General features: G+C 43.1%; 1 protein-coding gene across 19 annotated transcripts; it reads left to right on the top strand.

The window, feature by feature from the left end:
* Positions 1–14,506: 14,506 nt before the first annotated feature.
* Positions 14,507–46,375, top strand: LOC141509824 (uncharacterized). 19 transcript variants are annotated; one of them, XR_012474706.1, is made up of 15 exons: positions 14,507–14,979; positions 17,498–17,607; positions 18,802–18,997; positions 20,195–21,446; positions 28,135–28,202; positions 31,733–31,819; positions 33,946–33,987; positions 34,292–34,433; positions 35,642–36,315; positions 37,781–37,836; positions 38,320–38,456; positions 39,946–40,025; positions 41,009–41,094; positions 41,332–41,420; positions 46,070–46,375. XR_012474706.1 is itself a non-coding variant. In XM_074219643.1 (15 exons), the coding sequence occupies exons 11-15, from the start codon at positions 38,323–38,325 to the stop codon at positions 46,191–46,193; spliced, it is 573 nt and encodes a 190-aa protein (XP_074075744.1). In that variant the 5' UTR covers positions 14,507–14,979; positions 17,498–17,607; positions 18,802–18,997; positions 20,195–21,446; positions 28,135–28,202; positions 31,733–31,819; positions 33,946–33,987; positions 34,292–34,433; positions 35,642–36,315; positions 37,781–37,836; positions 38,320–38,322; the 3' UTR covers positions 46,194–46,375. The 19 variants fall into 19 exon arrangements, 14 of the variants coding, with proteins under 14 accessions (XP_074075744.1, XP_074075743.1, XP_074075737.1 ...); XM_074219643.1 differs by lacking the exon at positions 41,332–41,420 and adding an exon at positions 40,107–40,255; XM_074219642.1 differs by having other exon boundaries at positions 39,946–40,255.
* The last annotated feature ends 25,429 nt before the right edge of the window (positions 46,376–71,804 follow it).

Here is a 71,804-nt window from a genome sequence, read left to right as displayed (position 1 = left end):
ATGAGGCATGCTACATGATTCCACAGAAAGAACCTAGAAGGTTTGAATACACACTGAAGCATGCTATTTTTCACTTTCTTTCTTATTCTAATCTTTTTTGTACAGTATAGCTAATTTGGTAATGTTTTACAAAACTGCATAGGTATGATCATTATCTCATTGCTTTCCATCTCAGAAAATGAGGAGAGAACATTAAAACATTACAAGTAATAAATGTTTGAAATACTTTTAACTTGTAACTGGAATGAAATAAAATATAAAAAAGCAACTAACAACAGCTGTATAAAAACTATAATTCAACCAATAAGCAAATACTTACTAAACCTACTATGTGCTAAGCTATAGGTATAGAAAAAGAGGCAAAGACAGTGCCTGCTCTCAAGGATTCCATAATCTAAAAGGGAAGACTTTGGGAAAAAAATATATACAAGATGACTAGGAGATAGTTACCAGACAGAAAACACTGGAATGAAAAGGGGTTGGGGAAGGCTTCCAGTAGAAGGTAGGATTTTAGTTGGGAATTAAAAGGAAGTCAGGAAGGTCAGTAGTGGAAGGAGAAGAGGGAGAGAGCTAAGACATGGGAAACAGCTGGAGAGAATGTTCAGAGTTGAGATGGAGAATCTTATTCGTAGAAGAAGCAGGAGGCCAGGGTAACTGATACAAGAACTAGTAAGGTGCAAGAAGACTGAAGAGAAAGAAAGAGTTAGGGTATGAAGTACAAAGGAGTCATTGCTCTTGAGTAGGGAGAGGGGGTAATATAATTCTGCATTTCAAGAAAATAATTTTAATGATTGACTAGAGAATCAATAGGAGTGGATGGAGAGGAGACAACTGAAAACCAACCAGTGGCTATTTTCATACCTCCTAGGTGATAGGGGTCTGCATTATGAGGTTGGCAATGTCAGAGGAGGGAATAAGGTGTCAAAGGTGAATGATTTTTAAACTTATCTTTCTGTAACAAGTCACAGGAAATTGCCCTATTTCATAAAAATATGATTTTGATCAAATTAGCAAATGGAAAGGAACATGCAAGGTCAAGCTATCTCCTGGTAATTAAACCAATTAGCAGTTGAGAAGGGTGCTTAGAGATGACTCCATTGGTTGGCTGGTTCTTGTCCTTCCTTGTCAAAGAAGACCAAAATGACATCACTATGTTTGAGACAAATAACAGCGTGTCTGACTCTGGCTGGTCAGCCCAATATGAGCTCAGAATTCTCTACCACAGGTTGGGTGCAAATAGTTCATGTGAACACCTGGGGTGGGTTCTCTAAATTTACTATCTCATGTTTCTTTTGAGTTGCTTCACTTCTGCCTTACTCTTGTGACAGTATCTCCCATGCTGTACAATTAACTTTAAAGTTCTTAAGAGAGATTTTCAGGGTATCCCAGTGTTACTTCTTCTGACCCCCTTGTGAGTGCTTGCCCTGTGTGAGTTTTCCATAGGATAGTCTTTTGGGCAATTCTAGCTATGTCTTAACTACTGGCTCTGCAGTCTCTACATCTGCTTTTGTCCAAGACTTTTTGTCTTCTGGTTGCCCATTAATCAGTGGCCATTACTTAGAGTCATCCTTGCCCTTTAAACTTTTATGTGAAGATCGGTGTCTGGTCTGCCTAGAGACTTAATCACTTATTATCAGCACCTAGGGTCATCTTTGATATTCAAAAGCCCTTATTGAAGCATATTTTATAACTTAGAAAGTTCCATCCCTTCTAACTATCCCTTCTGACAACTTCTGACATCTAGACCCACTTCAAAAAGATAATTATTTATCTGAGATCATTTTTTCTCTCTTCTTTTCTCCCTAAATAAATGAACATGTGCCAGATTTCTCTTTGCTAGAGTAACTCCCAAATTTTAGCCCATTATAAGACCACAGTGCTCAACAAAATGTCAACTTGCCCAGGAGAGAGTCCATATCTCATGAATTCTTTCCCAGACATCCAATGCCACATCCCAAGATTTTGAAGATATGAACCCCAACAGAAAGATAAGAAGAGAGGGAAAAAAACAGAACACTGAAGAAAATTTAATGATAGAAGACCTGATCTGGAATTATTTTCTGATTTTGAACTCTGATATTACTGTCTAATAAGAATATCCTACCTTCCCTGTTGGGTTTCTTAAATGACTGTTAACCATGTTAATTTTCTTAGGCTGAAAATAAAATAAAAATTTATCCATGAAACTTTATTTTCTATGATCTTACTTAACTATGGCTGAATGATATCATTGAAGATATCAACCAATAACTTAATGAGGAAATAGAAATAGAAATAGAAATAATGAGGAAATAGAAACTTCACAAAAGATCATAAAATTTTGGTGGCAATCAATCAGATTACACATTAATACATAAAGATGTCATTGATTATTTTATGATCTTCTAACCCATCCATAAGGTCCGTCATAAGAACTGACAATGATCCAGTTAGTAGCAGGACTACTGTCTCCTTATTTGACTTGATATGTTGTTATCAGATAAGATATAGACATATAAAACATTGAGATTTCTCTCTTTCCAAAATGTCAAAAGTATAAAAATTTATTCAGCTAAGAGAACTGGAAGATAGCCAGATCAGTTTCCTCCCTTCTTAGGATGCTCTTTACTCTGATTGTTACACAACTGTGAAAGCCCAATTATAGATGCAGATGCAGGGAGAGAGGGAGGGAGGGAGGGAGGGAGAGAGAGAGAAAGAGAGAGAGAGAGAGAGAGAGAGAGAGAGAGAGAGAGAGAGAGAGAGAGAGAGAGAGAGAGAGAGAGAGAGAGAGAGAGAGAGAACAGGAGATATGGGAAGTCTGCCAGTGTAATGACTGTGGCAAGACAGTTCTACTGGTAATAGATAACTGTGCATCTGGTGCTGAGAGAGGGCTATTGGCAGGAGGCTTGAGTGCCAGACAAGACTTCTATTGGTCATCTCCTTCTGCTGCCCAGGTCCATTGAACAATAGATCAAGGTCCTCGCCATTCTCCAGCCCAACAGACAGAGGCAGAGGAAGGTGCAATATGTGGCCTCTTGGCCTCTTCCCCACAGTGCTAGGCAAGGATACATAGCAAGTTGGCCCAGAAAAAAGCCATGGAAGACCCTGCAAATGGCTTAAAAACTTGAACCAGGCAGGGAGAAAGTGGAGGAAAAGCCTCCTTTGAACCCAGCACCACTTAATCTCCCCTGTCTGAACAATTTCTTTTTCAAATGTAACAGAAATAAGAAAATAAAACTAAGAATAATTTTAAAAGATTGTTTTATGGAGATGAGCTTTGGGTAGATAAACACCAGAGGGAGAGGAAGGAAATACACAGAAATGGTAAAGAAAAGCCAGTGAGTACAAAAGAAGCAGTACTCAATGACTATACTAGTCTATTGTTAAATAACTCAAATTCCAACTTCAGGGTTAAAAATTCACTTTTTAACAGGCAATATGTGGTGCAGTGTTGGCTTGATCACAAGACTCATTCTCTCCAAGCTAAATATTCACATTCAACCAAAGCAGCAGCCCCAAGGCAAAATGACTACTGGAAGAATTAATGTCTCTCTGAGTGGGAACAGTTTTTTCACAACTTGGGAGGGAAAATGGAGCCAACGCACAATTGGCAAGAGTGGAGCAGAAAAGGAGTGAGCCAAAGACCTATGGTGCATCTCAACTATTCAATGCTGATGGATCCACATTAATTAATGATAGGGTCATCATCCTAGAGAGATGGACTGAAGACTTCCATGGTGTTCTCAACAGATCATCATCAATCAATACAGAAGCCATTGACTGCTTACCTCAAATTCAAGTCAATCAGTCTGAAATTCCAACTGAAAAAAAGGTTTTGAATTCCTTTCATGTGGTAAAGCACCTTGATTCTATTCTAAGCTCTATGAGAGGGTCCATTGCTCATTCAAAAGCTGATTGAAATTTTCCAGGTTGTATGGCAGGAAGAGGTTATCTTCCCAGAATTCAAGGATGCTTCCACTGTCTGTCTCCATTCATTTAAAGGGAATAGATTGTTCTGTGACAAACACAGGGTTATTTTTTTTCTTAGTCATTGCTGATAAGATTCTTGCCAGAATCCTTCTCAATAGGCTGATCCTTCACCTGGAAGGTGGTCACCTCTATGAGAGGTGTGGTTTCAGAAAGGGTCGAGGAATAGCCAATATGGTGTTTGCTGCCTGACAACTTCAGAAAAAATGGCAGAAACAGAACAGAGGTCTTTATAAATGTTTGTAGATCAGACCAAAGCCTTTGATACCATCAGTTGTGAGGGCTTATAGAAAATTATGTCAAAATTTCCTTGCCTGGGGCAGCTAGGTGGCACAGTGGATAGAGCCCCGGCCCTGGAATCAGGAGGAACTGAGTTCAAATTTGACCTCAGACACTTAGTAATTACCTAGCTGTGTGGCCTTGGGCAAGCCACTTAACCCCATTTGCCTTGTGAAAACCTAAAAAAAATTTCATTGCCTGGAGAAGTTCATCATTTCCATGCATATATCATTTCCAAATATACATCATTTCCATGATGGCATACACGCCCAGGTTCTCCATAGAGGACAATGCTCTCAAGATTCCTGGTCACCAATGGAGTGATAACAAGGATGTGTCCTTGTTTGCATGCTTTTTAGCATAATGGTTTCAGCTGTGTATAAAACACCTTCCGTGAGAATGAACATGGCCTCAAGGAAAGCTACTGCACTGATGGCAAATTCACCAATTTGAAAAGGCTACAAGCCAAGACCAGAGTGGAGAGAGTGTTGGTGCAGAATCTTGTGTTTGCATAAGACTGTGCCTCAATTTAGTCTCTGAAGTTGATATACAACAAAGTATGGATTGATTCTCTGTTGCTTGTACTAATATTGGTCTAACAGTTAACACCAGGAAACCCAGGTGCTCCATCAGCCCGCACCACACCATCCCTATGTAGAACCATGATAACAGCCAAATGGAAAAGTTTCAAGTATTGTGAATAAGTTCACTTCCCTTGGCATTGTTCTTTCCAGGGAGGTGCAAATTAACAATGAAGTTGACACACTCATTGCCAGAGCTAGCTCAGTATTTGGGAGACTCTGAAAGTGTGGGAGAAAAGAGGTATTAGACTGACACTAGAAATATGGGGATGAAGGCAAAACACTGCTCTGGATAGGAAGACAGAGGAGGACCAGGGCTTGAACCTCATGCTATTCCTAGAGCTGGTGGCCTCTTGAGTCTATAAGAGGGGGATTGGTCCCTTCTAACTAAATCTATAGACCTAAAAGTGACAGATGAGTATTTAGATATGGGAACAGTAGTCCTTATAGTTAGTGGAAGGGAGGTCATTTCTTGTTGAAGTTGGAATAGAGGCTCCCTCTTTATTTGGGCGGGGGTGGGATGATTCATGGAAGAGACACATGATGATCCAGGATAACCCATCAAGTCATCAGAGTCTCTGGTTCTAAAACATATCTCTTTGTTTACTCTGTGGAGTTCTCTCCCAGATTTATTACTGGGGAAGAAACTTCTAAACTTCTAAACCTAAAAACTCCAAACAGATTATGGGGCAACATTTATATCTATCTGACAGTGACTGGAACTGATTCTTACCCATTTGGGTCCAATAGACCAAGCAAGAGGGCAAAGATATAACTAGAATGGTGATTAAAGCTCTGTCCAGGGATGCTGAATATTGCTTTGCTGAAAGCAAACATGGAAACAACAGTACTTGGTTATCACATTCATTAGGGGGCAGCTAGGTGATGCAGTGGATAGAGCACCGGCCCTGGAGTCAGGAGTGCCTGAGTTCAAATCTGGCCTCAGACACTTAATAATTACCTAGCTGTGTGGTCTTGGGAAAGCTACTTAACTCCATGTGCCTTGAAAAAAACTTAAAAGAACAATCATTAGACAAAATTGTGAGCTACCAGATTGGGCAGGGGGGACTCTCCCTTTGCTCTGCCCTGCTTCTCCACTTACTGTCTCCCAACCAGAAGTTGCCTTGCTCTGGGGTACTGGAATCTTCCTCCAGTCCTTTCCCTCTCTCCTTAGAATCCTGTGGGTTGCTTCAACCTAGGTTAGGTTTGGAGAGTCTTGCCAATCTAGAGGGGCTTCCAGTATAGACCAGGATGTCAGCTGAGTCTGCTGTGTTAGGTCCAGTCTCACCAAACTGGCTGCAGGGTGGTGAATTTTTGGGTCACAGCCCCTTGCAGCCACTATCTATGGGATCATTAATCATTGTGCCTATAATGGAAAGGTCACGGATCTTTAAAGTAGGTGATGTGTCCTATATGTTACCTGGTAAAATTACAGGATGCAAAGTTGCCAATGTGGTAAGGCTAAGAACTATGTTAGAGGTGATTTGACAGATAGGGAAACCAAGGCCTAGTCCAGGTAGTGCTTCCTTCTTGAAATCTCCTTTGACATATCCAGTGCATTGAATCACAGCTTTGACAAAGATAGGAGGAGCAGCAAATTATGTCTGTGCAGATTGGATTTTTTGGTTTTTTCAGCTCAGCACTGGCCTTGGGTCCCAGATGGGGCCATATCAGTTTTCTTTTGACTGCAGTCCTTTGGGACTGGTTATGGACTGATCATGCCCTGGTCATGCTCAGGCCAGTATGCTTTCTTTTGATTTACATTAATCTTGGTTTACATCATTCACAGCTTTCATTGATAATAAGGTAGCCAAATGTCTCATCATCTAATTAGTGATACACATGAATGAATGATTGAGAGACTGACTACACCATATAGCAGAAGAACCTTGGTGATATGGGAAAGACCAGACATTAAAAGGTCAAGGTCATCTGTTCATCACCATCATGCATTAGACTCCCAGCTTGTTTTGGGGCAATGTCCTCTCTAAATAAGTCTCCCTCTTGCATTTGGGAAGCTGATTTTTTTGGTTCCTAAAAATATCTTTTCCCATCATACCACCAGGCTCACATGGTTTGGTGAGAATGGTGGCTTTACACATTGCCCTCTCACTGTAATCATCTTATATGCATGTCATGAAAAATACTTACCTGATGCCATGGTCTTCTTCAGTACCAAAGGATAATCACCTACTCACCTACTCACCTACTTCATATTATTATTATTATTATTATTATTATTATGGTCTTTGCTGATAGGGATGCTGGGAACCCACATCATGAACTCTACTGCTAGAGACTTATCAGGACTTTCCCTGCATAATGAGGTCCACACTGTTATCACTTTTATAGCTCAGTAAATCCACATCCCAGACTTTCAAACAACCAGGACCCTATTCTATCTCTATCAAATTTACTGGATACAGCCCAGGCAGCTAGGTGACTCAGTGGACAGAGCACTGGACCTGGATTCAAGAAGATCTGAGTTCAAATACACTTCAGACCCTCACTGGCTGTGTCAGTCTGGGCAAGTCACTTAACCCTGCTTACCTCAATCCACTGGAAAAGGAAATGATAAATCACTCCATTATCTTTTCCTAGAAAATCCCATAGGCAGTAATGGCATGATATGGTCCACAGTGTTAGGAAGAGTCAGATATGATTGAATCAGAACAGAGATTTTTTTTTTTTTGGGTGAGGCAATCAAGGTTAAGTGACTTGCCCAGGATTACACAGGTAGTGTCTCGGGTTGAATATAAACTCAAGTCCTCCTGACTCTCATGTACCATGCCACCATGATGCCCTTCACAATAGAGATTTAATGCAATGAATTAGTCTGTTATTTTCTTTGCTTCTTTGTATCTGTAGTCCCAGCACCTCACATCATGCTTGGGACTCAGTGGGACTATAGCTCTTCCAAAGACTTGGTGACCCATTGAAGATCTTTTTGCATCTTTTTTGGATTCTGCTGCTTTCCTTTGGTCTGGGAGCTCCTAATTCTGGGCCATCAGCTACCTTGCCTTTCATTTGTGTTCCAGCTGGGCAATTCTCTGCTCTGGTCAGTTTTCTTTGTAGTTAACTCACCTGTATCCTGAACTATGAGATCAGGGCCTAGTTTGGTTTTGTCTTGGGATCTCTGGACTGCCACAGAGTCCCTGGGTCAGGGCAGGTCCTCAGGAGGTCGAAGATAAAATGAAGCCTATCCATGGCCATGGAGCAAAACTGGCTCCCTCAATGGCCTCAAAGCTTCTTTTAAAGGTCACATATGCAGAGATTAAAACTCCCAGGTGTCAGGAAGCCAGTTGGCCTAGCCTGGTCTCCCCCTCCTCAGGCCCCTACCCCTGTCTGCTGTGGTGAGTGTGAGTGCTGGCAGTTCTTGGTGACCACTTCCATGCACTGAACTGAATATACAGAGGCTACCACCAATCATGATAAAGGTTGCCTGTCTTCTTTTTTTTAGGTTTTTGCAAGGCAAATGGGGTTAAGTGACTTGCCCAAGGCCACACAGCTAGGTCATTATTAAATGTCTGAGGCCAGATTTGAACCCAGGTACTCTTGACTCCAGGGCCAGTGCTTTATCCACTACGCCACCTAGTCGTCCCTGCCTGTGTTCTTAAAAAAAGAAAAAAAAACTTTTGCAAGTTTAACTCCTAGTTCCTGGATTTCTACCTGCCCAAGCTGAAGAGCTGGATGGAAGAGTAGAGGCAGCTTGGCCAGCCCCAGTTGTTGGTCAGGCCAACTGTCCTGGGTCTCTTGCAGGTTCATGGTCCCCTAATTCAAGCACAAGGGGGCAACCTCAGATCTTGTTCAATCTACTCAGTGACCTCTGGCAAGAGAGTAATGAGGTCCAAGGGGGTCACTGGTGAAACCAAGAGTTAATAAACCAAGAGTAAGACTTGACAAAGGATGGGCTAGGCAAGCATCTAGCAGGGAGAGTCTTCAGACTCCCCAGCCCAAGGAGTCTGGGGTTGGTGGTCCAGCTCAGCTGACCTTCCTGATGCCATGGGAAAGTGATGGTTTATCTCTGCATCCTGCAAACACTTTAGAACAGATGGGAGCAGAAAGAGAGCTGTTCCTCAAGTACAGTTGGGCCTTCAATTCAATTCAGCAAATGCACGTTAAATACATACCATGTGTTCAAATATAATACTTATGTAAAAAGTGTTACCAACCTGAGAGAGCTATGCTAATGTTTGTTATTATGATTACATAATATTATAAATTGTTATACTATTTTATATTATATTATATAGTATGACAGGCTTATGCACATATATGTGATTCTCTTTCACTTGTGCTAATTTTACCCTAATTTACCCTAACAATTAACACCAAGAAAACAAAAGTTGTCTATCAGCCAGCACCATATCATCTAGATATGAAACCATCAGTTACAGCAAATGGAAAAGTTTTAAATATTGTTCATTCACTTTGGCAGTATACTTTTCAGAGATGGACCCATTGATAATGAGATTGACACAAACATGGTCAGAGCTAGCTCTGTTGATCAGTCTACCAAAACCAAACCAGGAAACTGAGTCACTTCCATTTGAATTGTCTTAGGAAGATTCTGAAGATCACCTGGCAGGAGACCCTGGGGTCCTCTCTCAAATTGAAATGCTAATATTCAGACTCTATTGCAGAGAGTGCAACTCTGATGGATTGGTTGTTTTGTTCAAATATCAAATGTATATTTACAAAAAAGACTTTTATGGAGCACTCACACAAGGCAAATGGTCACACAGAGGTCAAAAAAGAGATAAAAAGATACTCTTAAGGCTTTTCTGAAGAACTTTAGTATCAATTATGGAGACAAAGATGGGAGATGCTGGCAGAAGACCATCTAGCATGACATGTCTACATTAAGGAAGGTGATGTGCTCTGTAAGTGAAGCAGAATCGCAGTAACTCAAAAGAAATGCCAAATGCACAAATTTAGAACCATCTCCACTCTAGATGTTACATGGACAATTTGTGCCAAACCTATGGTAGAACCTTCTGAGCTTGCATTGGTCTGACCAACCACACTTGAACACATTTTACCTTGACCCCAACATTGAGATGTCATTTTGGTCTTCTTTGAGTATGAAGGACAAAAAGTACAACAGTTTATTATTACTATTACTTTGCAATAATAGGGTAGGCTTGTACATATGTGAAAAAGATCAATAATATAGTTGATGATGGAGAGATGAGAACCTTGGCTTTGTGTGCCTTTCCATCTCCCACTCTTTGGAGTCAATAGTTGTCAATAAACATTTATTAAACATCTCTCATGTACCGGACACTCTGCTGAACAACCAGGACACAAAGAGAGATAGAAGAAAGTCCTGGCTCCCAAGGAGCTCGCAGAAAAGGAACTTTGGGTTTGGGAATCTGGGCATTCCAACCTTCAGGGAAAAGGTTAAAGGACAATTTGCTTGGAGGGCATCCTCTGAAACAGATGCTCATTGGTATGGTCCAAAGACTGGCAATTAAAAAGGAAGACATAAAGAATGACTCCCCCATGGAAGAGTGAAGTTTCTAGCAGAAATATCATCCTTTTTGTTCATATTTTATTTTTCCAATTACTATAAAAGTTTTTCAACATTCATCCACTTGGGGCAGCTAGGTGGCACAGTGGATAGTTCAAATCTGGCCTCAGACACTTAATAATTACCTAGCTGTGTGGCCTTGGGCAAGCCACTTAACCCCACTGCCTTGCAAAAAAAAAAAAAACCCTAAAAAAAAATTCATCCACCTGTGTTTGTGTGTGTGTGTGTGTGTGTGTGTGTGTGTGTGTGCGCGTGCGTGTGTGTGTGTGTGTGTGTGTGTGTGTGTGTATTACTAATTTTTCTACTCCCTTCCTTCCCATCCCTTTCCCAGTCTGGTAAAAGTTCTAACATGTATATTTGTGTTTAACATGTTCACATATTAATTATTTCATGTATGAGGCATTAGAATTAAGGGAAAAGAAAGAAAACTATGAGATAGGAAGGAAGAACAGGAGAAGTTTTTTAAAAAGTGATCATAGTGTCCATTCACCATGGTTTTTGAGTTTGTTTGTTTTCCCTCTGGATTTGGATGACATTGTCCATAACAGGTCTTCTAGGGTCAGAAATCCCATCCTTGATGGCCAGGAAATTGCAATGAAAAATTGATTTAAACCTTCTTCCTCTTCTTTCTTCTTCTTTCTTCTTCTTCATCATCTTCATCTTCTTTTTTCTCTTTTCCTTCTCCTTTTCCTCAGGTTTAAATCAGCAGGAGCTGTCTCCTCAGACTTCCACAAAGTTTGGTCCCTGAAATCAGCAATCTCTGTTTGGAGAGAAAAGTCCTTTGCAGTCAAGACTGAGAAATAGACTGACCCTCATTACACAAGAAATTGGTAAGTGAGGAATTTTTCTTTTCTATAGCAGAGTTATAGCAGAAAAAGTCCAGAAAGATCTTTCTTCTTTTCTTCTTTCTTTCTTTCTTTCTTTCTTTCTTTCTTTCTTTCTTTCTTTCTTTCTTTCTTTCTTTCTTTCTTTCTTTCTTTCTTTCTTTCTTTCTTTCTTTCTTTCTTTTTCTTTCTTCCTTCCTTCCTTCCTTCCTTCCTTCCTTCCTTTCTTCTGCTTCTCTTGCTCCCCTGCTCCCCCTGCTCCTCCTTCTCTTCTCCTTCTCCTTCTCCTTCTCCTCCTTCTCCTTCTCCTTCTCCTTCTCCTTCTCCTTCTCCTTCTCCTTCTCTTCTCCTTCTCCTCCTCCTCCTCCTTCTCTTTCTTCTCCTTCTCTTTCTTCTCCTTCTCCTTCTCCTTCTCCTTCTTCTCCTTCTCCTCCTTCTCTTTCTTCTCCTTCTCTTTCTTCTCCTTCTCTTTCTTCTCCTTCTCTTTCTTCTCCTCTTTCTTCTCCTTCTCCTTCTCCTCCTTCTCTTTCTTCTCCTTCTCCTTCTCTTTCTTCTCCTTCTCCTTCTCCTTCTCCTTCTCCTTCTCCTTCTCCTCCTCCTCCTCCTTCTCCTTCTCCTCCTCCTCCTTCTCTTTCTTCTCCTTCTCCTTCTCCTTCTCCTTTTTCTCCTCCTTCTCTTTCTTCTTCTTCTCCTTCTCCTTCTCCTTCTCCTTCTCCTTCTCCTTCTCCTTCTCCTCCTCCTCTTCCTCCTCCTTCTCCCTTATATTACTCTTCTTACTCTTATAAGTGCTGGGCTTACAGAAATTTTTTAAAAACATAACATTCCTATCTTGAAGGGTTCCCTATTGGGAATGACAAGATCCAAGATCCAATACTGGTTACTTAAAGGAGGGATTGGAATTAGGAGCTTCATGCTTTTGAGTCATTTTTCATTTGTGGCTGACTCTTCATGATTCCAAGTAGAGTTTTCTTGGCAAAGATCCTAGAGCAGTTTGCCATTTCCTCCTCCAGCTCACTTTAGAGATGAGGAAACTGAGGCAAACAGGGCAAAGTGACTTTCCCAGGGTCATCCAGCCAGTGAATGTCTGAGGTTGGATTTGAACTCAGGAGGATGTCTTCCTAATTCCAGGTCTGAATATCAGGAAGATTTGAGTTCAAATCCAATGTTAGACACTTCCTGATTTTCTCTAGACATATCTACTAACCTCTATTGGTCCAGTTTTCAACTATAAAATGGGGTTGATAGTAATAGCATCTACCCTTCAGGACTGTTGGGAAGATCAAATGAGATAATATTTAGCTTAGTGCCTGTACATAGTAGGCACTCTATAACTGATTGTTTCCTTCCCCCTTTCTTCTCAGTTATTTTATTTTGCTGGATCATCCTCCATATGTTGTCCCCTAACTATGACTATACCCCAAACTCTGTTCTGGACCCTCTTCTCTTCTTTCTCCATATTCTCTCTCTTTGGACCTCAGCAAATTCTGTGGGTTTAGCTATCATCTCTCTGCAGGATAGGTTCTAGGAATATAAAGGCAAAAGTGAAACAGTCCCTATCCTTGTGGAGCTTCCAATATAATATAATGAGAGAAATTATTTTCTTGTTTCTGGAATCCTGTATAACTCTCCTCTATTTATTCCCAAGTTCAATAGAGCTTTATAGATTGGTACCAGACTTTCTAGGTCTCTGTGACATTGGAATTTTTATAATGAAAATAAAATCCTGAAGTTGTATGAAAGTCTAGGTGAGTCAGGTTCTTGTCTCTCATGAGCTGATGAATTAAAATTTCAGTTGTAGACTCTACGGTAGACATGAAGCCCAGGTATGATTGTTGCTTGGGACCAATGGTACTAATAGACATGGTGAGTGAATGGGAACAATAGTTGGGAGTGTGGAAAGTGCTCATGCATGGTTGAGGCAGTGCAGTCAAGAAACCCCCCTCCCTTGATCAAAATGATCCCTATTTCCTTGATCCCTATTCCTTGTGCCTCATCTATTTCCTCCAGAACTGCCACAGGAGCCTCCTCAAAAAGGGTGGGTTTGTGAGGTTACTATATGATTGCCCATCATATTCTAGGTGGGTTACTTTTTGGACCTATCTTTGGGGGAAAAACATAGATGTGGATTTTAAACCTAAACTTTAAATAATTAGTCCTTGGGCACCATGGTAGGAGTTTAACAAACCAGGAAATGAGAACAGGTCCTTTGGGATTAAGAATTTGCCAACATTGAAATAAGTTTAAGCCTTATTGACCGGTAGTCCCTTTAAACTTTGACTCACAGGTGGGGGGACTGGAGGGATTAGCTTATCTTTTCTCTTTCCCACTTCACCTTTCAGTATCTTCCTTATCCCTCTGGGAACCAAGTCAATTCAGGAAGAGGTACACAACTATCCAGGATGAAAGCTTCCTGAACTCAAATGACTGGAGTTCAAAGCATCCTTATCAAGTCCTTTGCTTAAACATGAAATTGCCTTGTATTCATAGATACCATCTCTTCCTCTTCATCATGGAGGCTTCATAGTTTACTAGGTATAACATGTTTGTCTGTATATGTGTGTTTGTGTATGGGTGTGTTTTGGTGGAGAGAAAATGTTCTTCAGTGGATTGGAACCTCTCATTCAAAGGAATTAACCCACCAACTAGTACATACTATGTGCAAGTCACTCTACTAGGTGGTGGAAATATAAAGACAAAAATTGGAGTGTCTACTCTTAAAAGAATTTGGATTCTAATAGCCTTGAATGCTGGGAACTTCCCAAATTGTCTGAATTCTATTTGGTCCTGTTATACAGGAGCATTCATTTTATGTTAGTAATTTGAAAATTTTTGTAGATTAAAATTTTTAAAAAATTAAAAACAATCCCCATATTTCCAAATTCTACCTCATTGACTTACTAACCTTGTGACCTTGGACAAGTCACACTACATGTACTTCAGTTTCCTTATCTGAAAAATGAGGAAAATCATACTACTACTTCATAGAGATGTTGTGAGGAGTGAATAAAATAGCAGAAATATTCAAAACACCTTGTAATACCAGCTGTTATTAGAATTCTGATGATTTCTTTTCCTTTCCCCAGCGAATCATCCCTTTTAACAAAGAAAAGAAGTTAATCAAAACTAACCAACACATTAACTAAATCCAACAGGGTACCAAGTTTCCCAAGTCCTCCATCTCTGCCATAAAAAGAGAAAATCATTGTTTACTCAAGAGTGAAAATGAGTCACAAAGGCTTTGTGACAACCAGGAGACCAAGGTCTCCTCTCCAATAAAAGGAGGGGAGCACCAGCTTTACTAGTTTATACTCTAGATAGCAGAGTTGGTTGTTTTTTACTTGGGAAATATTGTATGACTGTATCTTTTCTTAGCTTCTGCCTAACTTGACATTCCCTTTTTTGTCTCTCCCTTATCTCCTTTCTTCTCTCCATTTCTTTCTTTCTCCCTTCTCTCTTTTTCTTTCTCTCTCTCTCTCCCCTCTCTGGTTTCCTCTTACCCCTCTCCATCTCTGTATCTGTATCTGTTTGTCTTTTCCTCTGATAGGGTCTTCTCTGGGTACAGACATTTTGCATTTCAGAATACTGAGAAAACTGACTGTTGGAGAACCTGAAGAACAACAGAACCAGTAGAGGATTAAGGGGCAAATTAAATTTTTTTTTATTTATGGCAAAGATCACAGATCAAGATCACACAGCTAAGCAAGTCTTCCTGATTCCAGGGCTGGTTCTCTATCCACTACACCACTCAGCTGCCCCTAAAGGGAAAATTTCTGAAACCCTTCTACCAAAACAAAAGGTGAGTTTTTTGTGGGGAAGTTGGGGGAAAAAATTGACCCTGTAATGTTGACCCTTTGACGTTGATTCCCAGAGTAAGGTTTTAGAATTTATACAAAGGATGAGATGATTAAGGGGATGATTGGGGACCATTTAGAAAGGGAAGTAGTGATCACAAGGGGTCTATGTGAACTCCATTTTTACCAAGAAGAGATCATTCCAGATTGACCTTAGCTTTCCTAGACTGGTCAGTTGATCAAAATTCTAGAACATCATTTGACAAAATCTCTCCCATACTATTCTTATGGACAAGGTGGAGGGATGTGGACCAGATGACTAGAGTTAGAGTTAGATAGATTCAGAACTGGTTTGATTGTGGGACACCAAATTCAGTGATGCTTTGGTATCTCCTCAGAAGGAGGTCTTTAATGGTGTGCCCCAGGGCTCTGCGATTGGTCTCTTTCTGGTAGGCATATTGCCAGAGATAGGATGCTTCATCAGGTTGGACAAGGGGATAGCTAACCCATTTTGTGAGACAGTCACATCTCCATAGGTAAGAGGCTATTAGAGACAAGTTCAAAGTCTGAGAGAGTTGTCTGGGCACCAATAGGTTAAAAAAGCTGCATTAACATTGACCATCTGCTTTGGTGGAGGGAGTGGCTTCACCAGGAACTCTCCATGCTAATGGTATAAAAAATTCGGGGGGGAAGGAGTCCTTTTTCTTTAATAGATATTTTCTTTTCTTTTACCAATTACATGTTATAAAAGTTTTTCAACATTCATCCATATGCATATGCATATTTCTAAGTTACATAATTAACCTTCCACCCTCCCATCCCACTTCCTTCCCCCTAGTGGCAAACAGATCAGGTGAATATTGAACACACAAATTTGTATTAACGTGTTTAGAGATTGTCATTTTTGGTATGAGGAATTAGGATTAAGGAAAAAGAAAGAAAACCATGAGATAGAAAAGAAAAATATAAGAGAAATTTTTAAAAAGTGAATGTAGTGTTCATTCATATTCTGAAGGTTTTTTGTTTTGTTTTGTTTGTTTTGTTTTTCTTCCTTGGGATGGGGATAGCGTTGTCTGTAGCAGGTCTCCTAGGGTTGTCCTAGCTCTCTGAACTGCTGAGAGCAACTGCATCCATCAAGGTTGATCATCTCACAATGTTATTGTCAATGTGGACATTGTTCACTTGGTTCTGCTCCCTTCACTGAGCATCAGATCCCATGAAGTCATTCCATGCCTCTCTAGTGTCCGACCATTTATGGTTTCTTATAGAACAATAGAACATAATATTCATGGACCATAACATGTTCAATCATTCCCTAGTTGATGGGCATCCCCTTAATTTCTACTTTTTTGCTATTACAAAAAGAGCTACTCTGAACATTTTTGAACATGTGGGGCTTTTCATCTTTTTTATGATTATTTTTAGATATAAGTTTAGTATTGGTATTGCTGGGTCAAGGGTATGAACAGTTTTATAGCTCTTTGGGCATAGTTCCATATTGCTCTCCAGGATGGTTGGATCTGTTCACAACTCCACCAGCAATGCATCAATGTTCCAATCTTCCCACAACCTCTCCAACATTTAATATTTTCTCTTGTTTTTCATCTTAGTCAATCTTATAGGTGTGAAGTGATACCCATAGTTCTTTTAATTTGCATTTCTCTAATTAATAATGATTTGGAGCATCTTTTCATATGAGTATATATAGTTTTAATTCCCTCATTTGAAAGCTGTCTCTTTATATCCTTTGCCCATTTATCAATTGGGGAATGACATAGTCTCTTTTTCAAAAAATGACTTGATAAGGATGATGTGTGTGTGTGTGTGTGTGTGTGGGGAGGGGGGTAGCAATTTACCTGAGAAAAGCATGAGGGACCTAGTGGCTTGTGGGATAGGGCAGCAATCAAAGCAAAAGGGGTATTTGAACAAGTAGAGCCCTGAGCAGAAGAAAGTCCCTACTGATCAACCCTGATGGAGTTCAGATATGGAGGGTGGAGGGAGGAAGCTGGGGGTCAGGCATCTGAGGGGGTGTAGAGAGGCTCCCTTCCTCAGACAGATGAGGGACACAGAGGCCTAGAAGAGATCACAGAGGAGCCAGCAGGGTAGAGGGTTTGAACCTGGATTCTTTGACCCTCCCCTGGTCCCCCTGATGGCCTATCTTTCCCTCCCAGCTTTCCCTTCCTCTCTTCTTTCTTCCTTTCCTTTCCTTCCTTCCTTCCTTCCTTCCTTCCTTCCTTCCTTCCTTCCTTTCCTTTCTTCCTTCCTTCCTTCCTTCCTTCCTTCCTTCCATCCTCCATCCCTCCCTCCTTCCCTCTTTCCTCCCTTCCTTCTTTCTTTCCATCCTCCCTCTCTTCCTTCTTTCCTTCCTTCTTCCTTTCCTTCCTTCTTCCTTTCCTTCCTTCCTTCCTTCCTTCCTTCCCTCCTTCCTTCCTTCCTTCCTTCCTTCCCTCCTTCCTTCCTTCCTTCCTTCCTTCCTTCCTTCCTTCCTTCCTTCCTTCCTTCCTTCCTTCTTTCCTTCTCCAGGTTCAAGTGGTAGCCTGAGGAAGAGGTCAGAGAGGGAATGGAAAGAACTGCTCTGGTACCTTCCCAAGTCTGTCACTGGTCTTGCAGCTTACCTTGGACATCATCTTCAGGTACAGAAAGATGCTGGGCAGGACATCCCTCCCTGGGGTTTTAGGACCTTGACAGAGCTAGAGGGGCATTATTGAACAGAGGAGGAGATGGGGGGCTCAGGCTTCATCTGCCCCCAAGGGGTAACCCCACTTCTGTGGACATCCCATCTCCTGTGGAGTCACTGACCCAGGCCCTGCATTGGCAGTGGTCTGCGGGAGGCACCAAAGAAGAGGGTCTTCATCCCTTTCTGGCCTCCCAGGGAGGGGGCTCAGCAGGATGATGATGCTGGCAGACTTCACCCAGGCTTCTCTCCTTCCCCTTCTTGGAAGCCCACCTACCCATTTACCCACTCTCCATCCTCCTTCCTTCTCATAACTCCCATTTGCTCCAGCCTCACAAAATGCCCTTTGGAAAGGGAAGTAAAAAAACCCAAAATGATGATGAACTCAGCAGGGCATGGATTCCACTTCTGATACTACTTTCATCGTAGCTGTGTCATCTTGGGCAATTTACCTTTCTGGACCTCATTTCTTTTGCAATCATTAATCAATCAAGGAATATTTAATTAGTGTTTATAAATGGCTCATAATGATGAAAACTTAGTCTGGACTGATTAACATGGCTTTTATTAACTTTTCTGTTAAAAAAAAAAAAAAAAGACCATTTCCCCTAGTGGAAAGAGCCCCAAATGGCAACACACCTAGTCTTATATGCAATTTGAAAGGTTTTTCTCCTCCCCTCTGAATAAGTCATTGGTCTGAATCATCAGGGTTACAATCCAAGCAGTATGATGAGCCTCAATCATCACAGGGGCAGTGTATAGTATTATGTATGGATCACGTTAAGCAGGCACACTTGCAGAGGACAGGGACCCTAGGTCAACCCAGGACTAGTTGGAGCAGGCCTGGGCTAACCTCAGGTCTGATCAGGCTGGGGTCAGTTTCTTTGTCTCCCCCTTTGCTTTACACTCACCTACTTACAAATAGGCACAACAGTCACAGGTAGACCCCAGTCTTTGTCATGTAAATCTTAGACAGCCTCCTCCCTGTGGAAATCAAACACCCTATACTCCTTACAATAAGGCCCTACTGTGTCTTTAATAAGGACCACTGTGGTAAGGGCTAGGGATATAGTGCAGAGGTGAAAGCAGTCCTTCCCCTCCAGGAGCTTGCAATCTAATATGGAGGTTGGCCTTGGTGTCTTTGCTCTTTTAGAGGTTTATCACCAATTTGTCAGTCTCTTGAACATTGTGGATGAAGATGACCTAGGAGGCCAAGGATCTGAGCAGTCAAGTGGGTCCAGGGTCCAAGATGTACAAGGTACTGGTCAGCATGATCATCATCCAGAAGGCTGACATAGAGCCCTCCAGTGGTCATGATCACACTCATCCTCAACCTGCAGCTGGAAGAGGTAGGATGGCTCCAGGAAGCTCCCAGGAGTGGAGTCTCATAGAAGTGATCAAAAAGAATTCCCTGCCTATTGGGGGGCTTGGAGTTAGGGACATGATGACATGCTAACTGACCCTGGGCAAATCTTTTAACTTCTGTCTGCCTCAGTTTCCTCAACTGCAAAATGGAGAATAATAGCAACACTCATTTTGGGGGAATCAAAGGAAAGAATCATATAGCTTATGTCAGATTACTTGCTGTCTTGGGAATGGAAAGGAAGAGAGGGAGGGAGAAAAATTTAAAGCTCAAAATTATACAAAAATGAAAGTTGAGAAGCAAATGAAAGAATTTTTGTAAGGTCATGTGCAAATCTTAAAGGTCTATTAAATATTATGATTATGATTATGACTATGACTCTTCCATGGTGCCATTCAGGAAGCATTTACAAAAGATGGGAGACTCAAGTTTGGTCCTGAAAGTTTTGATAAGATATTAGTTGATGAAAAGAGTGGAGGAGAAATGTCAAGTCAAGGTGCAGGAGTGGACACCCTTCCTCATGAATGGGAGATGGTGACTTCTATACTGGCTAAAGCCAAGCTTCTTCTGGAGGAGAGGAATGAGAAGTGGGACAGGCAATGGAAGTTGGGACCAGCTCATGGAGGCAGGGATTCTTGTCCATTCAGGGACACCTCAGGTCCAGGACTTTAGGGAATCATTAGATTAGAGGCTTTGGGGCTGGAGATGATGATAGAGATCATGCAGTCCCACCTCTTGTCCTGTGGATCTAGCTGGCTCAAGACAATACAGTGAATAAGTCTTCGAGGTGAGAACCTGAGTCCTTGCCACAGTCAGAGAGACTAATGGCCTTCCTAAGAGGATGGGAAAAAACCTATGATTCAGATTCACTGTGTGTTAAGCTCTGGGTTCACAGATCAGCCAGAGATGCTGCCTTCAGGGAGCTTCTGTTCTAATGGGGAGACCAGACATGGAGAGGGGCAGCTAGTGTTGTGAGGTTCTGGGCATCTCCAAGCATGATGAGCAAGTCAATCAAGAGACAGACTGAAACCCAGGGTCACAAAGTTAGGTGCTGGTGAGAGATACAGTGGATGTGACATAACTCTTGGAGAGCTTCTCTGGGGAAGCCAGTAGGGCCAGGTCCCAATTTCCAGACCAGTAGACTTCCCAGTCCCATGACCAGACCTTCTGCTTCCTTCCCCAGAACTCCACAAAAGGAGAAGATCAACATCTACAGAATTCTTCAGGGCATCATTCAACAGGAAGCCAGGGACCAAAAGGCTCTTTTCCCTTATCCATCTAGACTCTGGGTCATGGAGGCTGCCTCTGTCTCTGATGTCTGTCTTTCTGAGTCTCTGTCTCTGTGTCTCTCTCTGATTCAATCCCTCTGTATGTCTCAGTATTTATATGTCTGTGATTCAGTCTCCGTCCCATCTCTCCCTCTTCTGTCTCAGTTTTTTTGTCTGTTTCTGTGGTCAACAGTCTGACTTCCTCTTTTTTTCTTCTTTCCCAGTGGAGGGCTTGTGGGTTCCTGGGGGTCCATCATCTTCCCTCTACCCCTCCACCCCAGCATAGGTAATCTTCCTTCCCTCTCTCCCCCCAAGCCTGCTCTTACCTTGATGAACTGAGGTTATCTTGTATAGTAAAATACAGATAATTAAGGTGGCCATCCATGAGGGGACTCTGACCCTGTTCCAGGAAGTCTACAGGGCCAAGCATGAGTAGGCCTAAGTTCATTCTGCGGAATACCCCCAACTTCCACCTGCTGGGAGCCAGTTTTAGGTCCTCCAAGAGTCCTTTTTTTCCCATCTTAGGGTTGTGTTTTCTGAAAATCATTTCTGGGCCTGTTCCCTTGCCTTCTTCCACCTTGCTACTCCCCCCCCCCCAATACAGTATAATGACATCTACATCCAACATTCTGCCCAAGGATCCCCCCATCTCTCTGTTATGTCCCTCTATTAACCTTTTTTTATCTCTTCCACACCACCGTCTTCACACCCAATCAGTGCTCAATCAAGCAATGAGTACTTATTAGGCACCTACTGCATACCACACACTAGGCTAGGCTTTGGAAATAGAAAGACAAAGAATGAAACAATCCCCAGTCTTTTTTTCACATTTAAAAATTTTTATTTTTATTGAATTTTACAATTTTCCCCCCAATCCCTCCCTCCCCCCAAACCTCATAGAAGACAGCCTGTTAGTCTTTACATTGTTTCCATGGTATACATTGATCCAAATTGAATGAGTTGAGAGAAAAATCATATCCTTTTCTTAAATTTATTTTTATTAAAGATATTATTTGAGTTTTACAATTTCCCCCCCAATCTTGCTTCCTCCCCCCCACGGAGAGCACTCTGTCAGTCTTTACTTTGTTTCCATGTTGTACCTTGATCCAAATTGGGTGTGATGAGAGAGAAATCATATCCTTAAAGAAGAGACAAGAAGTCTAAGAGGTAACAAGATCAGACAATAAGATATCTGTTTTTTTTTTCTAAATTAAAGGGAATAGTCCTTGCACTTTGTTCAAATTCTACAGCTCCTTGTCTGGATACAGATGGCACTCTCTTTGCAGATAGCCCAATATTGTTCCTGATTGTTGCACTGATGGAATGAGCAAGTCCTTCAAGGTTGAACATCACTCCCATGTTGCTGTTAGGGTATACAGTGCTTTTCTGGTTCTGTTCATCTCACTCAGCATCAGTTCATGCAAATCCCTCCAGGCTTCCCTGAAATCCTGTCCCTCCTGGTTTCTAATAGAACAATAGTGTTCTATGACATACATATACCACAGTTTGCTAAGCCATTCCCCAGTTGAAGTACATTTACTGGATTTCCAATTCTTTGCCACCACAAACAGCGCTGCTATAAATATTTTTGTACAAGTAATGTTTTTACCCTTTTTCCTCATCTCTTCAGGGTATAGACCCAGTAGTGGTATTGCTGGGTCAAAGGGTATGCACATTTTTGTTGCCCTTTGGGCATAGTTCCAAATAGCTCTCCAGAAGGGTTGGATGAGTTCACAGCTCCACCAACAGTGTAATAGTATCCCAGATTTCCCACATCCCTTCCAACAATGATCATTATCCTTCCTGGTCATATTGGCCAATCTGAGAGGTGTGAGGTGGTACCTCAGAGAAGCTTTAATTTGCATTTCTCTAATAATTAATGATTTAGAGCATTTTTTCATATGCCTATGGATTGCTTTGATCTCCTCATCTGTAAATTGCCTTTGCATATCCTTTGACCATTTGTCAATTGGGGAATGGCTTTTTGCTTTAAAAATATTACTCAGTTCTCTGTATATTTTAGAAATGAGTCCTTTGTCAGAATCATTAGTTGTAAAGATTGTTTCCCAATTTACTACATTTCTTTTGATCTTGGTTACATTGGTTTTATCTGTGAAAACACTTTTTAATTTAATGTAATTGAAATCATCTAATTGGTTTTTAGTGATGTTCTCCAACTCTTCCTTAGTCATAAACTGTTCCCCTTTCCATAGATCTGACAGGGAAACTAGTCCTTGATCTTCTAATTTGCTTATAGTATTGTTTTTTATGTCTATGTCCTGTAACCATTTGGATCTTATCTTGGTAAAGGGTGTGAGGTGTTGGTCTAATCTAAGTTTCTTCCATACTAACTTCCAATTATCCCAGTAATTTTTATCAAAGAGGGAGTTTTTATCCCAATGGCTGGACTCTTTGGGTTTATCAAACAGCAGATTATGATAATCATCTTCTGCTTTTACACCTAGTCTATTACACTGGCCCACCACTCTATTTCTTAGCCAATACAAAACAGTTTTGATGATTGATGCCTTATAATACAATTTTAGATCAAGTAGGGCTAAGCCACCTTCTTTTGCACTTTTTTTTCATTAAGCTCCTGGAAATTCTTGACTTTTTATTTCTCCATATGAATTTACTTACAATTTTTTTCTAACTCATTAAAGTAATTTTTTGGAATTTTGATCGCTAGGGCACTAAACAGATAGTTTAGTTTTGGTAGAATTGTTATTTTTATTATATTAGCTCAACCTATCCATGAGCAGTTGATATTTGCCCAGTTATTTAATCTGATTTAATTTGTGTGAGAAGTGTTTTATAGTTGTTTTCGAAAAGTTTCTGAGTCTGTCTTGGCAAATAGACTCCCAAATATTTTATAGTGTCTGAGGTTACTTTGAATGGGATTTTTCTTTCTAGCTCTTCCTGCTGTTTGTTGCTAGACATATATAGAGAAGTTGAGGATTTATGAGGGTTTATTTTATAACCCGTGACTTTGCTAAAATTGCTAATTGTTTTCAGTAGTTTTTTGGATGATTTCTTGGGATTCTCTAGGTAGACCATCATGTCATCTGCAAAGAGTGAGAGTTTTGTCTCTTCCTTCGATTTCTTTTTCTTCTCTAATTGCTGATGCTAACATTGCTAATACAATATTGAATAGCAGTGGTGATAATGGGCACCCTTGTTTCACCCCTGGTCTTATTGGGAATGCCTCTAGTCTTTTCCCATTGAATATAATGCTTGTTGATGGTTTTAAATAGATACTGCTAATTATTCTAAGGAACAGTCCATTTATTCCTACACTCTCTAGTGTTTTTAATAGGAATGGATGCTGTATGTTGTCAAAAGCTTTTTCAGCATCTATTGATATGATCATATGATTTCTGATAGGTTTGTAACAGTTTTCCTAATATTGAACCAATCCTGCATTCCTGGAATAAATCCTACTTGATCATAATGTATTATCCTAGTGATGACTTGTAATCATTTTGCTAAGATTTTATTTAGGATTTTTGCATCTATATTCATCAGGGAAATAGATCTATAATTTTATTTCTCTGTTTTAACTCTTCCTGGTTTAGGTAACAGTACCATATTGGTTTCATAGAAAGAGTTAGGCAGAGTTCCATCATTCCCTATTTTTCCAAAGAGTTTATATAGGATTGGATGATTGGAACCAGTTGTCCAATTGTTCCTTAAATGTTTGGTAGAATTCACTTGTGAATCCATCAGGCCCTGGAGATTTTTTTTAGGGAGTTCAATAATGGCTTGTTGAATTTCTTTTTCTGCGATAGGGTTGTTTAGGTATTTAATCTCATCTTCATTTAACCTGGGCAACTTATATTTTTGTAAATATTCATCCATTTCACTTAGATTATCAAATTTATTGGCATAGAGTTGGGCAAAATAATTTCAAATTATTACTTTAATTTCCTCCTCATTGGTGGTGAGTTCACCTTTTTCATTTATGATACTAGCAATTGGGTTTTCTTCTTTCTTTTTTTAATCAAATTGGCCAGAAGTTTATCAATGTTATTGGCTTTTTCATAATACCAACTTTTGGTTTTATTTATTAATTCAATAGTTTTTTTGCTTTCGATTTTATTAATTTTTCCTTTAATTTTTAGAATTTCTAATTTGGTATTTAATTTGGAATTATTGATTTGTTCTTTCTCTAATTTTTTTAGTTGCATGCTTAGTTCATTGATTTCCTCTTTCTCCAATTTATTCATGTGAGCATTTAGAGCTATAATATATCCCGTGAGAGTCGCTTTGAATGAATCCCATAGGTTTTGGTATGTTGTTTCATTATTATCATTATCTAGGATAAAATGGTTAATACTTTCTATAATTTGTTTATTGGTCCACTCATCTTTTAAAATGAGGTTTTTCAATTTCCAATTTGTTCTGGGTCTATATCTCCTTGGCCCAATATTGCATATGACTTTTATTGCATTGTGATCTGAGAAAGATGTATTCACTATTTCTGCCTTTCTGCAGTTGATCATTAGGTTTTTATGTTCTAGTACATGGTCAATTTTTGTATAAGTTCCATGTACTGCAGAGAAAAAGGGATATTCCTTCCTATCCCCATTCAGTTTCCTCCATAAGTCTACCATATCTGATTTTTCTAACAATCTATTTACCTCCTTAACTTCTTGTTTATTTTATGATTCGATTTATCTAGATCTGATAGTGGGAAGTTGAGGTCTCCCACTAGTAGAATTTTGCTGTCTATGTCTTCCTGTAGTTCTTTCAGCTTCTCCTCTAAGAATTTGGGTGCTGTCCCACTGGGTGCATAAATATTCAATATTGAAATGACTATTGTCTATGGTACCTTTTAGGAGGATAAAGTTTCCTTCCTTATCTCTCTTAATGCTATTTTTGCTGCTGCTTTGTCTGAGATAAGGATTGCTACCCCTGCTTTTTTTATTTCAGCTGAAGCAAAATATATTTTGCTCCAACCTTTTACCTTTACTCTCTCTCTCTATATATATATCTCTGCTTCAAATGTGTTTCTTGTAAGCAGCATACTGTAGGATTCTGGTTTCTAATCCACTCTGCTATTTGCTTATGTTTTAAGGGACAGTTCATCCCATTCACATTCAAGGTTATGATTACTAATTCTTTATTGCCCTATTGCCCTATCTTCCCTCTGTTTGTATTTTCCCCCCCTTTCCCCCCTTATCCATATTCCCCAGTATTTTGTTTCTGAATACCACCCCCTTCAGTGTGTTTGCCCTCCTATATCACACCCTCCCCTTTCTTTCGCTTTTCCCTTTTCCCTTCCCTTCCTTTTGTTATTTCCCCTTTTCCCCCCACTCCGCTTCCTTTTCTCCATCCCCCCTCCCCTTTTCCCCTTTTAATACTTGAAAAACTAGATGTTTTATAAGTTAACTGAGTATGTGTAGATTGACTTTAAGCCAAGTCTGATGAGAAGAAGATTCAGGTGTTTCTCCTCTGCTCCCTTCTTCCTCTCTATTACCATAGGTTTTTTGGTACCTCTTAGTGTAATGAGATTTACCCCATTTAATCCCCTCCCTCCTCCACTCTCTTTCCTGTCCCCCTTTTTAAGGAGGTAGTGTTTTTTTAGATCATTCTAAGTCATAGAAAATTCTGAGTGTCTGTCCCTTCTAGTTCAGTTTATTCTATCGAATAGAGTCAAAATTCCCGAGAGTTATTAGAGTCTTTCTCCCAAGTGGGGTTAAAGCCAGTTACATCCCATTAGATAGCAGTCTCATGGATATGTCATGAATGTCCATCATTTCTGGCTAGGTGTATTCTCTCTGTTAGAGTTACAATTCTCAAGATTTATCAGAATCTCCCCCCCCCCCCATGCTGGGATATAGCCAGTTTCAATTTACTGGATTGCATTTTTTTCCTTTTACCGCCCCCCTCTTTTATTACCTTTTCATGTGTCTCTTGAACCTCCTGTTTGATATCCAAATTTTCTGTTAAGCTCTGGTCTTTTCATCAGAAATTTTTGGAATTCTTCCAATTCGTTAAATGTCCATCTTTTTCCCTGGAAGAGAAGGCTCAACTTTGCAGGAAAGTAGGTTCTTGGCTGCATTCCAAGCTCCCTTGCTCTTCAAAATATCTTGTTCCTGGCCCTTCGATCCCTTAATGTTGATGCAGCCAGGTCCTGAGTGATCCTTACTGTGGCTCCTTGATATTTGAATTGTTTCTTTCTGGCTGCTTGCAGGATTTTCTCTTTTATCTGATAGTTCTGGAGTTTGGCCACAACATTCCTTGGTGTTTTCATTTTTAGGATCTTTTTCTGGTGGGGATCGATGTACTCTTTCAATAACTACTTTGCCCTCTGGTTCCATGATATTAGGGCAGTTTTCCATCATTAGATCCTGTAATATTGAGTCCAGGCTTTTTTTCTCTTCAATGTTTTCAGGAAGTCCTATAATTTTCAGGTTGCCCCTTCTCGATCTGTTCTCGAGGTCAATGGTTTTGTTGATGAGGTATTTTATATTTGCTTCTATTTTTTCTATTTTTTGATTTTGTTTAACTGACTCTTGCTGTCTCATGGAGTCATTAGTTTCTGTAGACTCCATTCTTGTTTTGGGGGAGGAGTTTTCTTCATTAACCTTTTGCAACTCCTTTCCCAGTTGGTCAATTCTACTTTTGAAAGAGCTTTCCATTTGACCAATTGAGGTTTTGAGAGCATTAATTTCTTTTTTGCATTTGTCCATTTGAAGATCTGAGAGAATTATTTTCATTTTGTATTTGTCCAATTGATGCTGTGAGAGATTTATTCTCATTTTGTAGTTGATGTAGTTGATGATCTGAGAGATTTATTCTCCTTTTGTATTTGTCCAATTGTACTTTCTAAAGTTTTGTTTTCTTGTTGCAAGGTATTAATTGTCTCCAAATTTTTAAGCTCCTTCCTTATTTCTTCAAGGAAGTCTTTCTGTGCTGGAGACAAGATTGTATTCTCCTCAGAGGTTCCAGGTCTCTCTGAGTTAGGGTCTTTCCCTTCCAGGAATTTTTCTATGGATCCACCTTTCTACTGACCCTTCTTCATTTTGCTAAGACCTTGAGTGGAGGGGGGGGCTGGTTCACCGGGTCTTGGGATCGCTAAAGGCTTTACTCCCTGAGTGCAGTTCCTCTGGCTGGCCAATAGGAGGTGTTGGTTGCTTTCTCTGGAGTGTCTGTGACCTTGGCTGAGGCCTTGTCTCTTTGCTTGAAGGGAGGGGTTGGAGCTATTGAATCCTTTTGCCTTCAATCAATGGTGGGCTTTACCCTGGCCTGAGGTCATTCCTCAGCTGGGCTGGTTCTTCTGCTCACACACCTGGGCCTGAGGCAGAAGTAGTTTGCATTTGTTTGGGAGGAGGTCTGAGTTGTAATGGGACCAGAGGAGCCCAGGATGGTGTCCACAGCTCTCCTGCACTAGAACTCTTCCCCCAGCCCTGTCACCAAGCTCCAGGGGGACAGCACCAACACCAGTGCCTCTGCTCCCCGGCAGACCCAAGCCCTTTTCGTCCAGCCCCACCACTGACTCCCGGTCTGGCTGATCCGGGGCTGATCCTCCCTCTGAGCCCAGACTCGCCTGCCAGAATTCGGCCAAAGCTGCTGCCGGAGACAAATCCTGAGTAGATGTTCTTTCTCCTGGCTTTTCTTTCTAGGTTTTGTGGGTCGGATTTCTTTTAAGAGGTTTGTTTCATGTGATAGATGGGGAAGAGATCAGGAGACTTTAGAACTGTGCCTGTCTTCTCTCCACCATCTTGGCCGGAAATCCAAAAAATCATATCCTTAAGGAAAAAATAAAATAAAAAAGAGCAAAATTACATAATAAGGTAACTGTTTTAAAAATTAAAAGTAACAGTCATTGGTTTTTGTTTAAACTCCACAGTTCTTTCTCTGGATACAGATGGGATTCTCCCTTGCAGATTGTCCCTGGTTGTTGCACTGATGGAATGAGTAAGTCCATTAAGGTTGATCATCATCCCCCATGTAGCTGTTAGGGTGGACAGTGTTTTTCTGGTTCTGCTCATCTCGCTCAGCATCAGTTCATGCAAATCCCTCCAGGCTTCCCTGAATTCCCATCCCTCCTGGTTTCTAATAGAACAATAGTGTTCCATAATGTACTTATACCACAATTTGTTCAGTCATTCTCAAATTGATGGACATTCACTCAATTTCCAATTCTTTGACACCACAGAGATGCTATGAATATTTCTGTACAAGTGATGTTTTCACCCTTTCTCGTGATCTCTTCAGGGAATAGACCCAGTGGTTGTATTGCTGGATCAAAGGGAATGCTCATTTTTATTGCCCTTTGCAATTCCAAATTGATCTCTAGAAAGGTTGCATCAGTTTGCAGCTCCACCAACAATGTATTAGTGTCCCAGATTTCCCACAACCCTTCCAACAATGATTATTGTCCTTTCTGGTCATACTGGATAGTCTGAGAGGTGTGAGGTGGTACCTCAGAGAAGCTTTAATTTGCATTTCTCTAATACGTAATGATTTAGAGCAATTTTTATATGAATAGATTGCTTTGATTTCCTAAGCTGTAAATTGCCTTTGCATATCCTTTGACCATTTTGTCAATTAGGAATACAAGCCCCAGTCTTAAGTGGAAGAGACAACAATGTAGGAGTCTATACAGAATCAATACATCAATCACTCAACCCATCAACAGGCAGTAACAACTTTTACTCATCATGGATCCAGTACCTTGCTAGGCTGAGAATAAAATGCGCACTGGGTAGAAGGTCATCACTGGGTGGGGATGTGGGAGCCTCAGGTCATTACTTGGCAAAAGGGGCTCAAGTCACCACTGGCTGAGGTTGGGGGCTGCAGGTCATCACTGAGTAGAGCTGGGTGTGGCCAAGATAGAGCCAGAAGGGAATTCAAGCTAACCAGGCCAAGTCTGTCCTTGAGATGTATTTGAATATAAGTAATTATTAAGCAAGTGTGGTTATTTGTGTTGGCAGTTGAGGTTATTTCCAACTAAACATGTAACTTTTAAAAACTGGGTGGTAATCTAGAGGCCCTGCCTCCAGGGACGCCCAGTCCAGCTATAGAAACAGCCAGATTAGAAGAGGGGTCAAAATGTGGGCTGCAGACTCTCCCCTCTGGATGATCCAGAAGGAGGTAATAGCTGGTTGCAGTGTTCCAGGGAGTCCTGCTAGGAGAAGTGGCCTGGAGCTGGGCCTTGGAGGTGGGGTGGGGTGGGGGGGTTGGTGGAGATAGAAGGACAGAGCATCACAAGCCTCTATCTTGAGTTAATAGACTTCAGAAGAGGAAACTCCTGCTTCTACCCAGGGGGAGCAGGTCAAGAGAGGCTGATGGTCCCCCAGGTGGGAGGCAACCCTTGGACCCTTGCTGCTACTATCCTTCCAGTGAGAAAAAGGTCCTTCCAGGATAGGGCCCAAGCACAGGAGGGAGGGGAGGTCCACCTCATCTTGGGGTCAGGGGCTCTGGTGGGATGAATCAATCACCCTAAAATCGGTTCCCCTTGGGCTCCTTTCCCTTATAGTGTTTCAGATGTTTAACAGTACCCTAAACTTAGCTGTCAAGATGGTTCAAAATACTCTTGGTGGCCTCTGAGCTAAGGTGAGATGCGGGCAGGGAGAAATGGAGAAATGGAGAAAGGAGTTCTGGGAGGGAACTGGACCCACATGAACGAGGACAGACAGATGTCTGAGGCTGGACCACAGTCAAGTATCTGTATCTGGGCAGGAACCCCTCTCTTGGGATCCCAACAAGCTCCACTCTGGCGGATGGCAAGGCCAGCAGAGTGGTCCCATAGCTTGAAGGGACTGAGCTTGTATAGTATGAACCAAAGACAACTCAAGGCTGACCCCAGAGCTGGATTCAGGAATCCCAGGGCTGTATTTGGGGGATGGATATGGGAGGGCAGAGCTGGGGCGGGGGGGGGGGGGTGGGAAGAAGCCAGAGTGACCCCTTGTGGTCTGGCGAGTAGGAAAGCCTGCTTCCCCACCCCACCCCTTGGAGGTCTTGAAGAACTAGGATAAATCTTGGAGGGTCAGGGTCAGGGAGGGTCTCTTGTTTAGGTGGGGGGGTGATGGCCTTTGAGGTCCCCTCCCACTGAGACCCTAGAATTCTATGCTCTGGACATCCAGGGATAACTTAAAGACTTCCAGGGATATAGAACTCCCACCACACTCTCCCATTGCACTTTGGAGTATCTCTAAGGGGCAAAGATGCCTCTTTTCTTGAATCCAACTTGGTCTTGACCAGTGTTTTCATTGGCATAGGAAACCCCTGGTGGGGACTTTCCTTCTGTCAAAGTCAACCACTAGTTACCCTGCACTCTCCCCCATCATGGGGAAATAGGGAAAATACTGAGAGTTTTGGGCGTCTCATCGGTGTGTCTGTGATGGTGCCCTTGCTAAGGAGCCCAGCCTGGGGCAAGGAGGATGTAAGTCAAGTCCAAAGAAAGTATTCCACCCTTAAAAAGGAAGTGACTAGTGGAACTTCCTCTCCCTCCCGTCAGGTGAAGTTGGCCGTCTTGTGGATCATTGGGCAGCTGGCCATCTTGGACCAGAGAAGGGTCCAAGATTGAGTCCTGAGATACATTTCCCTGTAACTCTTACAGTCCACCTACAAGATGATGAGGAGGGTTGCTCTGCTTGTGTATAGGAGTGTGTGTATGGGTCTTCCCTTTTCTTCCAAGGAATTCTAAGTTCTTGCATATTTATAAATTTTTTATTATGAACTTGTCAACAAATTAAAACATTTTGGCAAACAGAATATTGTAGCCAGCCAGGAAACATTTATTAAGCACCTACTGTGTGCTGAGTACTAGGCTAAGAGAGCTTTGTAAGGACTCATCTTATTGCCAGTTTGTTTTTAAAATGGGGCAGCTAGGTGGTGAAGAGGGTAGAGCACAAGCTCAGGAGGAGTTGAGTTCAAAATCAGCCTCAAATACTTAATAATTACTTAGCTTTGTAACCTTGGGCAAGTCACTTAACCCCATTGCCTTGCAAAAATCAAAAATATGCATAAGTTAAAAAGGTAGTGACATAATTTCAGTCTCCTGAATTCCCTTTCCCTGCACCTTTTCTTCCTCCATTCCTTCCTTCGTTTCTTCCTTACATCCATCCTTCATTCATTCCTTCAAATTTTATCACTAACTTCCTTTCTTCTCTCTCTCTCTCTTTTTCCCTCCCTTCCAACCAACTATAAGGGGTTGCACATTAGCTCAATGGATCCTTTGCCCCATGTCTCTTTAATTTTCTTCATTGGTCCATGTGGATATCAAGTTCACAGAGACAGCAGCTAATGATTGATCAGAATCTGGCTTAATGAATAAGATTCCAGCCTTGGAGACAGGGCTACCTGGGCTCAGATTCTTTGTCTGACACATCTTGGACAAGTCTCTTGCCTTGTGTGATCCTATGATCCCGAGTTGGTGCCCCCAGATGCTCGATAGCCAGCTCTCCCTCCATGATGCTTTGTCATTTTGTCCTGTGTTCCAGATGACTGGTTTGGAAGAGAAGATGCCTCACAAGGTCACCATGGACACTGTGAGGATCATCATGACCTCTGTCAATGGGGTGATCAATGTTAGTGAACTCTCTGGGATATCTCCAATTGGGTAGGATAAGGAAGCTTTCTTAAGGTCTGAAGTCAATGAACCTTTATTAAATACCATCTGGGTACCCTAGACTATGGAAGATGCAGTGGTGCATGGGAAAGAGACACAGCTCTTTGAACTATAGTCATGAACTTGGCTGCACCTTGAAAACAGGATGTCTAACTGATTGCGGTAGGTTCTAGCATCTACCCTAGGGTAGCTATCCAGCTTGTAGGCATGAAGCTAGAACAAAGGAAGAGAGATTAAACATCATAACAGGAGACAAGATGTATGGAATAACCCAAAGGTCTTCCAAGGCTATCTTATTCCTAAGCCATAAAGTGGCACACATTGTTATGTCACAGATTCAACATTCTTAGAGTGGTAGGGGTTCTCAGACAATGGGGTCATCTGGAATCTTCCCTACCACACTCTGAGGGGTTTCCCGGTCTTGGCAACCAGACTTCCAAGGAGGATAGAGTTCAGGCTGGCACAACCTCAATAGTTTGGACTTCTCAAGCTTTGACTTGGGGGTGGTCTCTTCAGGTGGCTGTTTGCCTTGGAAGAGTTCTAAAGGCTCACTCATACCTGGGAGATTAGAATAAGGTAAAGGTCGTAGGGAGGTTCTTCAAGAATGACTTAACCAGGGACCAGATTCCTGCTTTTGTCTCAGTTAAAGTTGCAGAATTGGTGTAGGTGGGTGGGAATGGTGGAAACCATTGCTAAGTAGACCAGTATTAAGTAGACCAGTATTTGGAATGTCTCTTTATTCATTCATTCATTTCATTCACATACCATTCCCCTACTGTCGGGAGCTTGTTTTGTTTCCAGGCTTACAGGTAGGCTGGTGTGAATGTCCTGGTGTGTTTGACATCTTTTTTTCTGGCTCTGACCTCCCTTGGGACAAGCCCACAAGGTGGAGGTCCCTGGATCATGGGAGTTTTAAAGCTTGGTCACTTTTCCCTCCATAAATCCCAATTATTTTCCAGAATGGTTGGACTTTGCCATAGCTCTTGTGGTGTGAATTAGTATGCCTAGATAAAAATAACAACTTTTATATAGCCCTTCCTGCTTACCAAGCAAAGTGATGAGTTTTACAATTCAATTGTAATTATCTAACCTAAACTATCACAACCAACCTTGGAGGTAGGTGCTGCTGCCAGATCCATTTTGTAGCAGTCTGAGAAAGATGAGGATTGAGCAGAGGGGCTAGATTGGAAAGCAAAGGGGCTTAATAAGGGAAGGAAAGCAAAGGATGTAGAGAGAGCAGGTGAAGATGACTTTTGGCTGTGAAAGGGAGGAGAGCTAGAGGGCAATAACTTTAAGAGATGGTAGCATCTGGTGAGGTCTAAAATGACTTGGGGGTTAATTGTAGGTAATGAATTTAGAGCCAGGGTGAGGAACTGGAAGAGTGGGAGGAAGGGAGAGGGAGAGAGGAGGGACAGAGAGAGAGAGAGAGCCAGAGCTAAGAGGAAGAGAAAGGAAGAGAGGGGACAGAGACAAAGACAGATGGAGAGACCAAGACTTAAGAGAGAGATGGGAAGAGATGGTTGAGGGCCGGCGCCATCTTGTATATAAAGACTTTCCCAATACCTCCAACTGATGCTTTCTTTCCCAAGCTATCTTGTATTTAATTACTTGGTGTGTATATATGTGGCGGTTATCTCTCCCATTATGTCATAAGTCCTTTGTGAGTAGGCACTGTATGATTTGTTGCAAGTCTTTTCAATATCTAGCATATGACTCCTCATAGAAGTTTAGTTGACTGATATTGTTGAATTCTTCCCCTGTCTTCAGCTGGGAAAGATTTTGAATTTTTCTCTATTTGTTTTAATGCTGTGATGCTATGTTATAATTTGATAAGGTATCCATTTGGAATTTATTGTGTCATGTGGTATAACAGGTTGGTCTAAGTCAATTTGCCTCATAATTGCCTTCATGTTTTCACCATGGTTTAATTGAGAGAGTCTCTAGGGGCAATGTTGAGGAATAACATTTCTTTGGGGACCCTCAAGTCAAATTCAACAGGGTGTCCCCTGTTCTGCTTTGTCCTGAGGATGGCTCAGCATGGTCCATGACTGGCATTGATCATGACCTTGACTTTGTTCTTTCTAGTGAATCTCCCTGTCCTTTAGAAGTTGGCTATCCCAGGTCCTGGTGAGTAGACTGAGCCTACTGGAGAAATGGGATTACTGACTGGTTGGGGGTGAATGTTCGCTCATCTCACCATGTCTCAAAGCCCATAAAAGAGGGGTCCTGCCTGACTTTATAACAGGCAAAACTCCTTTGGGGGGATGACTGGGAAGAAGGAAGGTCCAGGGGGCGAATCCCAAGATACAGACCACAATGGCAGAGGAATGTCCTAAACTCAGTGGTTGTTTCCAAACATCCTTGGCTCATTAGAGTGGACTGATGAACATCCTGAAAAGTCTGAATTGTCTCCCTACCTTCACACTTGCAGATGTTCCTTTTGGGATCCTTAAAAGAGGGAGGACCTTGGAGTGGCCATACTCAAACTTCTCAAGACCTTGCATGAAACTATTGCCCCCTCCATTACCAACCTCTGGGTCAATGAGATTCCTTTTCTGATTGGATACTGGAAGGTGAGCTCCTGGGAGGGAGTTGAGGGGGCTGTCCATTGTCCAGTGGCCTGGGAAGGTACCCAACTAACAGGTTTTGCAATACAATTGGTGGTTAACAAATAGCTTTGCCTTATCTCCCCCCTGCAGAAATTAATGCACATTGATGAAAGGCCTCCTATAGGTTGGGTACACAGTGAGTGTCCAACACTTGCTAGCTTAAAAGGTTATACCCAAACCTATACAAAATCTAAACCAAATGAACAGGAGGATGTTTGGGTGGAGCCACCTTTAAAACCATTAAAACCAGTTCCTCAGGAAGTGAGGGAAGCTCTGGAACTAAACTTTGTAGGAAAGGAGAATAGGTGACTAGGGTGAAGTGGGCGGCAGGGAGAGCATTCTAGCTATAGACCCCAGCCTGTACAAGGGCCTGAAGACTAGGAATAGAAGGCCCTTCTGGTCTGGTCTGGCTGGACTGGCTGAGCTGGAGTGCCCAAAGGGAGCCAGTGTGGAGCAGGAAAGACAGATGGAGGGGGCATTATAAAGAGGGGGAAGCTCCCATTAGAACAGGAGCAGACACCCCTAGATGTAGAGGGTCTGGAGGCAGAGCAGATGTGAGGAGGCCTCTTCTCTAGCATCCTGAACATGAGCCATGGAGGAGACCATTTGTATGGAATCCTGGAGGTACTGGGAAGTTCCGAAGGGTTATGGAGCAAGGGGAGTGGCGAGGCTGGAGTAATGAGGGGAGTGGTGGGGTGGTTCCTTCCACCTGGCTCAGCCCTCATTTCTATTCAAGTCTTTGCATGATGTTGTGGTTCCATCTGCATCTGGTCCCCCATTCTCAGTACCTACTGCTAGTTTAATTCTGATACAGTGACCAGATGCAAGATGGTGGCCCTGAAGAGAGGGGGCCTGATTGACTTGAACAGGTGAACGTGGTGGTCACACTGTCCCCACCTCCTCTAAGCTTCCCTTCCCTTCATTCTCCTTGTACCTCTGGGGACGTCTTCTTGGGCACCTTCTCTCCTCTAGTGGAATGGAGGCTCTATGAGCTCCATTGTTTGGAACTCCAAGAGGTTGTTTTCATTTTGTTTGTGCACCCCCATTGCTTTATGTAACACCTTGCATGTAGTAAGTGCCTAATCAGTGCATGTTACTTTATTGGACTGGTTGCTGGTGAGAACCCTATGACAGGGTAGGCCCTCACATCACCGACTTGTTTCCTCCTATAGAGCACACCCAATATTCATTGAAATAGAAGATTTGGGAGGACAAACTGATGCCGGTACTGGGGGGGAGGGGGAGTCTAGGGCCAGAAGGAGTCTCCAACCCCTCTGTTGTACAGAAGAGGACACTACAGGTTGTCCAGGCAGACAGGGCAGAGGCAGTCAGGGAAACCAGCCCCTCTTTTCCTCTGGGCCCTGCAGCCCTGGGTTCTGGAGGTCTTTGGGGAGCGGGGATTCCAAAACACTTCACTCATTTCTGATGGTCCATGGGGGGGGGTGCATTGGATGATTCTTTGGAGGGGTAGGAAATCCCCTTCTGCCCCAGGCAATGTGGTGGAGTGCACTTAAGTCAGGAGAGCCCTGGGTTCAAATCCTGAAGACATTCTCCTTTTCTGAGCCTCATTTTTCTTATCTGTAAACAGCAGATGAGAATAGTCTCTGGGAGTGGGTCTAGCTCAGGGCTTCTGGGAGGTCCAGATGGGGTAAAGAGTTTTGCAAACCTTAAGGAACCAGGGAAATATCCCCCCTTCCCACTCCTCAATGACCAAGTAAGGTCATCTGAGTTGTTTGTATTTTCTGGGAAACTCCTTCAAGAGGATGCAGGGACCCCATGGAGCCTGCACCTGAGCTGGGAGCTGAACCTTCAGATCGGAAGCTACAAGAGTCACTCGGTAGAAAAGGTGGGTCCCCTGTTGGTTCCTCCAGTGGTGGGCCTGACTTTGACAGAGGCAGCAAATACTGGGGTGCTCTGACAGTTGACTTCTTCAGTGGTTGAGATAGGCAAACTTTAAAGTGTGGGACAATGGGCCATGCAGATGGTGTGTGACTTTGCCTAGGCCTTCTCATCTCTAAAGTGAGGGCATGGGACTCAGGGATGGCAGACATTCTTCTTGACTCAGTGAGTCTAAGTCCCCAGAAAGAGACCCTGGAAAGAAGTGATGATGATGGTACCCAACGGATGGTCCCTCCAAGAGGTCCCTCCCTGCAGACAGGCACCAGGAGAACTTGATGTTCAATTGTGCAAGCCCCGTGCTCTCTCTGGGGCCTCTCTGAGCCTCAGTTTCTTTATCTGTACCACAGGAATTATAAAGCAACTTCTAAGATCATTGAGGTATAATATAAAGGGATATTGAATTTAACCACCCTGCTTGACAGGTGGAGAAACTGAGGCTCAGATGTCCAGTGTCACTTGTTGTCTCAGTTAAGACAAACTCAGTCCCCTGGACTCTCAAATCCTCTGGCCCACACTGCCTTACCTGAGTAGTAGAAAGCTTCAAATGAGATAATATATTTATTTTAATTTTTAAAATGAACAACCTGAGGTGGCTAGGTGGCGTAGTGGATAAAGCATCAGCCCTGGAGTCAGGAGTACCTGGGTTCAAATCTGGTCTCAGACAATAATTACCTAGCTGTGTGGCCTTGGACAAGCCACTTAACCCCATTTGCCTTGCAAAAGCCTAAAAAAAGTGCATTTGCCAGCCCCCAAAAAGAACCATTTAAATACTTCATAGCATACAGCTGTACTGGACTCCACTGCTACTTTTGACAGCTGCTGGTGGTGTTCCCCTGGGCAAGTCCCTTCCCCTCTCTGCTCTGACCAGCTCTAAGACTCTTAGTAATGGCTCTGAATTGATAGAGAACCTTTCTTCTTTGGAAGTTCTCTAGGCCAATGAAGGGGTAGGTTTGGTCTATTACTTTGTCTTCTCATTGCCTTCTCTTGTTAAGCCACAATCATAACCCCCTGGCCTTTCACCTCCAGTGAAAAACTTGCCTTGTAACAAAACCCAGAAATTCTTAGCTGCCCCAATAGATATATCCTAATGGTATAAGTACCACTCCACATCTTCCTGTTGAGAGGAGGAAGAAATGTTTCCCAATAAGCCATTAAGTTTTCTAATTGTCTCTGGGTCAACAGAGACTCTGGGTGTGAGTGTGAGTGTAATGAAAGTGTGTGTGTGTGTGTAAGTGATAAAGAGAGAGACATAGAGAGACAGACAGGCAGAGAGACAGGGAGATAGAGAGGTATGAACAAGGGTCTCTAATCAGTCCAGTCATTTGCTCTTGCATCATAAATAGATACCACTGAAAAGTGAGCAATTTGGTATCCTCATTAGACTCCTGACTTCACTTACTTGTGTTTCCCAGGTGAGGACCTGCCAGTCCACCATTGAATGTTATCTCTTGCCTCTTAGACCTTCACGGTAAGAAGACTAAGAAATCAGTCTGCTTCTATTCAATTTGGGGTGGACGGGGTGAGTGGTAAGTCAAAGGACTGTTGGGATGTTGGTCCTACCCTTCGAGAGATTACACTCTTACTGTGAAGAGAAAGCAAAGACCCATGTATAGCTAATGGACTTTTATTTTTCCTCAGTTACATATCAATTTTTAACATTAATTTTTAAAAATTTTGTGACCCAAATTCTCTCCCTTCTTTCATCCCTCTTTGAGGGAGGCAATTTGTTAGAGTCTCAACATGTGCAATTATTTCTGTGAAAGAAAACACATACTAAAGACGCTATAAAAAAGTGAAAAATAGTCTACTATTCAACTAACATCTCAACTTTGACAAACTCTGAGGAAAATGGGCGTCTCCACAGAATCAAGGATTGCACAGCCCCGAGTCTCTCGCCTCTCTCCTCCCTGCTGATCCCTGGCGCCCTTTTTGGAACCCTTCTCTTTCCTAGTTGATGCATGGCCCAGGTCTCTGCCAGAAGATGAAGTCTACAGTGCTGAAGTTGGTCAAGGTGGCCAGCCATGTCCACAGCATCCTGCACCTGCTGTCTGAGATTCAGGCAACATGGCCATCAGGGCTTCCGACGAGGTGAGGAGAGGGAGCAGCTGGGGATCCTCCTTGCTGAGTGGCTGGGGGCTTCATGGTCTGTCTTCCTGGGCTGGTGAAACTCTTCCAGAAGCTGCTTCGGAGTTGTTCCTCAATTCACTCACTGATCCCTTTAGCAACCAGGTGAGCTCAGAGACCATGATGGTGCTGATTAAGGTGCTGGAGCTGATGGACAAGTCCGACTCCCCCTTTCAAGCCATTTTCATGTGGTGCCCAGGTTTTTGTGAAGATGTGAGTCAGTGGCCCTTGGTTGGGGAAGGGGCTTCTCCAAGGATCTGGAGCTTAAAGGGGCTTTAGATGTCATCTCCCCCTGCAGGGGTCCAGCCCCCGCGGGGTCCTTGGAACCGGACAGGAGGGATAGAGTCGGCGAAATGAGTTGACTCAAGAAGGGGGTAAAGGCAGGAGCAGGTTGACTGTCAGCTGCTTGGATTTATTTTTATAGTTTCAGAATCATGTATGTTTCAAGCAAGCAAGCTGAGATCATTTCCTTGGTTACAAGAGTGTACAGTTTTCATCAACAATCATATAGTTCATATGGTTACAAGTTTTAATCATGTGATTACAGGTTTAATAATCATATAGTTAATTTCTTATCCCTACTCAGACCACGATGACCTTAACCTGTCTGTTACCATATTTATTACTACATTGTATAATTGTTAATTCATTTAGGGGTATTAAGCAATTCTTTTAATGGGAAGTTTTTTATGATACACTTCCTTAACAGTCTGTAGTGAGGGTCTTTATGCTTGTCCACCCATCTGTTAACTCTTACAATAACCAATTTTTCTTTCTGGCCTAGTTGGTAGAAGCCACAGTTTCTGTGACTTTTTTATTTTCTTTCCCATGAAACTAAGGCTGCTGGAGTTTACATATCAGTCACCTGTACTATTTTCTATCTTTTTTCATATATTCCTGTGTATGGTAAGGGGGGCAAAACTATTAATTTCCCTGGAATTCTATCTGACCCATCTTGTATCTGTTTCCCCTGTATATATTCTGTTATCTCCTTGGAATTCCCAGTGCTGGGTTTTCCAGAGATTTCATAATGTTGAAACCTTTTGTATGCCTCAGGGAGAGGCAGTCCTGTTAAATTTAGACAGAATTTACAATCTGTTTTATTCAAAGAATTTTTCTGAAATCTTTCCTTTATAGTCATTCCAGTATTAGGGTGAGTAAATATTGTAATCAATAATAGACCTATAAATATTGGTATTCATGAAATCCCTATATATATTGAAGAAGGAAATGTTCCATCAGGCAGTGTGACTGCCCTGAATCTTCTTGCTGCGACTGTGTCAAGCAGCTTAGAGACCCTGGCTCCCAACACCCCCCCCCCATTTTACAGATGGGAAAGCTAAGGGGAGAGTGGTGAGCTTTAGTTCCCCAGGCCACACAGGTGGTAAAGAGTACTCCCCTGGGTCCACATTCCAGGGCTCCATTTACTCTGAAGCAAATGAATTCCTTGCAGGCTGGGGCAGGGCCTCGCTGCTCTTCTTTCCCACATTGATCTCAAACATCAAAGTCTACCCATCTCTTCCTCCAGACAAGGTGAGTCAAAAGTGAAAAGGTGCGTAAGGGAAGCCATGGAGAAAGAAAAAAGGGGAGGCGGGGTAACTGGTGGAAATTTAGAGCATTTTTTGCAGAGCACATTCAGTGAACAAAATCCTGGAGCCAGGAGAGGTGAGGTGTGGCCATGTGAAGGGAAGGGGCTGAGATGGTGCCACAGTGGAGATAAAGCTTGGGGAACACCTGCCCAAGGGACCAGAGAAAATGGAGGGGTAGGCATGAGTTAGCAAGGTGGGAAGGTGGGGAGGAGTCCCTTTGGGAGGCAGGTCATCACTCTCAGAGATAGTGACTCCTTCTGGGAGTCAGGACAAACTTAGAGCAGGGGAGTGGCCAGATCAGACTAGCACCTCAGGAGAAGCATCTTGGGAGCTGGGTGGGGATAGGATGGGGATGGATTGGATTGGGGAAGGGACTGGAGTCCAAGAGATACTCTCTCAGTCAAAGGGAGAAGGGCTGAAGTCTGTTCTGGGATGGTGTGGGGGGAGGGTAAGGATAGAGATGAAGGGGGAAGAGGCAGAGACAGACTGGCAATGTATGATCAGATGGAGCTGATTGAATTTGGGCTAAGCTCTGGATCTGCAGATGTTTAAGGTCACAGAATCATAGAAAAAGCTAGAAGGCACCTTCCTAAAGCCCAAAGAGTCAAGTGACTATCCCGAAGTCACTGTGACTGCCTCTGCCTGGGCACACTCGATGATATCCTGTCTTCCGTTCCTGCCACCTATGGATGACCATCCAGCCCCATGTCAATAACTGGGCACATACAAGAGATGTAGCTATGCCCTTGCATATGTGTGTATGTGTAAGAGACACATGAATAAATACATGCATTTCTGTCTAGCCAGGCAACGCAAGACAGCATGTCTCTAGATCTAGAGTGCATGTATTCAGGAAGAGCCTAATGTTGACCTCCAGGGCCCAGAGTGAGGACTAGGGGCTGCCCTTTTCCCTGCTCTCCCCCTTAGGCAATGCTGCTCAGAAGCTCTCATCTCCCAGAGGTCAGAAGCAGCTCAGGTTCCAAGTGCATTCTTCCAGAGATCTTGGCCAGTGAGTAAGCCACCTTCCACTCGGTCCTCCTGAGAGTCTCTTGGTATTGATGTACATTTTTTATTCACATCCCCATGCACCCACTGGGAGAATGGTAGCTCCTGCAGAGTAGGGTCAGTTCTGTTGCTGGGGGCATCCAGGAGATGCTCACTAAGGGACTGTTGGCTTGTTAGATTGGATTGAATCCAATCGTTAGCAGGTTGTCCTGAGGTCTCACCTTGTCTGGCTTTCTTGTATGCAGGATGAGGCTCTTCACCTACAGGCCTTTCGCCTTTTTGGAAGCTCTCCAGTTGGGATGGGAGAAAGAGGAAAAAGTCTGTTACAATGGAGGTTAGGAAGAGTTGGATGCCCCCATTCTCCACTTGCAGGATCCCTGCCCAGAAGTGGTCCAGTCCTCCGTTCCTCTCTGGGGGCTCTGGTGAACAGAGAGGAAAGGAAAATTGGCCCGTTGGTGTGTTGGTTCTGTGTCTAATGGGGCTGGTCATGCATGGCCTCTTCCCTTAGACCTCCAGTTCTAGACCCATGAATGACTCTAGAATGACTCCAGCTTGATTGATGATAATCTGATTATCTCTAGAAGGGTCTCGACTAGATGCTCCCTGAGCTTTCTTCCTTAAAATATCCTGCAGATTCCATGATCAGAAGACATCATTGACTAGATTTCATATTATAAGATCAAAATAATTCAAGTGCAATATTGTATTTATAGCATACTTTATTAAGAATACTAATACTTGGGGGTGGCTAGGTGGCACAGTGGATAGAACACCATCCCTGGAGTCAGGAGGACCTGAGTTCAAATCTTGCCCCAGACACTTTCTGGGGTTGGAAGAAACTGAAAATCACCTCAAGAGAACTTTGTCAACCAAGGTAGTGACTTGAGCCTTTTCTAGAAGAAAATATGTGGTTTCCTGGTAAGTGGAATTCTCAGAGGGGCCCAAGAGGAACTGGTAGGTGGTTAGTGGTTCCAGAGTGACTTGACAAGGAAGTCTTTAGAGAACCCAAGGGATCTGTGCTTGACTCTGTGATAGAGCACTGCCTCTGGACTCAGGAGGACCTTAGTTCAAATCTGTGTGACCTTGGGCACATCACTTAACCCCATTGCCTTGCCAAAAAAAAAAAACAACAAACCACGACTGAGAGAACCTAGAATCCATAAAAGACCCTAAAACTTTGATCAACCCAATGATCAACCATGATGTCTGAGGATCGCTGATGAAGCTGCTAGCCCACATCTGACAGAGAAGATATGGGCCCAAAATTAGGAAGTCCTGACCAATGTGGGGGATTTGTTTTACTTCACTACAGTTATCCCTTCCATATCTCTACTTCCCATCATTTCGATGTATCACAGGTGAGCATGAGAAGTTAAATTGGATATTTTGAGTTTTGTGGAAGCTACCATGACCTCAAATCCTGAGGTGCACAGAGCCTGATCAGATGCTTTTCTTGGGACATCTTCTGGAGGGGCTAAGGGAAGATGCATCCTTCAGAGAGGGATTGGGACCTCAGACAAGTATCAGGGCTCGGGACATTCCAGGTTCTTGCATGCAAGCAACTGACTTTTGTCCTTTGCTCTATCCAGGTCAGGAAAGACCTTGCCTTCTTAGATTTTGTGTAGAAGCTATGGGTTACTATGACAGTGAAGAGGCCAAAATTAAGATGATTGTACCTTTACAGGTGAGGTGTAAAACACTGTAGCTTTTATCCCCCTCATTGTAAAAATGAAGCTCAAGGAAGTGACTTAACCTCCAAGGTTAGTGAATGCCCATGTTTAATCTGACATGAGGTTCAGTCTTTCTTTCCAGTCACCCTGCTGCTTCTCAAGGGACCCTTAACTTCCCTCAAGGACTAACCCAGGAGCCATCTCTTGGGGGAACCTCCCCTGACTGCTTCCACGCCTAGACCCACTTGTGAGCATAGTCCTCTTCAAATCATTTTTCTTTGCTTCTCCCCCCCCTTATTCATGCCAGCTCCAGTTAGAGGCACTTCGCAGATGACTTATCCCCCCCCCCCCCAGATTTCACTGGTGGAGGGCTGGGCTTGGAATCCCAATTAGGCACCAGTCTCTACTATGTAGAGGTTTTGGGTTTTGGCTTTTTTTTTTAATTCCTCCAAGGTTTTATGAGAAGCTCTGACAACTCTTGTAGATGACCACAGGCCCTCCCCTCTGCCCTGGAGCTGTGAGGAGGGTCCTTGCTCTTCTAAGGTAGTATGGAGCCCCAGACTGTGACCTGGATCTGAGCATGGGCAAACAAATCTGAGTGTGGGCGAACAAATCTGAGTCCTTCCCTAGGAAGAGCAGAGAGAGACCTCTGTAGTCTCACTCTACGGGTTCCCACCACAGGTTCCCACCACAAGGCTGCTCTTGAGACTGGTGCTGGCCAGGGCTCCAGGCTCACTGGTTCTGCAGAGTTCTTTCACCACCCTGGGCCAAGAGGTCTTGTCATGTAGGTGCACCCAGGGACCCAGGCACTTTCTGGGCTGTTCCTGGAAAGTTGGACTGGTTTGCTCTGGTCCCGCTGCACTTTCCAACCTCCACTCCTGCTGAAACAGACCTTTTATGGATCTAAGTTGTCTTGGACTGAGAAATTGTATCACTCAGCCTTTCTGTGGATTCTACCCTTCTAAATTTTGGCTAGAGTCATTCGACAACTTTTGGAGTTTTGGAGATGAGTTTCTGGGAATTCCTGGCTCTGGTTTTTAAAAATTTTAAAGCTCTTTTTGGATTTGAATTCAATTCATAAGACATTTAGAGATTTCCCCCATCTTGAGCTCTAATCCTGGGGTATAGTGAATATAGACCCAAGCTCTTTATGCTGGTACTGGGGTCTGATCCCTGCCTTGTGCCTTGTCTCTGGCCAAGATGTTGCCTATACAGTGCAGGCATAGCCAGTCCTTTCCTTTGTCCCAGTGATCCAAGAGTTCAGACTTGGGACCCTCATTGCAGGCTTGCTATATAGCTGCCTGGGACCCATGCTGTCATGGGTCAAGCTGTTGGGACCTGGATTGAAATGTGGCTAAAGCCTCCTGATGACTTTCCCACTTTCCTGAATAGCTGGGTTTTACTTCTCCCCCCCCACCCCAAGAGTCAGACCATTTCTGAAGATCCTCCTTGATGTCTACAGTTGAAAACACCTTTGGATCTTGTTTTTTTATGGAATCTATAGCATTGTTGTCTGTGCAGAGGCTTAGTGTTGTGTAGATAAAAGTTCCAGGAACTTATTTTTCCTATAGTGATTCCCCCCCCCCCACTCCCAGGATACAGTGCCCATCAAATACCTGTAGGATTTCTCATCAAGACAGGTAACCATAAGGCCTCCAGAATCCCCACTGTAAACATCTTTCCCTTCTAAGAAAGAGATAGGAACCATGAAGGTTCTTATGCCCATAGTGGATCTCCACAAAATATTAGCCAGCTCCTAGATCTGAGTCACAATTTCAGAGAGTCAGATTAGGGGATGTCACCCTCCCTTATGTCAGATCTGGAAAGGACAAAGGCCACCTCTTGATTTATGAAGAGGTGGGCCTTAGAGGGGAAGCATTCAAGACTATGTGGTCAAAAAAAGCAGAATTTGGAAATTTGACAGAGTGAAAGACAGACAGACAGATACAGAGAGACAGAGAAGGGAGGGCAAAACAAAATTCCATTTAAAACAAATGTGCATATTAAGAACCTGAGATCCAGGCAATCAAATGAGCTACCCCAGGTCATACAGGTTATGGGCAAGATTGAACCTTGATCTTTTCAGACCATAGCCCTTCTTTCCTTACCCAGAAGTTTGTTCATTGCTTTTCTTCCTCATTATCCCCATACACACTGACACATCTTTGTTGAACTGTTTTCATCATCATCATCACCAACACCAACACTAGCATTGAGCATCATTTTAAGGGATATTCTCATTTTACACTGTCACAAACCTAAGGAAGTAGATACTTATTGTTTCCATTTGATACTTGAGAAAACTGAGGCAGAGGTCAAGTGATTTGCCCAGAGTCATACAGATAAAAAGTATCTTAAGGCTGGATTTGAACTCAGATCTTCCAGAATCTAGGCCAAGTGCTCTAACCACTGTGACACTAGCTGCAAAAATGTTTGCTGGTCACTTTGACAACATGACCTCCTTTACTTTAGAGGGAGGCAAACTCAGACTGAGAGGTCCCAAAGGCAGTAAATGATGGAAGTTGGGATTCAAATCGAACTCTTCTTGATTTCAAGTACAATACTCTCCATTCTTCCTTCCATCAGCTGAACAGCTGAACTAGCCAGCCTATATTAAGTATCATCTGACTGGGTAGGAGAAGCTTTTCATTGATGCTCTCATAAAAAGAGGGCAGGGTTTAAATCAAGAACCTTGGCATCAAGATCCCAGGGTTTAGATCAAGAACCTTGGTGTCAAGATCCCACCAATGTCTCCATCAGTGTCTCATGACCTTTGACAATGGGATACCCATTAGCCATGGTCTAGGATGCAGTTGTTTCTACCAAATATTAGTAGACTCAGCTCTAGCTTGTGACCAGGCCTTCAAGCCAGGGTAGATTTCTTGCTGCACTTTTCTACAGATCACAAATACCACCTTCTCTTGTTCATTCTCAGGTCTCCAAGTTTTCCAAAAAGCCTTTGTCCATTGCTCAGAATACTGTGGAGACATTTTCTATTATAAAGAGGAGAAAGCTCAATTAGAGTTAAGTTCCAGTTAAGGACCTAGCAAAGGTGTCTGTTTCTCATGGTGGACTCTCCCATAGGGCTGGGGGGGGGGGGTAGCAGATTTGCAGGAACAAAAGAAATCAAAATGCATTATAATCCAGATAATGTTAATTTGTGGTTTTCTGTCATTCTGTTACCCTCAAGGATCAGTTTCTATTTGAGTTTGACACAGCAAAGGAAGAAGTATCATAGTTCCTCATATATAAAATGTACCCTTTGCTTTTTCATGCTTGTCTCTGCTGCTCACTGTTTTGCATTTGTTACCAGAATATTAGGTATGGGAAGAAGATGGCAGAAGGTGGCCATAGGCCATGAGAGGGAATGGAAGAGATGGATTGAAGAGCAAAGGGTCATCGGAATTCCTGTGACCACAACAGATGGTTCAGCATGAGGCAAGAAGAATTGATGAAAAAGAAATGACTGATTTCCAAGGATGACACAATGGGTGCTTCAGGTTCATGAAATGGAATGGACTAAGCATGTGTCCAGGCACAAGATTTGCCCAAAAGTTGACTGAAAGCTATGAGCAGAAGGTCCTTGAATTTCAAGATGAATAAAGCTTGAGTTCAATAACTTTATGGAACATTTGTTTTCAAATTTTGGGCCCCCAAATTAAGGTGCGTCTTATATATGGGAGCATCTTATACCTACCTCTACCTACTCTTGACTAAGTAATGACTAGTGACCTAGGATGCCGCCTAGGGAAGGATAGCTCCTCTCAAGATCATGGATCAGCATGTGTATGTCTGCTATGCATAGGTATGTGCATATCTGTGAGTGTGTGCAAATGTGGTGGGGGTATGAAGGACTGAAGAAAGGAGGAAGCAGGGACATTGTTACTGAGGGAAGACTGCCTCTCTCAATCTTTTCATCCGAGATGGTGGCATCATTCCTTCCCTTGTATCCCTTATAACTTTAGTACTTGAGAGTACCATTTATTTTGATGTGCCCCAAAGACAGCAAGACCTTGAGGTGATTCAGAGTCCTAGAGAACTCTTTGTTCCTACTGGTTTCCATTCTATTAATTCCATTCCATTCTATTTTAGCAAGCCCACAGGAATGCAAGGGAGGTCTTCTAAGCAGATAGTTACTCCAGGACCATAGATAGAGAGCTGGAAGGCACCTCCCAGGTTAATGGGAATCAAGCCATTCAATTTCTTGATGAGGAAATTGAGATTCAGGGAGGCATAGATACTTGTTGGAGGTCACACAGTAAGATTAGCATCCAGGTCTTCCAACTATAAACCAAGTCTTCTTTCCACTGTATCCTCCAATGCCTCTCTCAACAGATAAAATATACTCAGGAACTGAAAGCACCTTGCATGTGTTCACACAGATAGTAAGTATCCAGGGGGACAGTCCAGGTCCACTGGATTTGAATCTACTATTCATGAAAATCTTAATTTGACAAAACCTTGATTAGCCAGAAAAAGAATGAAGTATTTCTCAGATGGAAAAACTAAAACAAATGGGGAACTTGGACTAGATCAGGATGTTATTTACTGTACTCAACAAAACACTCAACCTCTGTTACTGTTGAACTACTCTATTTTTGCTTCTAGCATTTATTTATGCTCTAGTCATAGACTAAAAGCTGTGCCAAAACTTGGATCATTCATATTTTTATGGGGCTCTTTTCCAACACATTGGATCATGGGTATGTGCTCATTCTCATGGATTCACCATGCCCTAGAGAGGGGGTTCATGAAGGATCTCTGGGCCAGTTTCAAATCCAATCATTCTGTAGGACTGTGCTGAATGGAAGTTCAGAAGACTTTTGGGAGAAGTTGGTGACAAGCCCTGGCTAAAGATAAGTCTAGGGCTTGGAAAAGATTTAGAAATTAGGTTGAGTGGAGATGTAAAATTCTGGGTCTTACACTTGGATTTTAAGGGCCATGAACCCTGCAAAATAATGAAGTTGATAGCAGGTATATGATGGTTTGGAGAACTGTTTGCCTCTATTTGAGATTTCACTGGTGTAGGGAGCAACCAATGAGGGAATAACTTCCTGCATTGCCCCTGACTTCATCTTAGAGCCTTATGGGCAATGCCCTTTGAGGAAGGGCAAGGTAACATTTCTAGCATGGACCTTTTAGAACCCTCCAAACAAAATATAGTAGGAACCCCATGATCACCACTGATCTCATATCAGGCTGAACTCATAATGATGAAAAATGGATAGAGAGGTGTGGATCTCTGCCTGCAGAAGACAGCAAATGCTTGAAATGGAAATGACAAAGCAATTTTGATCTGACATGCTCATTTTTGCAAGGGAGTCTGAACTGCAATGAGAACCAGGATTCAGACTCAGTTCTTCTGCCCGTGAACTAGGTTTGGGAGGTTCCAACCATCAGGATAAAGGGAACTCCAGTCTCATCTTAGCTATTAGATAGATCATGGGTCCTGGAGTCAGGAGGAACTGAGTTCAAATACAGCCTCAGACACTTACTACCTGTGTGACCCTGGGGCAAGTCACTTTACTCTGATTACCTCAAAAAAAAATTCCCAAGTACATTTTAATCTGGTTCAGCCTCTGTTGGGCCATCTCCAGGATAAAATATTTTTTCCATTTTTTAGAGTGATATTTTTAAGAGTTATGCATATGATTCCAGACAAAACTGAATTCGAAATATAAAAGCATTAAGACAACAGGAAATGTGTACCACATATTTTAAAATTACAGATTTATATGTATTTATAGACATGTTTGTGTAGGTATTTAGACATTTAAACTGCACCACTCAATGAAGAAACTTCCTCCACCAACATCTCAGAAACTTGTAACTTCAGAGAGTGGCTTGTTGAGAGATTATTAGTGGTAAGCCCATTTGTGCTCATGACAAATACTGATGAAGAAAAATTTTATGAAGACCTGGAGACCCTTATCAATATTTCAAAAGGAGACAAGCTTGTAATTTGGGGTGACTTTAATGCTAGAGGAAACTCCGATTACAGACAATTGGATGAATGGAGTTGGAAACAGCAACAGTAATAATCACCTACTACTGAAGACTTGAGCATCTCATGACCTCATCACAAACACTAACTTCCATTGGCCTAAATGCAATAAAACTTCCTGGATGCACCCGCTTAGCAAACATTGGCATCTATTAGACTATGTGATCATAAGGAAAAGAGACAGGATGTGAGAGTGACAAAGGCAATGTGTGCTGGACTAATCACAGACTCATCCTCTCTGAGCTAAATATTCATATTCAATCAAAGCTGTGGCTCCAAGGCAAAATAAATACTAGAAAAATTAATATCCAGAATTTAGAGTGTCAGAACAGTTTCTTACTAACTTGTAGGTGGAACTGAGCAACACACAGTTGACAATAGTGCAGCAGAAAAGGAGTGGAAGCTTTCAGAGATCTGGTATACAGCACTACATTTGCTCATGTAGGCCAGAACACACACAAACACCAAGACCAGAACACTCGCAAACACCAAGACTGGTTTAATGAAAATGGGGAAATATAGAAGCTGTTAAATGAAAAACAAGAATTCCATAGGGTTTACCAGCAGAATAGTTCATCCATCTCTAAGAAGGCAGTATTTAATTCCATCAAAAGTAAAGTCCAAGCAAACCTTAAGAGAGATGCAGGTCTCTCTACTGAATAAGAAGGCAGATGACAGTAACAAAACAAAATGCTTTTATGATGTCCCGAATGCTATTTATAGATGGTGTATCTCAACTACTCAATGTTGATGAATCTACATTAATAGGGACATGATCCTAGAAAAATGGGTCGAACACTTCCATCAATCAATGCAGAAATCATTGATAACTTACCTCAAGTTTAAGTCAATCAGACCCTAGCTGAAGTTCCAGCTGAAGAAGTTTTGAATGCCACCGAGGTTCCTTTCAAGTGCCAATGCACCTGGTGCTGAGTCTATTCCAGATGAGAACTACAAGGTGGGGGATTCATTTGCTCATCCAAAAACTGACTGAAATTTTCCAGATTATATGGCATGAAGAAGTTATCTCCAAGAATTCAAGGATGTCTCCATTGTCCATCTCTAAAAAGATTGTCCTGTGACAATTATAGGGGTATTTCTCTTTTAGTCCTTGCTGGCAAGATTCTTTCCAAAGTCCTTCTCAATCTCTTTCCACAGATCCTTCACCTGGAAGTTGATCACCTTCCTGAGAGTCAGCATGGCTTCAGAAAGGGTAGAGGTGCAGTCAATATATTTGCTGCCTGACAGTTCCAGGAAATATATACAGAGGTCTGTATACAACATTTGTAGATCTGACCAAGGACTTTGATACCATCAGTCGTGAGGGTTTATGGAAAATTGTCAAAATTTGGTTGGTATTGTCCACGTTGGTATTGTACATCACTTTCATGGTTGCATGCATGCATGCCCTGGCTCTGGATAATGGATGATGCTTTTGAGATTTCCCAGTCACCACTGGAATAAAACAAGGATGTGTCCTTGCTCCTATACTTTTTAGCATGATGTTTATATCAAATGCCTTCACTGAGGATGAACATGGCTTCAAGGTCAGCTCTGCAATGATGGCTAATTTGTCAGCCTAAAAAGGCTACAAGCCAAGACCAAAGTGGAGAGTGATCTATTGCAGATGATTGTGCCCTCAATGCAGCCTCTGGAGCTGAGAGGCAACAAAGTATGAATCGATTCTCTGCTGCTGGGCTCATTTTGGTCTAACAATGAAAACCAAGAAAACTCAGGTGCTCCATCAGCCAGCATCACACCATCCATATGTGGAACCATCAATTACAGCAAATGCAGAAGTTTTGAGGACTGTGGATAAGTTCACTTACCCCTGCAGTGTCCTTTCCAGGGAGGTACACATTGATGAGGTTGACACATTGCTAGAGCTAGCTCAGTATTTGAGAGAGAAGAGGTACTACTATATTACTAATCATATTGCTATATAACAAACCTGGACAAACTACCAGAAAACTAAATAACTTCCACTTAGATTGTCTTAGGAAGATTCTGGCAAGAGAAGATAACAGATAAGAGATACTGAGGTTCTTTCTCAAGCTAAACTACCTAGTATTCCAACATTACTACAGAGTGCAACTATACGATGGTCTGGACACATTGATAGAATGCCAGATGTACACTTGCCAAAATAACTTTTATAGAGAACTCACATAGGGCAAGTGCTCACAAGGGTGTCTGAAGAAGTGATTCTGAGACACCCTGAATATCTCATTGAACAATTTTAGAATTGATTGTATAGCTTGGGGAGACATTGGCACAGGACCTCCCAAGCATGATGTGCCCACATCAGTGAGGATGCTGCACTCTATGAGAAGGGTATAATTGTAGCCCAAAGGAAAAGTGTTATCTGTAAGTTTAGAGTACCCACCCCAGGTGTTCATATGGATTATTTGTGCCCAACTTGTGGTAGAGCATTCTGAGCTATTGGTCCAATCAACCACCATCGGACACACTGTAATTTGTCTTAAACAGTGATGATGTTTTGCTTGTCTTCAATAGTGGACAAGAACCAACTAACCAACCACTTGTACTCAATGGAAGAACATCTAGACATTTTTAGGTTTTTGCAAGGCAAATGGGGTTAAGTGGCTTGCCCAGGTCCACACAGCTAGGTAATTATTGTAATTATTAAGTGTCTGAGGCTGATTTGAACTCAGGTACTCCTGACCTTAAGGGCCAGTGCTCTATCCACTATGCCACCTAAGTCACCCCCATCTAGACTCAATGGAAAACCCAACCCCAAGGAGTGAATTGTGAATTGACTTCAAAGACAGGAAAACTGGGAGATAGTTGTAGAATATTTAATTTCTTCTCGAATTTTCAGGGATGGCTTGTTTGAACTTTGTTTTTCTATTGTTATTAATGTTTGGGTCAGAATGGGAGTCAGAGTAAGTGCATTCCTAGAAAGGTCTCCAGGAGGCACCTCTGGGATCTCCCATATATCCTTGGACATGATCTTCACCAGTATCTTCACCTACTCCTCCCAGTTCTGCTTCCTGTTGGATAATGCTTTGAGGAAGTCTGTAGATGCTGATCTTCCATTGGTTAGAGATCTGGGGAGGAAGCAAAATGTCTGGCCATAGAGCTGGGAAATCTACTGGTCTGGAAATTGGGTCCTGGACCTACTGGCTTCCCCCAGAGAAGATCTCCAAGACTTCTGTCCACTGCAACTCCTGCCTAACTCGGTGACCTTGATTGACTTGCTCATCATGCTTGGGGTTGCCCAAAACCTCATAGCCCTGGCTTGGTCTCCCCATTAGAACAGAAGCTCCCTGAAGACAGACCTATCTATGGCCCCAGAGGTTAGCATACTGTGAAGCTGAATCCAAATTTTCATCCCCTTAGGAAGTCTCTGAATCATGGCAAGGGATCAGGTTTGATCACCAGCTGTCTCTGAGACTTACTGTATGATCTTGAGCCCAGCTGAGTCCATAGGAAAACAAGAAGGTGGGACTGCATGACTTCTATCGTGTCTCTTCCAGCCCCACAGCCTCAATCTAATGATTCCCTGAAAGCTGAGGCATCTCTGAACCCTGCTTCCATGAGCTGATCCCAACTTCCATTGCCTGTTCTGACTCTACCAGGTCCCATCTCCCAGCCATGAGTGAAGGTGTCCACTCCTATACCATGGCTTGAGTTTCATCAACTAACATTTTATCAAAACCTTCAAGGCCCAGCTCAAGTCTCCTGGTCTTTTGTAAATGCTTCCTGAATGGCACCATGGCAGAGTCATAGTCATAATTATGTTTATGACAAGATTTAATAGAGCTTTCAGATTTGTACATTACCTTACAAATATTCTTTCATTTGATCCTTAACATTCATTTTTGTAAGATTTTTGATGTTTTGATAAAATGTTAGCTGATGAAACTCAAGCCAATGTCTTTTTTAAATGCTTTCCTCAATAGCACCATGGTAGAGAAAGTTATAATCATAAAATTTAGACTGCTTACCTTACCTTACCTTTTATTTGATTCTCAACATTCAATTTTTTGGATGGGGTGGTTTGCAAGGCAATGGGGTCAAATGACTTGCCCAAGGTCATATAGTTAAATAATTATTAAGTTTCTAAGGCAGGATTTTAACTCAGTTCCTCTCAACTCCAGGGACAGTGCTCTATCTGCTGTACTACCTAGCTCCCCATCAACCTTCATTTTTATAAATTTGAACTTAAAATTTTTCCCTTCCCTCCTTCCCTCCCCCCATTCCCAAAAGAGCAAGCAATCTGATAAGTTATACAATTTTCTCATTTGATTCTCCCAAGATCAGTGATATTATTCTCCATTTTGCAGTTGAGGAAACTTAGGCAGACAGGAGTTAAGTGACACCTTAATGGGTGGTCCTTATTAAAGACACAGTAAGTCCTTATTAAATGTTCCTTGATTACTGAAGGAAATGAGGCCCAAGAAAGGAAATTAAGTTGTCTAAGGTCACACAGATAAGAATCCATGTCCTCTGAGCTCAAAATCATGCTGGCTTTTATCCCCTGCCCAAAGGGCAGTTTGGGAGATCGGAGTCATGGGAGGGAGAAAAGGGGGGGTGTGTGGATGGGTGGGTGGGCTTCAGAGAAGGGAAGGAGAGAAGTCTGATGAAACATCCCCATCCTGCTGAGCCCCCTCCCTAGGAAGCAGGAAAAGGGATGAAAATCCTCTTCTTTAGTGCCTCCTGCAGACTACTGCCAGTAGGGGGTCAATGACTCCCATAGGCCCCGAGGCAGGGCCATGCAGTTGGACCAGGGCAGGAGATGGGATGCCTGCAGTAATGGGGCACACCTTGGGGTGGATAATAACCAAATCCTTCCCCTCTATATAATGACTCTCCTCAGATCTGACAAAGTCCTGAAACCCCAGGGAGGGAGGGGTGTCCTGCCCAGTATCCTTCTGTACCTGAAGATGATGCCCTGGGTAAGCTGCGAGGTCTGGGGCAGACTGCAGGAGCTCAACTGGGAAGGTCCCAGAGCAGTTCTTTTCATTACTTCTGACCTCTTCCTCAGGTTACAGTTTGAACCTGGAGAAGAAAGGGGAAAGGGAAAGGAAAAAGGGAAGGACCGGAAAGGAAAAAGGAAAGGAAAAAGGAAAGGAAAGGAAAAAGGAAAGGAAAAAGAAAGGAAAAAGAAAGGAAAAAGAAAGGAAAAAGAAAGGAAAGGAAAGGAAAGGAAAGGAAAGGAAAGGAAAGGAAAGGAAAGGAAAGGAAAGGAAAGGAAAGGAAAGGAAAGGAAAGGGGAAAGGAAAGGAAAGGGGAAAGGAAAGGAAAGGGGAAAGGAAAGGGGAAAGGAAAGGAAAGGAAAGGAAAGAGGAAAGGAAAGGAAAGGAAAGGAAAGGAAAGGAAAGGAAAGGAAAGGAAAGGAAAGGAAAGGAAAGGAAGAGGAAAAGGGAAATTGGATGGAACAAAGGAAAGGTATGGAAAAAAAGGAAAAGGGAAAGGAAGGAAAATTCAGGAAACCAAAAATGAGTCTATATGCACATTTTAAACATTATGAGTTGATCAACTTTGAATGATGCAGCTCCTTACAACAGTTCAGAGAGCTCAGACAACCCTGGAAAAACCTGTTATGGACAATGCTATCCTCATCCAGAGGCAAAAAATGAAACAAAAAACTTTCCAGAATCTGAATATACATTTTTTATTTCTTTCCTATCTCATGCTTTCTTTTCCCTTAATCCTAATTCCTCATACCAAAAACGACTAATCTATAAACATGATAAACACAAATTTGCATGTACCATATTCACCTGATTGTTGGCCACTGAGTGGAGGGGGGTGGGAAGAGAGGGTGGAAGGAACTTCTGTAACTTAAAAATATACATATGGATGAATGTTGAAAAACTTTCATGACATGTAATTGAAAAGATCCTAAAAAATAAATTATATGCACATTTTAAAAAACTAACTGGTAATGGAGGAGTCCGTACAATGGGCTCTTAGTATATAGTGCTCAGTACACAGTAGGTGCTTAATAAATGTAAACGTTTTAATTTGTTGAGAAGTATATAATGAAAATTTGTAAGTATGAAAGAACTTGGAATTTCTTGGAAGAAAAGGCAGAACCATACAAACAGGCACATACACAGCAGAGTAATGCTTCCCCCCATCCTCCCATCCTCCTCACCATCTTGTAGGTGGACTATATGAGCTGCAGGGAGATATATCTCAGGCCCCAACCTCGGACTCTCTCCTGGTAGCCCGAGATGGCCAGCTGCCTGATCACCCGTAGGATGGCCAATTTCACCTGGAAGTGAAGAGAAGGTGGCCCTGAGGCCCAGGCTGCAGTCCTTAGATGTCACTGAGGATGCACTATAGACACTCCCTTCTTCGGGGTTCAGGTCTTTCTTTGGATTTCAATTATGTCTCCCCTCCCTTGTTGCCCCAGACTGGATTCCCCCAGTTGAGGGGCAAGATCAGACACACACTGGCAGGACCACCAAAATCTCAGTATTGTCTCCAGTTTACAGATGGGGAAGGTGCAGGGAAGCTACTGGTTGGCCTTGACAGAAGGAAATTCTCCAACAGAAATTTCCCATGTCAAAAAAAACAACACAGGTCAGGACCAAATAGGATTCAAGAGGCATCCTTGCCCCTTAGAGATACTCCCAAAGGGCAATGGGAAAGAGTAGCAGTTCTCCATCCCTTGCAGTCTTCAAGTCAACCCTGGATGGCCAGAGATCTCTAGACCTGGAAGGTCATCAGTTCCCCCCCCACCCCCCTCAAACAAGAGATCCTCCCTGACCCTAACTCTCCCTGATCCTGACTCATCCTACCTCTTCAGGTCCTCTAAGGACCACCATCCCAGTTTCCCATCCCACTGCTGGTGGGGGAGGCAGGCTTTCCTCCTAATCACAATGTATCACTCTGGTCTTCCCCTGACTGCCAATTCTGTCCTCTCAGATCTGTCCCCCACAGACATCTCAAACAGCTCTGGGATCATCCCCAAGTCGTCTTTGGTCTGGACTAAACATGCCTGGTCCCTTCAAGTTGTGAGACCACCTCCTCTGGGCTCCTCAGGCTCCAAGAAAGGAGCTTGTTGGGGTCTTGGGTATGGGCTTCCTGTCCACGACAGATACTCAACTGTGGTCCAGTCCCAAGTATCTGGCCTAACTCACGTGGGTCCAATTCCTTCCCAGGTCTTCCTTCTCCCTTAGCTTGGGGGTCACCAAGAGCATTTCAAACCACCTTGATACACCTGAGGCACTTAAAGGGAAAGGTGCCCAAGAGGGAGACTGATTTCAGGGTGACAGACATCCCACCAGAGCCCCTGAGCTCAGATGAAATGGACTCCTCAACCTCCCTGCCCTACTGTGCTCGGGTCCTATCCTGGAAGGACCTTTTTCTCACTGGAAAGTTAGTAGTGGCAAGGGTCCCAGGGCTGCCTCCACCCTGGGGGACTTCAGCCCCTCTTAGTCTGCTTCCTCCTAGGTAGAAGCAGTAGGTTCCTCTTCTGAGGTCTATTAGCTCAAAACAAGAGACTCCTGATGCCCTGTTCCTCCATCTCTACCAACCCACCCCTCCCCAAGGCCCAGCTCCAGGCCACTTCTCCTAGCAGGACTCCTTGGACCACTGCAGCCAGCTATCGCCTCCTTCTGGATCATCCAGAGGGGATAATCTGCAGCCCACACTTTGGCCCCTCTTCTAATCTGGCTGTTTCTGTAGCTGGACCCGGGGGTCCCTGGAGGCAGGGCCTCTAGATTACCACCCAGTTTTTAAAAATTACATGTTTAGTTGGAAATAACCTCAACTGCCAACACAAATAACCACACTTGCTTAATAATTGCTTATATTCAAATACATCTCAAGGCCAAACTTGGCCTGGTTAGCTTGAGTTCCCTTCTGGCTCTATCTTGGCCACACCCAGCTCTGCTCAGTGATGACCTGCAGCCCCCAACCTCAGTCAGTGTGACTTGAGCCCCTTTTGCCAAGTAATGACCTGAGGCTCCCACATCCCCACCCAGTGATGACCTTCCACCCAGTGCACATTTTATTCTCAGCCTAGCAAGGTACTGGATCCATGAAGTTGTGTTACTGCCTGTTGATGGGTTGAATGATTGATGTATTGATTCTGTATAGACTCCTACATTGTTGTCTCTTCCATTTAAGACTGGGGCTTGTATTCCTAATTGACAAAATGGTCAAAGGATATGCAAAGGCAATTTACAGATGAGGAGATTCAAAGTGATCCATAGCCATATGAAAAATTGCTCTAAATCATTCCTTATTAGAGAAATGCAAATTAAAGCTTCTCTGAGGTACTACCTCACATCTCTCAGTGATGACCTGCAGCCCCCCAACCTCAGCCAGTAATGATCTGAGGCTCTCACTCCCACTCAGTGATGACTGAAGCCACCAACCTCACCCAGTGATGACTTAAGGCCACCACTCCTAACCAGTGATGACCTGTGGCCCTTCCATCTTACCCATGATTTGAGGTTCCCACCCATACCCAATGATGACCTGAGGCCCCCACCCCTGAGTGATGACCTTTCACCCAGGGCACATTTTATTCTCAGCCTAGCAAGGTGCTGGGTCTTTGATGAGTAAAAGTTGTGTTGTTGCCTATTGATTGATTGCTGTGTTGATTCTGGATAGACTCCTACATTGCTGGGACTTCATTCTTTGTCTATTTCCAAAGGGGTAGCCCAGTGTGTATGCTGTATACCATAGGTTCCTAATAAGTACTCATTGATTGATTGAGGGAGAAGAGATAGGGAAAAGGTCAATGGAGAGACATAGCAGAGAGGTAGGGGCTCCTAGGGTGGAATGTTGGATGCAGATGTGGTACTGAGGACTTCTGCCAAATGTGGAGAGGGCAGGGGAGCAGGCCCAGAAATGATTGTTGGAAAACACAACCCTAAGATGCATTTCTGAGCAAGATGGGAGAAAAGAACTCTTGGAGGACCCGAAACTGGCTCCCAGCAGGTGGAGATGGATTCCACAGGGGAAGGCTGGGCCAGGTTGGGGAGACTCGGTAGAATGGACATAGGCCTACTCACACTTGGCCCCAAAGACCTCCTGGAGCAGGGTCAGAGTTCCCCTGAGAATGGCCTCCTTCGTTATCTGCATTTTACTATGCAAGTTATCCTCAGCTCATCAGGGTAAGAAGAGCAGACTGGGGAGGAGAGAGGGAAGGAAGGTTATTGATACCGGGGCAAGGTATGGAGGGAGGATGATGGTCCCCCAGGGCCCCGCAAGCCCTCCACTGGGAAATAAGAGAAAAAGGAGGAAGCCAGACTACTAACTAGAGAGACTGAGACAAATAGACTGAGACAGAAGAGGGAGAGATGGGACAGACAGAGAGACTGAGACATACAGACAGAGAGACTGAATCAGAGACACACACACAGAGACAGCCTCCATGACTCAGAGTCCAGATGGATAAGGGAGAAGAGCCTTCGGTCCTTGGCTCCAAGGCTCTTAATTAGATGATGACTCTCCCGTAATGTGGCAGCCCATTACACTCAAAAGTAGCAGCAGCTCAGGTGCCTAGAGCTGGGTCTGCACCTAAACCAGGGTCACCTTCAAGCAGGTTGGACTTAAAATGATGGACTGAGGATCAGGTAAAGCTGGGGAGACCTCACAGACCGGTCCGTTCAACTGCCTCATTTCATAGCAGAGTAAACTGGGGGTCCAAGAAAGGAGGGATGTGCCCAGGTAGCCCCCAGCCCAGTGGTCTCTGCCTCCCATCCATTCCCCAGCCTGCCTCTTGGAGCTCCTCTCCTGCCAGTCAGGACCTAAGCCTAAGGACCTAAAAAGGCATCTTATCAATTGTTATTATTCAGCATTATCCCAAGTCTTGTTATTGTCACCTGCCTCTAAATTCTGACACAGTTTCTCATTTCTTATCAATCCGCAATTGGAAATGACTTTTCCACAGGTACAAATGAAGCTGTTCTGCCCCCTTTGCTCCAGGATCACTCACTCTCCTCTACCATGCTCTGCTTCCCCAGAATTCCCTATGCCCGCATCTGCCAGCTCCTCCTGGGCAGGGGCTTCCAGAAATGGGGGGAGTGGTGCTTAGAAGGAGCTGAACCTAATCCCCATCACTGAGCAAGGAGAAGGAGAGCCCTGGGACCCAGCAGCTGCTCTTGGCTCCAGGCTCCTGGCATTGCTGGAGGTGACCTGCTCTCTCTCTCTCTGTCCCTCTTCTCTCTCTGCTTTTTTCTATCTCTCCCTCTCTATCTCTGGGTTTTATATCTCCTGCTGCTGTTGTCTCTGCTGTCTCTGCTATCTCTTTCCTTCCTCTCCCTTTCTCCTCCTCTTACTCCACCCTGACTATAGACTCTTCTTCTCTCTTTCCTTGCACCCCAGACTGGTTTTTCCTTCGATGCCTCTAATACCGGACACAGCTCAATGCCTCCTTCCCCAGGGTCTCCCTCCTCCATGGCAGATAGGCAACAGGCCAGGTTTCCCTGGGACCCTAAGGAGTGAAGTGATTTGCAACAGGGTCACCTGATCTGCAGATGTCAAAGGGAAGACTTGAACCCAGGTCTTCCTGACTTCAGTGCTTACTTTCTGGTTCATCTGCCTCTGAAACCAGCCTGTAAAATCATAGGTAGTGGAGTGTGAGCCTGCTCAGCCCCAGGCTGCTTCACCCTAACCTAGGCTATTTCCAGGTACCTGGGAAGCACCAGAAGCAGGAGATAGATGAGCAGTAGTCACACATTTGAACAAACTGGGAAGCCCTCTGCTCAAAGGAGGTCTAGGGGGTTCCTTTTGGTGTTGCAATAAGCTCCCATACCCCTACCAAGGGACCTTCTTAAGTCCAAGATTCACCCCCAGGTTACTCAGACAAGTGACTTGAGACAAGTCACAGACTGTTCATTTACAGAGATGTTAGGAATTACAGCCCAGACAGGGAACACCCAGGTCTGCATCTCCACCCCAGTCCCTCTGACTCACTCACCCAGATCAATGAAGCATTGGATCACCTCGGTCAGGATGCACTGCCATTTGTTCTCCCAGTCATTAAACCAGTCCAACATTTCCTCCATACAGCTTTTAGAGATGTGTTGAGTACATACTTAAATCAAGTTAAAGAGTTAATTCCTCATTGGTTTGATGGACTGAAATGAATTCAGAGTGAAATAGGAGACAGACAAGCATCCCCCCCTCCCTTGCTATGGATTTAAGCACTCAATCTCAGTTTTCTTAAATGATAATCCTTACTCTAGCCAGTTCTCCAGGAGAAAATGATCTGGGGGTACAAGTGGACTACAAGCTCCAAATGACGTCACAGTGTGACATGATATTACAAAATAAATTGTCTGCACTGAGGGTCATGGAACGGGGAAGAAATCATTTTGCTGAACCTGGTCCAGTTCCTAAAGTGTTGGAGGCACCATGTTCAGCTCTGCCCAGGTGAGGGTAGATGGTGCACCATCCATGTCTCCTCCTTCACCTCCCTAGGCTGGTTCATTAGATTAGCAGTAGCCAGAACTCCAGTCAGTGACTTGCTGGTAAATGTTTAACAACCAGCTCTCCAAGGGAAAAAAAAGGCTCCAGCTCCCTTGTTTACAATGGGGATGACTAAGAGCTCTTTGAGCATGAGCTGGACAACCAGGCTCTCTCAGGATCCTCCCAGACCCCACCAGACCCTGAGGACAAAGGTAGGGGCTCTCTGCTTCTTCCCAGTTCCAGAACTAGATGATCTAGAGAATACCCTTTACCTGCATGTTCAGTTCAGAAAACATGGGGAGCAGCTGCATTTTGGGGGACCAGCATATAGCTTGATAGTGACATATCCAAGATGTGCTTCAGGATCTGCCAGAGAGACACAAATGGCCGAGAGCTCCCCCTGCCCAGCATTGGAGTCTGGCAGGGGACAGCCCCACACTTCCCCTAGTCCTACCCTAGCCTCCCTTCTCCATCTTGTTTTTCTCCTAAACTATTAACCATTTTGTAAACCAGCAAAAAACTTAAAAATGAACCTGGGGCAAGAATAGTGGAATCTGTTCTCAGATCTACTTTTAATAAATTCAGCTGTGGGAGAGGCTGCAAGATGCCAAGATATCAGCCATTCCCCCCCCCCCCCCCGAGACTGGGACATTAGAACCTATATTGCAAGACTGCTGGAAGTAGGGAGATGGGGGGTGGACAGCAGGTATCCCCTCCAGTTGCTTCTGGTTTCATTAATTATTCCTGCTAACCAGACTTGATTATTTTAGTTGTTTCAATGCTGAGAAAGGCACAAGACTGTTGCCAGCACCTTCTAAATTTTGGTGCCTTAGTTACTTGTCTGCAGGTATCTCTGTTCTGAGCAGAAGGATCCACTCACTGTCAGACCTTCTCACCTCCGTGCCTGTGCTTGGTCTTGTCTCCCCATGGGGATATTGCTGGTTCTGCTAGCCTAGGAAGGCCCAGCTCAAGGCTCCTTAAGACCCCCCTCCCCTGCAGCACTGCTCCCTCTGCTGACCCCATTATAGAGCTTACATTTGGCACCATCCACTCAGGACTTGGCAGAGGTCCCTCTGCAGACTCAGTTTCCATTTTATGCGCACAAATATGGCACATGCCTTCTGACACTTTTGTTTCTCCAGAGCCTAGCAAAGGGGGCTTGAGAAATATTTACTGAGAGAGGTGGGGGAAGGGTCGCTCAAAATGTTCTGCACACACACACACACACACACACACACACACACACACACTCAATCCTTGAGGACTGTGCCTGAATCTCTGCTCTGGTCCCATCTCTCCACTTTGTATTTGATTAATCTGTGCATGTATCATAATTCGACCTTCCCCTTGTATCTCCCCAGAAGAATGGAAGCTCCCTGAGGGCAGGGATTATTTCATTTTTCTTTGTATCCTCAGCCCCTAGAACAGAGAAGTTCAGTTCTTCCTCAGGATCACACAGCTAGTAGGTGACTAAGATTTGAACCCAGGTCTTCCCGAGTCCATTCCACATCCTATTCTGTATTAAAGACTACTTCAATTCTGGTCCTTGTGAACTCATCTAGAAAAGACTGCTGACTACCACCTATGCACCACCTTAGGGATGTTCCCTGGTGACCCCAAGCACCTGGCTGAGAACTCCTGTCCATCATTTAGGAGCTTGGCCACAGGACACTGTGAACTCACCTGGGTGATAAAGAAGGCCTCCACATTGCTCTGGTACTACACCAGGATCAGAGAGATGTAGTCATAAACTTTTCCTTGTAGCTCTGCGTTGGGCAGCAGAATTCTGAGCATGGGACAAATAGACTAGATCACAGTCACTTAGTCGACCTATCACAGAAGAAAGACTGGTTAGGCCTCCTCCTCAGAGCTGAATCTTGAGATATGATGAAGGAAAAGGACAAAGAAAAGGAAAAAGAGAAGATGACAAGAAGTAGAAGAGAAGGGTGTGGGGAAGGAGCAAGAGAAGGAGAAAGAAAAAGGGGAGGGGAGGGGAGGGGAGGGGAAAGACAGGAAGAGAGGAAGAGGAAGCACTGATGCTGGTCCTAACAGTCTCCCACTGCAGCTGTCACTTACCTCCATGTTCTCTTCTCACTCTGGAGCCACACAGTGACAAAATATTGATATATCAGGGAGAGGTAATTCCCAAGATGCTCTCATGTCATCTTGGAGCATACACTCTCCTTCTGGTATAGCTGCATCACCTCACAAAATGTCTCCACAGCTGTGTTAAAGCAAAGCAAAAAGGAAGGAGGACAATGAGGAAGAAGGGAAGATGAAGCCAGGGTCTCCCTCAATGAGATCTTCACACTCAACCTGCTCCAGCGCTGAAGCTCCAAGACCAGCTGTGAACAGCCAAGGTCACTCCCAGAAGAGTCATCCCTGCATTCCTCCATCTTTTAATTCCCCCAATTTTTGAGGTCATATCCCAGAACATTTAATATCATGGCCCTGGGGGGTCTTTATCCACAAAGAAATTTCCTAGTAACATCTAGGGTATAGTAATTAGCTATCAGGTAATCTCCAGAGGGGGTCCCTCTGCCCAGAATGTCCCACTCATTCCATGTTATGGAGACCTGCTGAAATCCTACCCATCCTTGAAAATTCAGCTTCAATACCACCTTGGTCATGCAGTCTACCTTGATTCCCCCCCCCCCCCAGAAAGATATGGCCTTTCTAACTTCTGAACCTGGATAGAATCTTGTTGGAACCTTTTGTTTCACTTGTAGGTTTGTCTAACTCACTGGGTCCCTATTGCTTTACCAATATTATCCTATTTGGTCCCCACAACAACCCTGGGAGGTACATTTGACAAATGAGGAAACTGAAGGAAACAGAAGTTCAGCGATTTGCCCCAGGTCCCACACCTAGTAAATGTCTGATGTCAGATCTGCCCGATTCTAGCCTAGATTTGAGGAGAAAAATCATTTTGTCCTCAGCTGTAATTGCATGTCTCTCAGTATCTAGCACAATGGCAGATTCTCGATATTGTTGGATAGATGGACAGATGGATGGATGGATGGATGGACGGACGGACGGATGGATGGATGGATGGATGAATGGATGGATGGATGGATGGATGAATGGATGGATGGATGGATGGATGGATGGACGGACGGACGGACGGAAGGATGGATGGATGGATGGATGGATGGATGGATGGATGGATGGATGGATGGACAGATGGATGAATGACTCATCTCTCTAAACCTGCCTGTCTCTGGAGAACTTTTAGATAACCAAAGACACACTCACCTCTATAAGACACCTGGTGTGTATCCTTAGCCATATGCCAGTCTCAAAACGGAGATGATAGTGGTTAGTGTGATTCCCATGTAGGGAATAAATTCGAATACTGTGAAATAGAAACAGTATGAGCTAGGGTTAAGTGAGGGAGTTGTCTCCACTGCCTTCCACACTTCCCAGACCTCCAGACCTACCCACTAAAAGCAGCCTTTAACTCTTCACTTTTAGGATTGGGTATTAATAGAAAGAAAAGGGAAGGAGGTGAGAGATGAAAGAGAAATGAAGAGAGGAGGGAGAGAGATAGTTATGGAGAAGAGAGAAGATGGAAAGTAAAGACATGAGAGAGTAGAAAAGGGAAAGAAGATGGAAAAGGTGGGAAGTGGAAGGGGTCAAAGGGGAAGGGATAAGAGGATGTATCCTTACCATTAACCATGGACATATTGGTTAACGAGATGAGGACATGATCATTGATCTGGTCTGGGTCAGGGGTTTGAGATGAAGCTGTGGCTCATTGCAAGGTGAAAAGTGGTTTCCTGACAGAGCTACCAATGTGTCACTGGCTGTCTCTGTCAGTAAATAACCTTCAGTCTACAAAAGTGAAGGAGATCAGTCACCACCACAGTCAAATCAAAAGTCTTCACTGCTCTTCTACACTCTTCCCCCCCCCTTCTGCCTCATATTATTCCTCTTTTTCCTCTTCCCTCTCTCCTCCTCCCTCCTCCCTCTTCCCTTTTTATTCCCTAGCTCTCCCTACCCTCCTTTACTTCTTCTCCATCATCACAACCAAACCAAAGGCCTTCTTTGCTCTGCTCTGCTCCTCCTCCATCCTCTTCTGTCTTGTCCTCTTCCTCTTTCTCCTCTTCCATTTTCCCCTCCTCCCCCTTCTTCCCATTTACTCCCCAACTTCCCCTTCCCCCTGTACTTCCTCCTCCTCCTCCTCTTCCTCCTTTACTCCCTCCAACTCCTTCTACTTTATTCCCTTATCCCTCTTCTCTTCCTTTTCCTCCTACATTATCTTCTCCCTCTGTCCACAGTCTCTCAGCAAGTCCCACTCTCTCATAAAAAAACACTTCTCTCCATGCACTGGTTCAAAAGTCAGGGATCCTAGGTTCAATCCCTGCCCTGATTTCATTATGCATTACTTTCTCCCATTAGAATGGAAGCTCCCTGGACCATGACAAATAAATATCATAAGGCAATAGAAAACTAGGCAATCACAAGGGAAAAGGTGAAATAATATGATCCATGGTTCCAGAAGTGAGACAGTATCCAGAACCCCCAAGAATCTTTTATGTAAATAAGAACTTAAGAGAAATACTGGAATATATGAGCATTTACAAAGATGGAATCAGTAAGGGAAGAAGAAAAAGATGCCAGAAGATTCCAGGCTTGGTTCAAGGGGAGATGCATCTCAATAAAATATTGGGATCACTGAGAAATGGAATTGTTCTGTTGGAGGACTGAAGACAATTTCAGCCAAACCAACTGGGAAGATGGAATTTCAGAACTCTTCCACAAACGGACCCCAAAAGAGGAGAGCAGCAGCAGCAGTGTAACATCCACAATGACAAAGATCATCAAAATGTCCATGTGGGATTTTCTTGAGTCACTCAGATGATGAAGGGAGGAGTCTGAGACCATCCATCCATTCTAGAAGTTGGAGAAGGGGGCAGAAGATATTTTAAGCCTCTTCTTGATTGACACCTGGGGAAGTTCCTAATTCATGGATCTTCCTCAATGAGTTGGCCTTATAGAAAGACTATGGAAGTCAGGGAGCACATGGGGTGCTTTCTTAATAGCAGTTTCCATATTCGGTAATGCTATGCAATAAAGGAGCAGCTAATTCTCACATCAGTGGTCCATGACCCAGACTGGCAAATTGACCTGGACCTAGCCCTACAGCAGGGGTCTTTCCTAGGCTCTGGGACATCACCAGTCACTTTCTTGGATTGATGGCATTTCCAAATTTCCACAGAAGTTATCACCCACTGGATGTAGAAATGCCATCAATCCAAGAAAGTGATTGGTCAGAGCTCAGTGTGACAGGTAGGTTAGCCCTCCTAGGAAAAATAGAATATAGAATAATGTCCCAGAGACTGGTCACCTATCCAAAAGACACATCTAGAGTCCCAAAATAGTCAAATCATAGGTTTGCTTATCATCCTACATGGTAATGTGACACCTTTCAAGTGACAGTTGGATATGTCAGCTCAGGCTGCTATTTTCTTATCTGTACCAGTACCAGTTTAAGATGTGTGATGTTGATTTGTTAGTGACATTGAAGACCAAAGTGACTTTTTCTCCTTCTTCCCTTGAGAGCTGCCCACCATATTGCTTCCTTTTTGCCCCTCCCTCCATTTTTGCCAAGGCTATACTCAGTTTTCACTAGAGAAAAAAATGAGATGTGGGAGTTCACTGTCCTTGCCATCTCTGGCTTCCACCCTCTTAACTCTACCCACATGACACTGTCCCATTATATTAGCCTCTCCTGATTCCAGTCTAGAGATAATGGTTGGGCCAGTCAGTCACCAGGAGACCTCTCTAACCCAGAGATTTTGTAACTGAAACATCATCATAAAGGTAGGAGTGGCCAGGTGAGGTAAATGGTTGTCTAGAAAAGGCAGGGAATTTTGAATACAATAGAATTGTCCTTTGGCTGATAGTGTACTTGGTGGAAATTTAATCAAGAAAACCATCTCACTAACATATATTGTAGACATGTCCTGGGCATAAGGATTTCCAAACACATAAAGATGACACAGTGAGGGGATTGCAAGAACCTAAATTTGAAGGACCCCCAGAGGTCATGTAATGTAATCCTCATTTTACAGATAAAGAAACTGAATCCCAGAGAAGTGAAGGGATTAATTGAAGTTTATACAACTGGTAAGCATCAGAAGGGGAATTTGAGTGCAGATACTTGGACTCTAGAGACAATGTATTTCCTACCATACCAAGCTTTTCTGATGAAATTCTAATTATCACCAAATGATTATCACCATGATGGTGGGAGGAATAAAGATCAGACTTATGAGAATTTCTGAGAAAAAAAATACCATCCCATGTTCTATTCATGAAAAAGAGTGAAGATGTGAGTGAATTCTGGACTGTTTGAATGACTGGATCTAATCCTTTAGTCTCAGTTTAGGAGGAAGACACCAGGGACCTTCCCAAAGGATCTGTGCTAAGCTGGCTCTGAGCAGTTTAACAGTTTTGTCAGAGACTTGGATAAAGGCATGAGTGGCATGTTCATTGAATAGACAAATGACACAAAGCTGGAGGGACAGTTAATACATTGGATTGAGAAGCAAAAGCCCAATAGCCTTGGACTCAATGGAATACTGTGAATTTGGATAAGAATACATGTAAAGGGAAACATGACTTGTTCATCTAAAAAAGATATAAAGCTTATAGTGAGCAACAAGTTCATTTTGAATTAGCAGTGTGGCATAGCTGTCCAAACAACAAAAGTCATTTTGTACTGCTTTATCAAAGGTAAACCATCCAGGGGAATCGAGAGGGTGAACCCTCTGTCTTCTACCCTTCTCAGATCATATCTGGAAAACCTTGTTCATTTCTAGGAACCATGTTATCTTCTAAAAAAGCTATCTTGATGGAGAGGGAGCCCACCATCCATACTAACACCAACTGCCAACCAGCTTTAATGGCAGGAAGGAAAACCCAATAAATCCCAGGAGCAGTGGCATCAGCTTTACAAACTACTGGCCTACTTCCAGCCTGTCCCTGAAGACATCATTCAGACAAGCATTGCTTGGAGACAGATAGTCTGCCAACCATCCCTTCAGGAGCCGCAGCTCCCATCCTCACCAGTCACAGCTACAAAGAACATGGACAAGGAAGTGATCATTAACTAAGTCCTTAGAGTTGTCCAATGATTCAACTTCAGAAACATATCTATCATTGGAAATGATATCAAAGCAGAGGCATGACCTTCTGACCCCTCTAGAGCCCTCTACTGTTAGGTCTAGGCATCTTCCCCAGAAATCATTGTTTCTGCATTTGGGGACTAACTGGTCCTGCTCTTATCACCCCTTCAGTTTCCTCCAAAGCTCTTTGGGCTTAGTAACCTCTCACATCAGATACCTCTTAGCTATGTGACCCTTCTCCTCTCTGGACTTGGGCTCTCTCATCTGTAAAATGAGGGGCTTGGGTGGATGACACCTGAGAACCCTTCCATCCTCCAGTTTCTATTCCTCTAAATATAACATAAGGTGAGGTATGAAGATCAAGCAGATTCCTAGAAATTAAAGAGAGAAAAAATTCACATATTTACTAAGAGCCAGATCATTGTGCAGATCACTGCTGGGGAGGGAGGGGCAAAAAGGAAGCAATACCTTTCCACTGAGGGGGTGGGGGTCAGAGTAATAGGTACACAAGTGAGTTAATACAAAAATAGACTTAAGGATGAAGCACAGGAATGAAGGGATTAAGGAAGACCCCTTAAAGGAGGTGATCCTCTAGCTTTTTTTTGAAGAGATAGAGATGAGAAGTGGGGGAGGGCATTCCAGTCATGGAAAATGAACAGTTTGGCAGGAATAATGGTATGAACCTGGAAATGGAAAAATATATCCAAAGAACCAGGGTAGGCAACCTGGAAGAGGTGGTCCTTAAGCTAAGCCTTGATAACAGATAACTAAATAAGGACAGGGAATGGTGGACCTATCTGCCAAGCTTTGGGCAAGACCAGCTACCCCTAGAGCTCTCAGTCCTAAGATTCAATAACCCTTTCACTTCAGATGAAACCTGAATCCTGTTTTATTGAACCTGGCCATGCTAAGATCCCCAGACTTACATCTTGATCTAACATAGGACCCAGTTACCTTTTCAGTCTTCACAGGAAAAGTGACTTTTTCAGGTGGGGGTGGCTGTTGGGGTGAGAATTCTGAAACTTAACTGCCTTTGGCATCAGAATTCTGAAAAACTCTACCAACTCCCAAAGTTCAAGGAAAATAACTTCTCTGAGTGGGACCAGGGCAGTGAGAAGAGGAACAGATGGCATCTACCTGTTCTGTAGATAAGAGGGGGTGGCAGTAGAGGGTCTAGGCTTCTTTGAATTGGGATGCCTTCCTCTCCAGGAAAGGAGAGTTTAGCAAGAGGGACTTTTTTTTTAAAGAAACAATAGCAACCCAATCAATGCCAAGGCCTGAGAAATACATAAAAGAAACTTCAGCGCTGTCACCCCTAATAAACCTAAGGCAATGTCTGACTTATAAATCTACCAAAAAGAAGTAGGGGAGACAGACCAACCATTCACACTCAGTCATAGACTGAAGACTGAAAGGGACTAAAAAGGTCTAGTCCGACCTATTTTCTCCCATTTTATGAAGGGAAAAACTGGGGTTCATTCCCATAACTAGATGTAGTTAAATTGGATGCAAATCAGTTGAGCTCATCAAATACTAATTAGGCATCATGCAAAAAACAGTCTCTGATTTGGAAGAAGTTTATTTTTTTTTATTGGTGTGGGGGGTGTGGGGTGGGGAGTTGCTCAAGAAAGACCTCATGGGGGCAGCTAGGTGGTGTAGTGGATGGAGCAACGGCCCTGGAGGCAGGAGGACCTGAGTTCAAATCCAGACGCAGTCACTTAATAATTACTTAGCTGTGTGGCCCTGGGCAAGCCACTTAACCCCATTTGCTTTGCAAGAAAAAAACCTAAAAAAAAAAACACCTCATGGAGGCTGTAAATGAACCTGAAGGCAGGTATAGGTCCTAAGGAAAATGAGGAGAGAATGCACACAGACCTACACAAGACATGGTGATGGGAAATGGAATAGTACTTGAAGCCATTATAAAGCTTCAGTTCAACTCAACTTTCACCAGTGATACCAGTCTATTCCACATCTAACTAACATCCACAAATAAACGGTCTGTGCTCCAGCCTAGAAGAAAGTCTACATAACACCCAAGGAAAAGAAATCCCATGGGAGATTTAACTCATTAGAGTCAATGTTAGAAAATGGCAGTAATAGTCTATGACAAAGAGAAGTCCATTTCCTGTTGTCCAGTGACACATGAAACATGGGGCATGTTGGATTTGGAACCGAGAATCCTTAGATCAGCAGGGTGGTATGTATACCTATAGGATATGGATTCAAATTCTGCTTCTGACACTTGTATTTTTTACCTTAGGCAAGTGTGCCCCCTCTTACAGTCCAACTCAAGGGATTATTTGGAATCTATACCCAGGTGCTGTTTTCCCTCTCTGATGGCCTTCTGTCTGTATTGCCTTTAACTTGTATGTATTAACTTAGATTGAATGTGAGCTCTTTGAGGGCAGGCAGGAACTGCTTCTGTTTGTCCTTTGTCTCCCTAGGACTGGTTCCCAGTTAGAGCTTGTTAGTTGTTATTTGGTGAAAAGAATATGGGGAAAAGATGTAAGTGGGAAAAAAAGGAACTTAATTCCCCAGTCTGAGTATGTCCATGGAGAGGTCTGAGGGCTGCATGTGGAGAGGGAGAATCAGGAGAGAATCACCAGGCTGGAGGACAAAAGATCACCCTTGGGGAAGCCAAGTTGATGAATTTTAGAACAGGAAGGAGCTCTGTGGTTTGTGTGTGTTTAAAATCTCACCCAGTGATCTCTCTGAGGGACAGTGGACTACCTTGATCTGTTCATGCTCACAAGGAAGATACTTAGCAGAGATGGTGTCACTTAGATTTTTTTGTACCTCCCTAAATTGCCCAATGGTGACTGGAGCCAGCTCAAACTGGAGATGTGAGTGATTGTTAAATTTCCTGTGTGAGCATTTATGCTTCAAAAGTCAACAAATGTTACATCACGAGGACCCAGTTTATTGTTTTGTTAATGTTAGACAAGAAAACGATGGCAAAATGTTAATAATGCTGATCAGGTTTAGAAGTGTTGCCTGCTCATTTTTTTCAGAGAGTAAATTGTTAAACATTTATCAGCACCCCACTGACACTGTATCAGACATTTTTTTAAATCCACATGTAAATGAATCTAACATTTATAGATCTGATCAAGCCTTTGATACCATCAATTGAATGTTTATGGAAAATTATGTCAAACTTTGGTTGCCTGGAAAAGTTCATCAGTATTATACGTCATTTCCATGATGACATGCATGCCCAAGTTCTGGATAGTGGACGATGCTCTCAAGATTTCCCAGTCACCAATGGAGTTAAACATGGACTCAAGGTTAGCTACTGCACTGATGGCAAATTCTTCAAATTGAAAAGGATGCAAGAGAATTCAATTGCCAAATACACAACTGAAGAGTTACATAAAAAAAGGTAAATGAAAAAGGGAACTAAAACAAAACAAAACTGTTTTAAACAAATGTTGGTCCCTAAAAGGGAAGATATAACAATTTTAACTCATTAGAACTTTACTTCTCTAAGGATAATTAGAGGGTTGAATATAATTGAAGAGAATGAACCTAAGGGATACAGGTTTAATTGGGTCTTATCCCTCAGTTGAAGAGGTCCAGGATCACATTGCTCTGTTTGAGATAAAAAAAACCCCAAAAAGCAGAAATGTCAAGTTTAAAAGTATCTCATTACACTCTGGTTTTAATCACAAGGGGCTAAGCACCTTGTCTAATGAGGACATGATAAGCTCTGAGGACCTGAGAGAGTGACTCTATGACTTTTACAATCATTTGTCAAGTTCTCAGTTAAGTACCCTGGGGGGGGGGGGCAGAAGAGGGAGAGACAAAGGGCCTTGGTTCACTTAACTAGGTGTTAAGTACCCTGCATGGGGAGGGGGAGAGGTAAAATGGGAAAGAAAATAAAATAAACTCCCTAAGAAAAAGTCTCCATGTCCAGATGGATTTACAAGTGAATTCTACCAAACATTTAAGGAACAATTAATTCCTATTCTACATAAAATATTTTTAAAAATAGGAGAGGAAGGAGTTCTACCAAACTCATTTTATGACACCAACATGGTGCTGATACCTAAATCAGGAAGAACCAAAACAGACAAAGTTACAGACCAATCTCCCTAATGGATATTGATGCAAAAATCCTAAATAAAATTTTATCAATGAGACTACAGCAAGTTATTACCAGGATAATACACCACAATCAGGTTGGATTTATACCAGGCAAGTAGGGTTGATTCAACATTAGGAAAACACTTAACATAATTGAACATATCAACAGTAAAATCAACAGAAACCATTGATTGGAATTCCATTGATTATCTCAATAATGTTGAAAAAGTCATTGATAAAATACAACATCCATTCCTATTAAAAACACTAGAAGATATAGGAATAAATGGAGTTTTCCTTAAACTAATAAATAGTATCTATCTAAAACCATCAACAAATATTATATTTAATGGGAATAAACTCGGAGCATTTCCAATACATTCAGGGGTGAAACAAGGATGCCCACATCACCATTACTA

This window comes from Macrotis lagotis, chromosome 1 (assembly GCF_037893015.1).
Source record: "Macrotis lagotis isolate mMagLag1 chromosome 1, bilby.v1.9.chrom.fasta, whole genome shotgun sequence".
In the NCBI taxonomy this organism is placed as follows: domain Eukaryota; kingdom Metazoa; phylum Chordata; class Mammalia; order Peramelemorphia; family Peramelidae; genus Macrotis; species Macrotis lagotis.
This window is presented reverse-complemented; position numbering and strand designations above follow the sequence as displayed.

Bases quoted from the DNA above. Each gene is read 5' to 3' on its own strand.
- LOC141509824 (XM_074219635.1), top strand. From the start codon at position 38,323: ATGCATGGCCCAGGTCTCTGCCAGAAGATGAAGTCTACAGTGCTGAAG. The intron at 38,457-39,945 runs GTGAGGAGAGGG...AATTCCTTGCAG, and splicing joins CCATCAGGGCTTCCGACGAG to GCTGGGGCAGGGCCTCGCTG. The intron at 40,256-41,008 runs GTAGGCATGAGT...TCTCCCCCTTAG, and splicing joins GGACCAGAGAAAATGGAGGG to GCAATGCTGCTCAGAAGCTC.